General features: G+C 38.2%; 1 protein-coding gene and 2 pseudogenes across 1 annotated transcript; 1 reads left to right on the forward strand and 2 right to left on the reverse strand.

The window, feature by feature from the left end:
• Positions 23396-23608, forward strand: Olr1099-ps (olfactory receptor pseudogene 1099; annotated as a pseudogene).
• Positions 30096-31006, reverse strand: Vom2r-ps87 (vomeronasal 2 receptor, pseudogene 87; annotated as a pseudogene).
• On the reverse strand, positions 30101-44865 carry Vom2r57 (vomeronasal 2 receptor, 57). The gene is given in 6 exon segments (NM_001099474.1): positions 30101-31005; positions 33051-33174; positions 33451-33678; positions 34071-34877; positions 38260-38560; positions 44651-44865. Coding segments are annotated over 6 exon segments (2580 nt in total).
• Positions 44866-72089: the final 27224 nt, after the last annotated feature.

A 72089-nucleotide genomic window follows, 5' to 3' on the forward strand; every position in this document is an offset into this window, starting at 1 on the left:
TAGGCTTCTGTGTCAGCACTCCTGTAGAACTGTTTTCCTGGTTTCTTTCAGCCTTTACTGAGAACAGATGTGTCAGCAATTCTGGAGACTGTCTTCCAGCTCTAGGCAGGGGCAGGAATCAAAGGGTCCTGCCCCTGATTGCACCTAGGACCTAGCACTCAAGGGGCACAGTTGGCACTATGCGATTCCATCTTGGGTCTGGACTGTGGGCAGAGGGCAGTCTGCTCTGACTTCCCAAGAGTATCCATACTTCTAAGGGTCCAGCTCTCTCCCCCACAGGATTTGAGTGCTTGGAGCTCTTTGCCCGGTTCAGTTGGGTCCTGGGTGCAGTCCAGAACTGCGGGTACTGGCAGTCCCCTATGTCCCTGTGTCCAGAGGCACTGTGCATCCCTTGGACTAGGGATGTGGGCAGAGGTGTGCAGAGGTGACAGTCTGTCCTGCGGTCTCAGGATTTCTTCACTCCTGGGTGTTCAGCACTCTTCCCCCAAGTGTATTCATATTAACAAAATCAGAAATCAAAAATGGAGGCATAACAACAGAGTCTGAGAAAATTCAAAAAATCATCAGCTCCTACTACAAAACCTATATTCAACAAATTTGAAAATGTGGAGGAAATTGACTTTTTTCTAGACAAATACCAGGTATCAAAGTTAAATAACGAACAGATAAACCATCTAAACAACCCATAATTCTTAAAGATATTGAAGTACTTATTAAATGTCTCCCAACCAAAAAGAGCCCAGGACCAGAAAAATACAGTCAACAAAAATAGATAAGATTGATGAAGCTAAGAAGTGCATACTGACAGGATCCAGATATAGCTCTGTCCTGAGAGATGCAGCCAGAAGATGTCAAATACGGAGGCAAATGCTAGCAACAAACTACTGAACTGAGAACGGGAACCCCGTTGGAGGACTGAAAGAACTGAAGAGGCTTGTAACCCCATAAGAACCAACCAACCATTGCTTCTAGGGACTAAACCACTACCCAAGGACTGACTCATGGCTCCAACTACATATGTAGTAATGGATGGCCTTGGTGCACACCAATGGAATGGGAAGGCCTTGGTCCTGCCAGGGGGGGACCCCCAGTTTAGGGGATTGTTGGGGGGCATTATGGGGGTTGATGAGGAGGGGAACATCATAATAGAAGAAGGGGAGTGGCAGGGGATCCAAGGCTTATGGACAGGAAACCAGGAAAGGGAATAACATTTGAAGTATAAACAAAGAAATATCCAATAAAAAAGAAGGGGAGGAGGATGGGATGGATGCTTATGCCCTGGAAACTAGGAAAGGAAAAAACATTTAAAATGTAAATTTTAAAAAATCCAATAAAAATGGGGTTCAGAGAACCTCGGAACCACAGGAAAGACCAACTTTTCTGCTGCAAGCGACCTGACTGGTGGCCTCAGGACACACAGAGGCAAAATTCCTCTAGAACCAGACACTTCCGGTTTTAAGCAGGAGTCCCAAAAACCTACTCCCTGCCTCCAGCTCACTGCTCCCAAACCCCGTGGGAGAGAGAGCTCACCACCGAGACAGGTGGGCACTCCTGAGACTGCAGAGCGGAAGAGACCACCAACACTGCCCACCCCTGCCCACATCCCTGGCCCAAGAGGAAACTATATACGGCCTCTGGGTTCCCTTGGATAAGGGCACAGGAGCAGCAAGTCCGCTGCGTCTGAGACACTGCTAGAACCTGTAGGGACCGACCAGATAAACAGTTCTCTGCACCCAAATCCCGTGGGAGGGAGAGCTAAATCTTAAGAGAGGCAGACACGCCTGGGAAACCAGAAGAGACTACACTCTGCCCACTTCTCTGACTCCAGAGGAAAACACCAAACGCCATCTGGAACCCTGGTGCATGGAAGCTCCCAGAAAGGGCAGCACAGATCTTCCTGGTTGCTGCCCCCACAGAGAGCTCATAAGCAACACCCCATGAGCAAACTTGAGCCTCGGGACCACAGGTAAGACAAACCTTCCTGCTCCACGCGACATGCCTGGTGAACTCAAGAAACAGGCCCACAGGAACAGCTGAAGACCTGTAGATAGGAAAAACTACACATCCAAAAGCAGAACACTCTGTCCCCATAACTGGCTGAAAGAAAACAGGAAAACAAGTCTATAGCACTCCTGACACACAGGCTTATAGGACAGTCTAGCCGCTGTCAGAAACAGCAGAACAAAGTAACACTAGAGATAATCTGATGGCAAGAGGCAAGCACAGGAACCCAAGCAACAGAAACCAAGACAACATGGCATCATCAGAGTCCAATTCTCCCACCAAAGCAAACACAGAATATTCAAACACACCAGAAAAACAAGATCTAGTTTCAAAATCATATTTGATCATGATGCTGGAGGACTTCAAGAAAGACATGAAGAACTGCCTTAGAGAAACACAGGAAAACATAAATAAACAAGTAGAAACCTACAGAGAGGACTCACAAAAATCCCTGAAAGAATTCCAGGAAAACACAATCAAACAATTGAAGGAATTAAAAATGGAAATAGAAGCAATCAAGAAAAAACACATAGAAATAACCCTGGATATAGAAAACCAAAGGTAGAGACAAAGAGCCGTAGATACAAGCATCCCCAACAGAATACAAGAGATAGAAGAATTTCAGGAGCAGAAGATTCCATAGAAATCATCAACAAAACTGTCAAAGATAATGTAAAGCAGAAAAAGCTACTGATACAAAACATACAGGAAATCCAGGACTCAATGAGAAGATCAAACCTAAGGATAATAGGTACAGAAGAGAGTGAAGACTCCCAGCTCAAAGGACCAGTAAATATCTTCAACAAAATCATAGAAGAAAACTTCCCTAACCTAAAAAATGAGATACCCATAGGCATACAAGGAGCCTACAGAACTCCAAATAGATTGGACCAGAAGAGGAACACCTCCCGACACATAATAGTCAAAACAAGAAATGCACAAAATAAAGAAAGAATGTTAAAAGCAGTAAGGGAAAAAGGTCAAGTAACATATAAAGGAAGACCTATCAGAATCACACCAGACTTTTTGCCAGAGACTATGAAAGCCAGAAGATGACTGTATGGACAGATGTCATACAGACACTAAGAGAACCCAAATGCCAGCACAGGTTACTGTATCCAGCAAAAGTCTCAATTAACATAGATGGAGAAACCAAGATATTCCATGACAAAACCAAATTTACACAATATCTTTCTACAAATCCAGCACTACAAAGCATAATAAATGGTAAAGCCCAACATAAGGAAGCAAGTTATACCCTACAAAAAGCAAGAAACTAATCATCTTGGCAACAAAACAAAGAGAAGAAACAAACATAACCTCACATCCAAATATGAATATAACAGGAGGCAATAATCACTATTCCTTAATATCTCTCAACATCAATGGTCTTAACTCCCCAATGAAAAGGCATAGATTAACAAACTAGATATGCAATGAGGACCCTGCATTTGCCGCCTACAGGAAACACACCTCAGAGAAAAAGACAGACACTACCTCAGAGTGAAAGGCAGGAAAAGAACTTTCCAAGCAAATGGTCAGAAGAAGCAAGCGGGAGTAGCCATTCTAATATCAAATAAAATCAATTTTCAACTAAAAGTCATCAAAAAGATAAGGAAGGACACTTCATATTCGTCAAAGGAAAGGTCCACCAAGATGAACTCTCAATCCTAAATATCTATGCCCCAAATACAAGGGCACCTACATACGTAAAAGAAACCTTACTAAAGCTCAAAATACACATTGAACCTCACACAATAATAGTAGGAGCTTTCAACACCCCACTCACATCAATGGACAGATCATGGAAACAGAAATTAAACAAAGACATAGACAGACTAAGAGAAGTCATGAACGAAATGGACTTATGGATTTTTATAGATATTTATAGAACATTCTATCCTAAAACAAAAGGATATACATTCTTCTCAGCTCCTCATGGTACTTTCTCCAAAATTGACCATGTAGTTGTTCAAAAAACGGGCCTCAACAGGTACAGAAAGATAGAAATAATCCCATTCGTGCTATCAGACCACCATGGCCTAAAGCTAGTCTTCAATTAACAATAAGGGAAGAATGCCCACATATACGTGGAAGCTGAACAATGCTCTACTCAATGATAACCTGGTCAAGGAAGAAATAAAGAAAGAAATTAAAGACTTTTTAGAATTTAATGAGAGTGAAGGTACAACATACACAAACTTAAGGGACACAATGAAAGCTGTGCTAAGAGGAAAACTCATAGCTCTGAGTGCCTGCAGAAAGAAACAGAAGAGAGCATTTGTCACCAGCTTGAGAGCACACCTAAAAGCTCTAGAACAAAAAGAAGCAAAGGCACCCAGGAGGAGTAGAAGGTAGGAAATAATCAAACTCAGAGCTGAAATCAGCCAAGTAGAAACAAAAAGGACAATAGAAAGAATCAACAGAACCAAAAGTTGGTACTTTGAGAAAATCAACAAGATAGATAAACCCTTAGCCAGACTAATGAGAGGACACAGAGAGTGTGTCCAAATTAACAAAATCAGAAATGAAAGGGAGACATAACTACAGAGTCAGAGGAAATTCAAAAAATCATCAGATCTTACTATAAAAGCCTATATTCAACAAAACTTGAAAATCTGCAGGAAATGGACAATTTCCTAGACAGATACCAGGTACTGAAGTTAAATCAGGAACAGATAAACCAGTTGAACAACCCCATAACTCCTAAGGAAATAGAAGCAGTCATTAAAGGTCTCCCAACCAAAAAGGGCCCAGGTCCAGACAGGTTTAGTGCAGAATTTTATCAGACCTTCATAGAAGACCTCATACCCATACTATCCAAACTATTCCACAAAATTTAAACAGATGGAACACTACCGAATTCCTTCTATGAAGCCACAATTACTCTTATACCTAAACCACACAAGACACAACAAAGAAATAGAACTTCAGACCAATTTCCCTTATGAATATCGACGCAAAAATACTCAATAAAATTCTGGCAAAACGAATCCAAGAGCACATCAAAACAATCATCCACCATGATCAAGTAGGCTTCATCCCAGGCATGCAGGGATGGTTTAATATACAGAAAACCATCAATGTGATCCATTATATAAACAAACTGAAAGAACAAAACTAAATGATCATTTAACTAGATGCTGAGAAAGCATTTGACAAAATTCAACATCCCTTCATGATAAAAGTCCTAGAAAGAATAGGAATTCAAGGCTCATAGCTAAACATAGTAAAAGCTATATACAGCAAACCAGTTGCTAACATTAAACTAAATGGAGAGAAACTTGGAGTAATCCCACTAAAATCAGGGACTAAACAAGGCTGCCCACTCTGTCCCTACTTACTCAATACAGTTCTTGAAGTTCTAGCCAGAGTAATCAGACAACAAAAGGAAATCAAGGGGATACAGATTGGAAAAGAAGAAGCCAAAATATCACTATTTGCAGATGATATGATAGTATATTTAAGTGATCCCAAAAGTTCCACCAGAGAACTACTAAAGCTGATAAACAACTTCAGCAAAGTGGCTGGGTATAAAATTAACTCAAATAAATCAGTAGCCTTCCTCTACACAAAAGAGAAACAAGCTGAGAAAGAATTTACGGAAATGACACCCTTCATAATAGACCCAAACAATATAAAGATCCTCGGTGTGACTTTAACCAAGCAAATAAAAGATCTGTACAATAAGACCTTCAAGACTCTGAAGAAAGAAATTGAAGAAGACCTCAGAAGATGGAAAGATCTCCCATGCTCATGGATTGGCAGGATTAATATAGTAAAAATGGCCATTCTACCAAAAGCAATCAACAGATCCAATTCAATCCATATCAAAATACCAACCCAATTCTTCAAAGAGTTAGACAGAACAATTTCCAATTTCATCTGTAATAACAAAAAAAAACCCAGCATAGCTAAAACTATTCTCAAAAATAAAAGTACTTCAGGGGGAATCACTATCCCTGAACTCAAGCAGTATTACAGAGAAATAGTGATAAAAACTGCATGGTATTGGTACAGAGACAGACAGACCAATGAAACAGAATTGAAGACCCAGAAATGAACCCATACTCCTATGGGCATTTGATTTTTGACAAAGGAGCCAAAACCATCCAATGGAAAATGGATAGCATTTTCAGCAAATTGTGCTGGTTCAACTGCAGGTCAACATGTAGAAGAATGCAGATCGATCCATGCTTATCACCCTGTACAAAGCTTAAGTCCAAGTGGATCAAGGAACTCCACATCAAACCAGATACACTCAAACTAATAGAAGAAAAACTAGGGCAGCATCTCAAACACATGGGCACTGGAAAAATTTTCCTGTACAAAACACCAATGGCTTATGCGCTAAGATAAAGAATCGACAAATGGGATCTCATAAAACTGCAAAGCTTCTGTAAGGCAAAGGACACTGTGGTTTGGACAAAACGGCAACCAACAGATTGGGAAAAGATCTTTAACAATCCTACAACAGATAGAGGGCTTATATCCAAAATATACAAAGAACTCAAGAAGTTAGACCACTGGGAGACAAATAACCCTATTAAAAATGGGGTTCAGAGCTAAACAAAGAATTCACAGCTGAGGAATGCCGAATGGCTGAGAAACACCTAAAGAAATGTTCAACATCTTTAGTCATAAGGGAAATGCAAATCAAAACAACCCTGAGATTTCACCTCACACCAGTGAGAATGGCTAAGATCAAAAACTCCAGCAACAGCAGATGCTGGCAAGGGTGTGGAGAAAGAGGAACACTCCTCCATTTTTGGTGGGATTGCAGATGGCTACAACCATTCTGGAAATCAGTCTGGAGGTTCCTCAGAAAATTGGACATTGAACTGCCTGAGGATCCAGCTATACCTCTCTTGGGCATATACCCAAAAATGCCCCAACATATAAAAAAGAGACGTGCTCCACTATGTTCATAGCAGCCTTATTTATAATAGCCAGAAGCTGGAAAGAACCCAGATGCCCTTCAACAGAGGAATGGATACAGAAAATGTTGTACATCTACACAATGGAATATTACTCAGCTTTCAAAAACAATGACTTTATGAAATTCATAGGCAAATGAATAGACCTGGAAAATATCATCCTGAGTGAGGTAACCCAATCACAGAAAAACACACATGGTATGCACTCATTGATAAGTGGCTATTAGCCCAAATGCTTGAATTACCCTAGATGCATAGAACACATGAAACCCAAGGCAGATGATCAAATTGGAATGCTTCACTCCTTCTTTAAAAGGGGAACAAGAATACCCTTGGCAGGGAATAGAGAGACAAAGATTAAAACAGACACAGAAGGAACACCCATTCAGAGCCTGCCCCACACGTGGCCCATACATATACAGCCACCCAATTAGACAAGATGGATCAAGCAAAGAAGTGCAGGCCAACAGGAGCCAGATGTAGATCTCTCCTGAGAGTCACAGCCAGAATACAGCAAATACAGAGGCGAATGCCAGCAGCAAACCACTGAACTGAGAATAGGACCCCTGTTGAAGGAATCAGAGAAAGGACTGGAAGAGCTTAAAGGGGCTCGAGACCCCTTATGAACAACAATGCCATGCAACCACAGCTTCCAGGTACTAAGCCACTACCTAAAGACTATACATGGACTCACCCTGGACTCTGACCTCATAGGTAGCAATGAATATCCTAGTAAGATCACCAGTGGAAGGGGAAGCCCTTAGTCCTGCTAAGACTGAACCCCCAGTGAACGTGATTGTTGGGAGGAGGGCAGCAATGGGGGGAGGATGGGGAGGGGAACACCCATAAAGAAGGGGAGGGGGAGAGATTAGGGGGATGTTTGCCTGGAAACTGGGAAAGGGAATAACACTGGAAATGTAAATAAGAAATACTCAAGTTAATAAAAAAATGGGGTACAGAGCTAAACAAGCATTCCCAGCTGAGGAATATAGACTGGCTGAGAAGTACCTAAAGAATTATTCAACATCCTTAGTCATCAGGGAAATGCAAATCAAAACAAGTCTAAGATCAAAATCTCAGGGGACAGACAACAGATGCTGAGGTGTTGAAAAAGAGGAACACTCCTCCATTTTTAGTGAGATCGCAAGCTGGTACAACCGCTCTGGAAATCAGTCTAGAGGTTCCTCAGAAATTGACATTGCTCTACCTGAGGACCCAGTTATACCACTCCTGGCCATATACCCAAAAGATGGTCCAATATATAAGAAGGACATATGATCAACTATGTACATAGCATCCTTATAATAGCTAGAAGCTGGAAAAGATCCAGATGTCCTTCAATGAGGAATGAATACTGAAATTATGGTTCATTTACACAATCGAATACTACTCAGCTATTAAAAACAATGACTTCATGATGAAATACATAGGCAAATTGATGGAACTAGAAAATATTATCCTAGAGATGTAACCCAATCTCACACACACACACACACACACACACACACACACACACACACACACAAACCCACACAGGGTATTCACTCACTGATAAGTGGAATATTAGCCCAAAAGCTCGGATTACCCCTGATACAAACAAAAAAGAGCATGAAGCTCAAGAAGAAGGACAACTAAAGTGTTAATGCTTCAGTCCATCTTTGAAGGGGAAACTAAATATTCACAGGAGGAAATTATGGAGACAACGTTTGGAGCAGAGTACAAAGGAAAGGCTATCCAGATACTGCCCCACCTGAGGATCCAGCCCATATGCATACAGCCACCAAACCAGATAATATTGCTGATGTGAAGAAGTGCATGCTGACAGTAGCCTGATATAGCTGTCTCCTGAGAGGCTCTGCGAGAGCATGACAAATTCAGAGGTGGACATTCACAGCCAACCACTGAACTGAGAATGGGGTCCCCATTGAAGGAGTTACTAAAAGGATTGAAGGAGCTGAAGAGGCTTGAAACCCAGAAGAAAAACAATACCAACCAACCAAAGCTCCCAGTTACTAAACCACCATCCAATGAGTGCACATGATCAGACCCATGGCTCCAGCTTCATTTGTAGCAGAGGATGGAATTGTTGGGCACCAAAGGGACCAGAAGCCCTTGGTCCTACCAAGACTCAAACCCCCAGTGTAGGGGAATGTCAGGATAGGTAGTCATGAAATGGTGGGTGGATGGGTGGGGAAAAGGGGATAACATTTGAAATGTAAATAAAAATATCCAATAAAAATTGAAACTAAAACAATAAAAAATGAAATCAAAAAATAAAACATACTTAGAAATCATAATATATAATCAAAGACGAGTCAAGTAAACAAGCAATGTAAAACAAAAATTCATTGAGTTATTTTTGTATTTGTCATATACCACTGGACAAGGGCCTTCCCTAATGAGTTACAAGCTGTCAAGTCCATTGGGTTCTGGTTTCTCATAGGAAGTATTGATGGGCAGAAACAGCAAGTGACTATAACATTTATTCTTGTCAGAAATCATAATCACTATGTCTTAGGGGAGATATGTATTCAAACATTAATAAGATCTATATTAAACATGATATTTCATCTCTTCCATTCCCTGAAATTTATTTAATTTGTTTTCCCCATTGACTTGCTTTCTTTCCTAAACAACAAAAAGATGTTACTTTTATTCATTTCAGTTGCCATATTTGATAATTTCAAACTCTTAGAATTATGCTACCTTACCTATAGTTCGATGTGGTTATATATTTTTAATATTAGGTATGCAGAAATAGGGTAGTTGAATAAAAGGTTGACAGAGTATTTCAGAAGTCCTGGCATTGCAGTTTTGTTCCTGCATTAAAATATCAAAATCAGTGTGTATCAAATATTGATCTGATTTCAGAGTCACAACTAGTGCCTTTCTAGCTGATGCTATTCTCAAAAGAGAAGGTCAGAATTACAAGTCTTTGTTGCATATATAGCAGATGTACAACTACCATCTATTTATTTATTTACCATCTAGCTTTTACCCGCTTTCCCAGTCCTGCCTGCCACACAGATCCTCATCCCATTCCTCCTATCCTGTCTCTGAGAGGATATTCGAAAACCACCAGGCCTTCCCCCCTTTCTGGGGCATCAAGTCAGTCTCTCTCTCTCTCTCTCTCTCTCTCTCTCTCTCTCTCTCTCTCTTTCTCTCTCTGATTAGGTGCATCTCCCACTGATGCCAGATCAGGCTGTCCTATCCTGTATACGTGTCAGGGTGTCAAAGTTGCACTTCTATGCTGCCTGCTTGTTGGCTCAGTGCCTGGGAGTTCCCAGGGGTACAGAAGAGTTGAGATTGCTGATCTTCCTAAGAGGTTACGCTCATCCTCAACTTCTTCTATCCCTTCACCAACTCAACCTTAGGGAACCCCAACTTCAGTCCTATGGTTGGATGTAAGTATCTGCTTCTGTATCAGTAAGCTGCTGGTTGGGCTTCCCAGAGGACAGCCATTGTAGGCTCCTATATTTAATCACATGATACGACCAGCAACAGTGTCTGGCTTGGTGTCTCTCGATGAGGTGGATCCTCAGTTGGGCCAGTCACTAGATTGCCTTTCCCCCAGTCTCTTCTCCATTTTTCCCTGCAGTTCTTTTAGACAAGAATGTTTCACAGTCAGAAGTTTTGACTGTGGGTTGGTAACACTGTCCCTGCTCTTAAGGTGCTGTCTATCTACTGGAGATAGACTCTTTGAGTTTCCTCTCCTTACTGTTGGGCATTTCATTTAATGTTGTTCCCATTGGTTCCTGAGAGTCTCTCACCTTTCAGGTCTCTGCTTTTCAGAGGGTCTCCCCACCTCGTGTCTTTTAAGGCAAAAATTAAACAAATTAAGCCCTCTGGGCTTCTCTTCTGTCCCCCCAACCCCATATATAGTCCTGTTCCTCTTTCCCCTTCCCTCCCCTCTCTCTTCCACCTCCCACCCAAATCCTTCTCTCCCTCTGCCTCCTGTGACTATTTTCTTTCCCCTACTAATTTGGATTAAAGCAGCTACACTTGGTGCTTCTGCTTGTTAAACTTTGTAAATTCTGTGGGTTGTATCCTAGGTATTTTGTACCTTTTGGCTTATATCAACTTATTAGTGAGTCTACACCATGTATGTTCTGGGCCTTGGTTACTCCATTAAGGAAGATATTTTCTAGTTCCATCCATTTGTCTGCAAAATTCATGATGTCCTTGTTCTTAATAGCTGAATAGTATTTCCCTATGTAAACAAACCATGTTGTAGTCAATGGAAATGTTAGAAAAACCAATGGTCTCTCGGTTGGCCCACTGTCAGCATGAGTTGATTCTATCTTTTTCACATTTCATTTATCTCAACATTTGCGGATGTAATACATTTATCCATACACTGTTGTAGCCAAATCAGTCTATTTTTAAACCCTCATTTTTCTTTGCTGAATTCTATGTATGTACAGATAAATAAGAAAATCAATAAACATTTTACTATAATTTTTCATTTAAATGAAGGAATTCAGATGCAAAATCCACAGTTAGAGATTGTTCCCATCTTCTCCATGTGAGAAGGATTGTGGGGAGACTAAAACGACAATATTATAAATATACATGGACAGTTATGTACTCTGTTATGAGCAGGCTGGACACTGTGTTCTCCATAATCACATGACCTCTGAATTTCAGACACTTCTGTTACTTCTATTAGTATGCTGTTCTCTGGGATTTTTCTATCTGCAGTTTCCCAAACGTATATGTACCTTAACAGCACTATGTTACTTTATTTTTTTAAAGTAAATATAATAATATTTATTACAATTAAAAAACTAACTTGATCATCTTCATGGTGTCTTCCATTGATCCTGTATGATGTCCCACTCCATGCCCATATCCTGAGTAGTCAGTTTTTAACCCAGTGTTTATTTGATGGATGGAATGGGAAACAACAATGTATAGTGGCTGACTTGAAATTTCTGCTATCTATTGTTAAAATGGATGGGTTCTGCACCTTTTACCCATTCTGCACAACAGAAAAACTGGTGGGGGGAGCACCCCAATGCTCTGGGAATGCTGGGAATTGAAGATCAGGGTGAGGATTGGATGGTAGACACCTACTCTATCTACTAAGCTTGAGAAACTGAACAGTAGAGGGCAGCAAGGCTTCGTGTATCTAGATTCCATAAGCCACAACAAGAGAAGTAGAAGAAACACTCAGTAATGAATGCACAGAAAAAAGAAAGTTGGCAAACCATTAAAGGTTAGAACTTTAAATCTGAAAATGATTTCATTTGCACATCAATACCTAGGATTAAATTTTGTGTAGAAACAGAAATTTGAACAAATGCTTTGATATTGCATGAGCTTTGAATATTTATTCTCATATTCTGCAGTAAGTAGAAGGATTGTTCCAGGACTCTATATCACATGTAGTATAAACCGAGCTTAAAAGAAACAAAAACCTTGTCAGAGAGCTGCATCCCACAGTAGGTTTCCCTTGTCATTGATAGTCATGTTACTTTCTAGAGTGAAACTTGTGTTTTACCTTGAAGGAAAGGTGATGATTGCCATGTTGTCTCTACTTATGCTTTGTACACATCAAACAAAGCTACTTGGGGAAGTGTGGCAAAAACATAGATATACTAGAGTGAGAGCTTTTTATAAATTTTTTTTAAGAAAGTGAGTTTTTATGCCTTAGGGGATGTACAGATTCAAACATTATTATTACCACTATTTGTTATTTAATAGCCAATTGATTGAATTCCCAAAATATATTTATTTTGTTTTTCTATTGACTCATGTTTATTCTCATAAAAGTGAAAAGAAATCTTTGGTTTTATTTATCTGTGTTTCATATTTGATCATTACAATCACTAAGCATTGTGTCAACTGACATGTACCTCCTAATGGTTTGAATATTTTCAATATTTGGTAGGCAAGAATAGCTTTATTAGGTTGATACATTAGACTAGGAAATGCTGTTAGCTCTCTGTCTTGTCCTTTATATAGAGATATTATTGAAAGGAGAGAGTACTGAATTCTTGACCAGATCCATGTGCTATAAGTACTACCGTTCTTAACTGTGGTTGATCTGGTAACAGAGTGTCAGGATTAAAAGTTGGAAATTATGTGTGTTTTTCTGTGATTGGGTTACATAATCCAGGATGATATTTTGCAGTTCCATCCATTTCCCTATGAATTTCATAAAGTCATTGCTTTTGATAGCTGAGTAGTATTCCATCGTGTAGATGTACCACAATTTTTGTATCCATTCCTTTGTTGAAGGGCATCTGGGTTCTATCCAGCTTCTAGCTATTATAAACAAGGCTGCTATGAACATAGTGAAGCATGTTTATTTGTTATATGTTGGGGCATCTTTTCGGTATATGCCCAAAAGAGGTATTGCTGGATTCTCAGGATTTTAACTGTCCAATTTTCTGAAGACCCTACAGACTGATTTCCAGAATGGTTGTACCAGTCTGCAATCCTACCAATCACAGAAAAACACATATGGTATGCACTCATTGATAAGTGTATATTAGGCGAAATTACCCTAGATGAATTACCCTAGATGCACAGAACACATGAAACTCAAGAAGGATGAACAAAATGTGAATGTTTCACTCCTTCTTTAAAAGCAGAACAAGAATACCCTTGGGAGGGGATATGGAAGCAAAGTTTGGAACAGATCCTGAATAAACACCCATTCAGAGTCTGCCCCACATGTGGCCCATACATATATAGCCAACAGACTAGATAAGATGGATGAAGCAAAGAAGTGCAGGCTGACAGGAACCGGATGTAGATCGCTCCTGAGAGACACAGCCAGAATACAGCAAATACATAGGCTAATGCCAGCAGCAAACCACTGAACTGAGAATAGGACCCCCGTTGAAGGAATCAGAGAAAGGACTGGAAGAGCTTGAGGGGGCTCGAGACCCCATATGAACAACAATGCCAACCAACCAGAGCTTCTAGGGACTAAGCCACTACCCAAAGACTATATATACATGGACTGACCCTGGGCTCCAACTGCATAGGTTGCAATGAATAGCCTAGTAAGAGCACCAGTGGAAGGGGAAGCCCTTGGTTCTGCTAAAGCTTGACCCCCCAGTGAACTAGATTGTTAGGGGGAGTGCAGCAATGGGATAATGAGGAGGAGAACACCCATATGAAAGAAAATGGGGAGGTGTTAGTGGGATGTTGGCCGGGAAACCAGGAAAGGGAATAACATTTGAGATGTAAATAAGAAATACCCAATTTAATAAAGATGGAGATAAAAGGAATATAAGAAAAAATATGAACCAAATGTATTTACCAAGTATTTGCATAACATTCCATCCTAAAAGAAAATTATTTACCCTCTTCTCAGCACCTCAGAATCTTCCAAATCTTACCATATAATCCATCACAAAGTAAGCCTTAATAGATACAGGAAGATAGAAATAATCCCATGCACCCTATCAGATCACCACAGACTAAGGCTGGTCTTCAATAACAATAACCTCAAAATGCCCACATATACATTGAAGTTAAACAATGCTCTACTCCATGACAGCTTGGTCAAGGAAGAAATAAAGAAATTAAAGATTTCTTAAAATTTAATGAAAATGAAGATACAACATACCCAAACTAATCGGACACAATGAAAGCAGTGTTACAAGGAAAACTCATAGCTCTGAGTGCCTGCAAAAAGAAACAATAGACAACATGCATCAGCAGCTGTACAGCACACCTGAAAGCTCTAGAAGAAAAAGAAACAAATACACCAAAGAAGAGTAGAAGGCAGGGCATAATCAAACTCGAGGTTGAAATCAACCAAGTAGAAAGGAAAAGAGCTATACAAATAATCAACATAACCAGGAACTGTTTCTTTGAGAAAATCAACAAAATAAACCCTTAGCCAGACTAACCAGAGGGCACAGACAGTGTATCCAAATAAACAAAGTCAGAAATGAAAAGGGAGACATAACGACAGAATCTGAGGAAGTTCAAAACATCATCAGATCCTACTACAAAAGCAAATATTCATCAAAACAGGAAAATCTGAAGGAAATGGACAACAACAACATGTTCCCTGAACGTAAAGGCATCTTATTAAAATCCAAAATTCTTTGATTCCAAAATTAAAGAACGTCCTTCACTTGATGCCCTTTCTATTGGAGGTGGACTCTAAAAGTTCCCTCTTACCACTGTAGGGCATTTCCTCTATAATATCTTCCTCTCAGTCCTGAGAGTCTCTCATCTCCCAGATCTGAACAGATTTATATTTCCTTTTCTTTCATGGCTACCTCATATAAAAAACGACTCATTTATGTTGAGAAAAATGGTAATGTAGATGACTTGGAGATGGTCACAATGGAAGCTAATAGGAGAAGAATAAATACACACACACACACACGCACGCACACACACACAGTACTGACTCTGCAGAATAGAATTCTTACCCTTTTCTGAGGACAACACATATTATTGAGAATTACCTGTTAAAATAATTAATTTTCTAAAACTATTTCTATATTCTTCTTTCCACCATTCAGTACAAAACCACTTTTATTCAATGATGCATATTTCTATAATCCAACCATCCATTCTCTTTTCATAGGTCAACTGTCATTCACAGTCTTACAATCATTCATCACACCTACCATTCATGCGTGTGTCTTTTCAGTTGCTCTCTCATGTATTTGGAGCATAAATATGTAAATAGTATCTACAGAAATAATTTCTCACAACTTCCCTGTTGACCAAATGATAAGGTATAATGTGCTAAAAAATTAATAGCTTCAAGCGCTTAGAAGTACAAAGTTGTACAAGGTACAAAAATTATGCTTATAGTTTGTTAAAATGTACATCCACTTTTCCGTGCTTCCTCCTTGATAAACATGCTTGACCATATGGACTAAAGGTAGTTTTATAGTTACCTCCTTTTACCTCACTCTACCTTTACTCCCATGTGCTTATCTGTATTTGCTGTCATCTTAACTGCTTTCTGATCTCTGCTCTTTCACTGATCAGAGACAAACAATACTACTGTGTGCAAGAGTCATCTGCATGGAAACATTTCTCCTCCAAACGGCTTTCAAGGAAGCCATTCCTCAATTGAAGAAGGCTGCCACAATTGTTCTACTTCTCCCAATATTTCATTATTAAATCTCAAAATAACTAAAAAATACCATTTAACTATGGGCAGTAGTTTACAGCAATACACCCATGCTTCTCTTTCTTCTGATTAGAAACAAAATAATATGAATAAATGTTATGTTCAACAATCACATTGATGATAACTCTATTCCCTGTGTTTGACTGAGAGGTGAATAAACATCTCCCCAAATATTCCAGGGATTATATAAATGCCCAATCTCCAGCTTCCACTAAAACTAATTTTCTCCATAGGAGAAAGGGAAACTCATGGGATTACTGATGAAACTGTTTTCTGGGTAGTCTTCCTTTTCTGACTATGATGATTTCATGCTTAAATAACTGTAGATAACACTGATTAGGCCAATGATTGTGAAATACAGGGAGATTTCATGAACTTTCACAGTGAATAGAGCCAACATACTTATGAGTCACCAAGAGTAATTCCTCACTATCTACACACAGGTGAGTGTCGACTTTAAAGTTTGTGAAGTTCTTGAGAGATATGGGCATAAAAGAGATAGTATGTGTTAATACCATTGTGGTCCTTCCAATGGATGCTTTCCAGAGCACATTGGTTGAGTCTATGTAGGCTTTTGAATGAAACGATGGACGTTTATTTATTCCAATATTTTCTAATTCAAACACAAATGAGGTTTTTTTATGGTTATCACTCATGTTTTGAACCTAAGAAGGTTAGACCAACATGGACACATAGGTCTGCATAACAATAAAATTTACTCAAAACAACAAACGAATAATACTGTAGTAATAACTTTGTGATAATAGCCATGGGTCTGGAATCAGAAAAATCTGCCCGGCATGAATGTCAATCATCTTTTATTTGCTTTCTGAGTACTAGGAAAAGGAGAATTACCAAGAGGAATTCTCAATTTACAACGTCATGGCGGGGCAACTGATTACCAAATTCAAAAAAGAAGCAATGTCTTCAGGGAGTGCAGGACTTGAAACCAGTCAGACATCAGCTCAAATCTATTATTTTAGCAGCTGTAGGGCATTAAACAAATTAGTCACCCCATTCTCCCTTTAGCCTACTTATCTATAACATTATTGTTAATAAAAACATTTCACTTTAGGATTCTTTCATTCAACAAACATTCACTAATAAAAATGTACTTTGACTCCTTGATCCATGGAAATTAAATGAGATAATTAAATGGTCAATATGTGTCAGTATTCTGAACACCCTCATACAGTAATGGGACGACTAAGATGAAGATTTTATACTATTGCATGTCACAGTGGAGATGTGTGGGAGTTTTGCTGAGAGCGGAATATGATCTGATACCTTTAGTTTACTCAGAGAGCATATACAAAGATCCACATGTTGTCTTTCCTGAGAAAAATGGGGAAAGCAGCAGGGTAACGCACAACTGTAATGCCTGTCAGAGGTACTTGCACTCACCCTACTGCTCCATCCCACACAGCAGAAATTAATGGATATTTTCTGTATGTGTTTGCTTTTGTTTTCGCAGATCAATTTGTTCTGAGAGTGATGGACCTGTTGGTGAAGTTAGATGATGACATTCTTTTATAAAGAGTTTGGGGGTTGGGGATTTAGCTGGGGTTGGGGATTTAGCTGTGGCTGGGGATTTAGCTCAGTGGTAGAGCGCTTGCCTAGGAAGGGCAAGGCCCTGGGTTCGGTCCCCAGCTCCAAAAAAAAGAACCAAAAAAAAAAAAAGAGTTTGTTGGTTTAAGGTTTGAAAACAGTATATACAGCAAACAGAACATTGAAATAACACCTGTATGATAAATAAAAAAAAACAGACAGACTTATTTAAAAAAAAAACACTGAGGGTTTTATTCATTTAGGAACAATGGAAGGTAAGTTTAGTTTAGTTTTTGTTTTTGTTTCATTTTACGTTACTGTGTGTGTGTGTATGTGTGTGTGTGTGTGTGTGTGTGTGTGTGTGTGTGTGTGTTTCTAGCATTACTTGATATATTTCTTGGATGTTTGCTGTGTACTGAGATAGTGAGGCAATAGAGATGCTTTGGAATTTGTTTTACAATTATATAATAATTGTTAACCTGTGTGAATTGAATGTAATAATTATGTCTTAATCTTATCTACGTATTCTTCCATCATCTCTTCCTTCCCCCCTACTCTTATTCCTGTACTCTAACAACCTCTGCCTATTTTTATTTCAGAACATATTTCAGCTTATATTTATAAAGGAAAAAGGACACTATGTGACCTTATGTATTTATGTTAATTTGCTTTATTGGATCATACAGTTTTATTTGCTTTCCTCTAAAAACAGTGTTTAACTATTTTTATTTCTGACAAACACATATATTTTATTAGCAACACATATTCTTTATTAACTCCCTTTAACACATCTTATTGATCTATACTTTAGCACTTGCAAAAATGCATTAATGAACAAAAGCATAATATGCACTGATTTCATTTCCAGTTTTGTATGTACTCAGGCAGGGTATGTCATATGACAATTTTATTTTGAGGTTTTGTTTTTTACAAAAAGCACAATAGTGGCAGAACTACTAAATATATATATATATATATATATATATATATATATGTATATATATATGATAGATATATACACATATATGATATAAGATATATATGTGTGTGTGTGTATATGTGTGTGCTTCCAGTATAGCAAACGTGTATTTTGGAACCAAATCTCTGTTTTATCCCATTCTGTGCTTCACACTCTGCCTATCCATGCCAAATTTCTAAAGTAATATTTGTAAACTGAGGACACTTTTATCCCAGGATGCTCTTGACTTTGGAATTTTAAGGTGTCCAGAAGATCCTACTAACATCTCACAGATAGTGAGAGTAAGGCACTCTTTTTACAATACACAGATGTCAGAGACTTAACTGGGCAGGATACAGCACTGGACAAAGTCAAAGACTGATTATTATTTTGTCCTAAAAAGCACTGGTTTCCTTTATCTCTGCCTTAAGAAGTTCTTGCTGGCCATAGAAGAAGCTTGGAACTTATTAACTCTTCATGAACAAGAGAGAAAAGAAAGAAAAATAAAGTGAATCATTTGTACAGATAACATGTACAAGCACACACACTCTTGTTGGTCCCAACCTCCTGTCTCATCCATAAGTGTTCTTACATACCTGCATACATAAACATATACCTATACACATATACACATATACATAAATATAGACAGACAAACACATTCATATTACATTTGGTAGATGGGACTGAGCTCCACAAACCACACATATGGGGCAGAGCCTCCCTAGTCACGCATGTACATTTGGATAGATGTGGCAGATCCCCCCTAAACTACCACCTTATTTCTTCCCTCTGATGTTTTTTAATTTTTAGAAAAGTGATATCTAGAAAATTATCTTTATAGATAAAATGTTACATAAAAGGGGAGTTAAAAAGATGTTGATAATAAGTTCAAAGCAGGTTTCATTCTATAACCTTATTATAGTTCAGAAAAAGAATTTTTCATGGCCTCACTTTATCAAAATGCATACTTCATCCTTGGTCCTGACTTAGAATGAATGTTTTTCCTTGAAAACAAATTGGCCCCAAGCCTATTTCTCTTAGTGTAATTGTGAAAACTCATTCTAGTCCTTATTATTCTATGGGGAGTGCTCATATTCTATTCTTGGTTTTAACTTTATTACATATTTCTGGTAAAACCATCTCCTTAAATTTTCTTCATAGGACTATTTGAATCATATAAAATTATTTTTATTTCATTGGTTATTTTATTTATTTAAATTTCAAATGTTATCCCCCTCCCTAATTAAACTCCCTATCCCCAGTCTCATCACCTCTGCTTCTATGAGGATGCTTACCAACCCACTCACCCACTACCACATAGCACACTAACATTCCGATAACTGTGTCATCGACCCTCCAGAGGACCAAAGATCTCCCTTCTCACTGATGCCAGATAAGGCCAGCCTCTGGTACATATGCAACTGGAGCCATGGCTCACTCCATGTGTACACATTGGATTGGATTGGATTGGATTTAGTCCCTGGGAGCTTTGGTGGATCTAAACAGCATTAACTCATAAAAGTTCATCTCCATGTCACCCTTCAGAAAGTTTTCTCCATAGGGAAGATTGATGACCAGGAATTATTAGGCTATATAATAGTGACATAAAAGGCATACCAACAGTAAAAAGCCATCCTGGGATGTAGTCTCTAAGGATCCTGCATTCTTAGAGCACACCTACCACAAGTCAAGCAATATTGTGGGCCATGCCCAAAAAAATTTACTTACATGTTTTCAGCCTTTCCTATATGGCTTCTGAAACCCAAGAGAGTACCCTGTGGCAAAACTTTTTCTTCAATAATGCCAAGTAATAAAACTCCTGATGTTATTGAACTGGAAAAGGTAATGAAATATTTCAAGGGCTTGTAAGCAAGAGTTATCAGGGTCTAGCAAAGGGGAAGTTTTATTTGACTTGTTCTAATAATGCACTGGATAACTGTAGAGAAGAAATTTATTGAGTAGGTTCAGGCTTGGAAAAAGCATAATGTTTAGTAATAATAGCAAGAAGAAATAACTTATCATCAAAGATTTCAAAATCTTTTACCATGTAGTCAAGACTAGATGGCTAGACATGTATCATATTTTTAAAATACTTTTTAATTTTGCATTTACATGTAGTAATTGTTTACATAAATATTTATATTTTAGTATACTGGATTTCAATACATACATATTTATATATCAAATCACTGTAATTTTCATTTTTCTGGCATCAGACATATATAATTTCATCATGTTGTGCATAGTCAAACCATTTCTCACAGTTACTTTGAAATGGTCAATTAATTTTATCAAGAACTCTAATACTGCTATAGAGCAGTTGAAAGTTTTTTCTCATCCAACTGACAACTCATCTATACCCATTAATTATTTTGTCTCAATAATATTATGTATTTTAAGCCTATTTTTAACTTAAAAATATGTATCTTTCTTGGTCAAATTTATATACCTTGATATAATATTCTTCCTTTCATTCATGTGTACTATGTGAATTTGGATGTACATAACTCGTGTGTGTGTGTGTGTGTGTGTGTGTGTGTGTGTGTGTGTCTGTGTGTGTGTGTGTGTGTAATAGAAGACAATGTTGGCTGTCTATTTGTTTATTATTATCTGCAATATTGCTTGAAAGGTGGTCTGTTGTTTATTCTGTGTACTATGCTCCCTGACCTGTGAGACTCTGTAATAATTATATCTCTGATCACTATCTTCCCAAAGGAGCATGAGAATTCAAAGACCTGTGGTTAGCACCCAACATTTGCATCTGTATTGGCAGTTCAACGCATGTCATCATATTTACGCATGAGCCAGTTCTGTAGCCCCAGCTCTTTGATAAGTGGTTGAATCAAACACACACACACACACACACACACACACACACACTTTATTCATTTACTCATATATTAGCAAGTTATATTCATTTTTCAAATATTCTGAATAAGGTTATAATAAAGATAAAAGTATATCTATTTTTAATATATTAACCTCAATTGATTTCTACAAACACCACAACTATGGCTTGCTCAGTAAGTGATTTTAAAATATTTCCACACTACAGAATTGGTATTATTGAGCACTTACCACATGACATCATCCTTTGATTTCACTTTAACAGCAGTGCTAGTAACCATGGTCTTTGCCAAATATTTTTTGGAAGAAGAAAATTATGTCAACAAATTATCCAAGATCACTCTGTTGTAACTTAAAGTATTTAAGCCCAGAATAATTATATTTTTCCCAAGCTCATGCAAAGCATATGCATTATTACTATTTATCTGCTATAATATTCCATATTCTAGCTGCCTGAAAAAAATTGTCATCTTACAAACTTACTCCAATGTCTTTCTGTGCATTGATGTTGGTGAAATTGTGCATGCCAAATGAAATCTAGCTCAATGTCAACATTGCTGAGAAAATATTTTCCTGATTTAAGTGTGTGAGGGCTGCTGGTTCTTAATCTTAATACTTGACCATTTTAGTCACCCTGTAAATCTATATCCGATATTTTAAATCTACTTCTGTATCATGGTATTGTTATACCTAAAGAATACTTTAGGTATCTTTAAAACTACCTAAAATAAAGCACACTGCTCAAAATAAAATTAAGCCATCAATAATGACTTGTTTACTGATGACTCCATAATAACTCACATTGTGAAAACCTAAGTCTACTTTCATTAAACCTATGTTCATGGTATCTTCATGTTTTGTACTCCATAGAATTGTAAGAGCAATTTTATCCCATGATGAATGATGACAGATTTGTTTCTGTCTATACTTCTATCCCAGCATTTATGTATAGTCCCTTATATGCTGTACTGAGTCCCTAGATGTTACAAAAAGTTTGCCATACTTCCCAAATCTCACCAGAGCATCCCAGGGATGAATGTTATATTAACATCTAGAAGTCTAGTATTTGTAATTTTCACCCCAAATATTTTAACAAAAATCAATAGTATTTTTTTAATTTTATATCTGTACTTTTATGTGATAAACACTTGTGTGGGCTTATACATCCATAAGCAGGTGGGTTCATTTTTTGCAGACTTCACACACACACACACACACACACACACACACACACACACACACACACACACACATATATATATATATATATATATATATATATATATATATATATATGAAGGCATTTTATTACATGGAATCTTCACTGTTTCTCCATGTGATATATTGATGCCCAGTCTTTCAATTAAACCTAATTAGCCCAAGTGACTACTCTAGATATCCAGCTTATTTAAAGGATTCAATGTCTCTACCTTGTAAAGAATAGAATTATAACCACGCTGCTATACCTACTTGGCATTTATAGGGTTCTGGGTATTTTAACCTTGTCAATCACACTTGTTGACTATACAGCATGCATTTTGCCCACTGATCCATCTCTCTAGATTCAGTGGTTATCATTTAAATTGAGAGTTTTCTTCAGATATTCAAATTGCTTGCTTTCTGCTTTGTATCTAGTAAACATTATTAACTGAACAAGGCTCCATTCTCTTACTCATTTTACCTGTGGATGTATACATTTTCTCAGGATGGCTACCCAAGTAGCCAGTAAAACTTGAGAGAAGGGGTTGGGGATTTAGCTCAGTTGTAGAGTGTTTGCCTAGCAAGCCAAGGCCCTGGGTTCGGGCCCCAGCTTCAAAAAAAAACAAAAACAAAAACAAAAACAAAACAAAACACAAAAACAAAAACAAAAAAACTTGAGAGACATCTTCATGAGAGATGCAAGTGACTTGCCATTTTGGGTTTCTTGATACATCTGTTATTCCTTGAGTTAAGCATTGTACATTAGACATAAAGCATATGAACCAATCAGAGTTCTTCAACTTTATTTTGGTGAGTCTCTTCAGCAGATCAGGTTCACCTGAACTCCTTTTCTCTCTGGTGGCTGCCATGTTTATCATTGGCCTTCTGGGAAACACTATTCTACTCTTATTGATCCAGATTAACTCTAAGCTACATACACTCATGTACTTCCTGCTCAGTCAGCTTTTCCTCTTAGATGTTTCCCCGATCACAAAAAAAGAAAACAGGTCCACAGAAGTGCTGACACACAGGCCTACAGGGTGATCACGCCACTGTAAAGACAGAAGACAAACTAATACCAGAGACAACCTGATAGCAAGAGGAAAGCACAGGAATCTAAGCAACAGAAACGAAGGTTATGTGCCATCATCAGAGCCCAGTTCTCCCACAAAGAAAATATTAGACATCTAAACACAACACAAAAGCAAGATTTGGATTTAAAAATCATATTTTATGATGATAATGGAGGATTTAAGAAGGACATAAATAACTCCGTTAAAGAAATACAGGACGGGGTTGGGGATTTACCTCAGTGGTAGAGCACTTGCCTAGCAAGCGCAAGGCCCTGGGTTCGGTCCCCAGCTCCGAAAAAAAAAAAGAAAAAGAAAAAACAACAACAAAAAAACAAGAAATACAGGACAACACAAATAAACAAGTAGAAACCCTTAAAGAGGAAACCTTAAAATCCCTTAAACAATTAAAGGAAAACACAACCCAACAGGTGAAGGAATTGAAAAAACACATCCAGAGTTTAAAAATGGAAATAGAAACAGTAAAGAAAGCACAAAGGGAGACAACCATGGAGATAGAAAACCTAGGGAAGAGATCAAGAGATCAAGAGTGCAAACATCACCATCAGAATACAAGACATAGAAGAGAGAATCTCAGGGGCAGAAGATACTATAGAAAACATCGAAACAACTGTCAAAGATAATGTAAAACCCAAAAAGTTCCTAGCCCAAAGCATCCAGAAAATCCAGAACACAATGAGAAGATCAAACATAAGGAGAAAAGGTATAAAAGAGATTGAAGAAACCCAAATTAAAGGACCAGTAAATATCTTCAACAAAATTATAGAAGAAAACTTCTCTAACCTAAAGAAAAAGATGCTCATAAAAATACAAGAAGCCGGTTGGGGATTTAGCTCAGTGGTAGAGCGCTTGCCTAGGAAGCGCAAGGCCCTGGGTTCGGTCCCCAGCTCTGAAAAAAAGAACCAAAAAAAAAAAAAAAAAAACAAAAACAAACAAAAAAAAAATACAAGAAGCCTACAGAACTGCAAATACATTGGACCAGCAAAGAAATTCCCACCGTCACATAGTAGACAAAACACAAAATGCACAAAACAAAGAATATTAAAAGCAGTAAGCAAAAAGGTCAAGTAACATGTAAAGGCAAACCTGTAAGAATTATACCAGACTTATCAACAGAAACTATGAAAGCCAAAAGATTCTGGGCAGATGCCATACAGACCATAAGAGAACACAAATGCCATTCCAGGCTACGATATTCAGCAAAATTCTCAATAAACATAGATAGAGAAACCAAGATATTCTATGACAAAGCCAAATTTCCACAATATCGTTCTACAAGTCCAAACCCACAAAGGATAACAGATGGCATACTCCAACACAAGGAGGGAAACTACACCCTAGGAAAAGCAAGAAAGTAATCTCCTTGCAACAAAACAAAAAGAAGAGACACACGTAAACATAATTCCACCTCTAACAACAAAAATAGCAGGAAGCAACAATCACTATTCCTTAATATGTCTTAACATCAATGAACTGAATTCCCAAATAAAAAGATAAAGACTAATAGACTTGATATGTAAAGAGGATCCAGCATTTTGCTGCATAATGGAAACACATCTCAGTGAGAAAGACAGACGTTACCTCAGAGTAAAAGTATGGAAAACAAATTTCAAAGCAAATGGTCCCAAAAAACAAGCTGGAGTAGCCATGCTAATATCAAATAAAATCAACTTTCAACCAAAAATTAACAAAAAAGATGGGGAAGGACACTTCATATTCATCAAAGAAAAAAATCAAACAAGATCAACTGTCAAATCTAAATATCTATGCTCCAAATGCAAGGGCACCTACATTCATAAGAGAAATCAGACATTGCACCTCACACAATAATAGAAGGAGATTTCAATACCCGAATCTTGTCAATGGATAGGTCACGGACACAGAAATCAAACAGAGACATAGAGAAACTAACAGAAGTTATGAACCCAATGTACTTAACAGATATTTACGGAGCATTTCATCCTAAAACAAAGGAATATACCTTCTTCTCAGCATCTCATGGTACCTTCTCCAAAACTGACCATGTAATCAACCACAAAACAGGCCTCAACAGACACGAAAAATTCAAATAATCCCATGCATCCTATCAGAATTCCATAGGCTAAGGCTGTTCTTCACCAACAACAAAAACAAGAGAAAGCCTACATATACAGGGAAGTTGAAGAACACTCTACTCAATGATAGTTTTGTCAAGGAAGAAGTAAAGAAATTAAAGACATTTTTAGAATCTAATGAAAATGAAAGCACAACATACCCAAACTTATCGGACACATTTCTAAGAGGAAAACTCATAGATCTGAATGTCTCCAAAAGAAAGAGGAGAGAGCATATATTAGCAGCTTGACAGCACACCTAAGAGCTCTACAACAATATGAAGCAAACAAACCCAAGAGTAGTACAAGGGAGTGAATAATCAAACTCAGAGATGAAAATCAACCAAGTAGAAACAAAAAGGACTGTACAAAAAAAAAATACAGGAGCTGGTTCTTAGAGAAAATCAACAAGATAGATTAACCCTTAGCCAGACTAACCAGACTTCACAGAGAGTGTATCCAAATTAACAAAATCAAAAATGAAAAGGGAGACCTAACAACAGAATCTGAGGAAATTCAAAGACTCACCAGAACCTACTACAAAAGCCTATATTCAACAAAACTGGAAAATCGGGAGGAAATTGACAATTTTCTAGACAAATATGAGCTGTCAAAATTGAACCAGGATCAGATAAACAATCTGCAAATCACATACCTCCCAAAGAAATAGAAGCAGTTATTAAAAGTCTCCCAAACCAAAAGAGCACAGGACCAGGTGAGTTTAGTGAAGAAGTCTATCAGACCTTCATAGAAGACCTAATACCGATAATGTCAAAACTATTTCACAAAATAGAAACAGAAGGAGCACTACCAAATCCCTTCTATGAAGCCACAATTATGCTTATACCTAAATCATACAAAGACCCAACAAAGTAAAAGAACTTCATACAAATTTGCCTTATGAATATTGATGCAAAAATTCTCAATAAGATTCTCATAAACAGATTCCAAGTACACATGAAAATGATCATCCAACCTGATCAAGAAGGCTTCATCCTAGGGATGCAGACATGGTTCAATATATAGAAATTCATTAACATAGTCCACTATATAAACAACCTCAAAAAAAAAAAAAACGACATGATCATTTCATTAGCTGCTGAGAAAACATTTCACAAAATTCAACATCCCTTCCTGGAAAGATCGGGAATTCAAGGCCCATACCTAAACATAGTAAAAGCCAGGAACAGCAAACAAGTAGCAAACATTAAACTAAATGAAGAGAAACTTGAAGCAATCCCAATAAAATCAGGGACTAGACAAGGCTGCCCACTCTCTCCCTAACGATTCAATAAAATACTCGAACTCCTAGCTCAACCAATCAGACAAAATAAGGACGTCAATTGGATACAAATTAGAAAGGAAGAAGTCAAAAATCCACTAGTAGCAGAAGATATGATAGTAAACTTAAGTTACCACAAAAACTCCACCAGAGAATTCATAATCCTGACAAACAACTTCATCAAACTCTCTGTATATAAAATTAACGCAAACAAATAAGTAGCCTTCCTATGCTCAAAAGATAAACAGGCTGAAAAAGAAATTAGAGAAATGGCAGCCTAGTCACAAGTAATATACCTTGGTGTAACTCTAATTAAGAAAGTGAAAGATCTGTACAACCTGAACTTCAAGTCTCTGAAGACAGAAATTAAAGATCTCAGAAGATGGGAAGATCTCCCATGCTCATAGATTGGCAAGATTATTATAGGAAAAACAGCCATTTTGCCAAAAGCAATCTACAGATTCAATGCAATCCCCATCAAAATTCCAACTCAATTCTTCATAGAGTCAGAAAGAACAAATTGCGAATTCATTTGGAATAACAAAAACCCCAGGATAGTGAAACCTATTCTCAACAATAAAAGAACTTCCGGGAGAATCACCATCCCTAACCTCAAGCAATATCACAGAGCAATACTGATAAAAAACTGTATGGTATTCATCCAGAGACAGGCACGTTGATCAGTGGAATAGAATTGAGGACCCAGAAATGAACCCACACACCTCTGGTCACTTGATCTTGGACAAAGGAGCTAAAATCATGGAGTGGAAAAAAAGATAGTATTTTCAACAAATGGTACTGCTTCAACTGCATGTCAGCATGTAGAAGAATGCAAATCAATACATTCATATTACCCTGTACAAAGCTTAAGTCCAAGAGAATCAAGAATCTCCACATAAAACCAGATACACTTAAACTAATAGAAGAAAAAGTGGGAAATAGCACGAAAACATGGGCACTGGAGACATTTTCCTTAACAGAACTCCAATGGCTTATGCTCTAAGATCAAGAATCTACAAATGGGACCTCATATATTAGCAAGGTTCTGTAATTCAAAAGACATTGTCATTAGTACAAAATGGCAACCTATAGATTGGGAACAGCTCCTTACTGGTCCTACATCTGAAAGAGGGCTAATATCAAATATATACAAAGAACTCAAAAAGTTAGACTTCAGAGAATCAAATAACCCTTTTAAAATTGCTGTACAGAACTAAACAAAGAATCCTCAACTTAAGAATATCTAATGGCTGAGAACCACCTAAAGAAATGTTCAATATCCTTAGTCATCAGGGAAATGCAAATTAAAAAACCCAGAGATTCCACCTTATGGCAGTCAGAATAGCTAAGATTAAAAAGTCAGGTGACAATAGATGCTGGTGAGGATGTAAAGAAAGAGGAAGACTCTTCCATTTCTAATGATATTGCAAGCTGTAAATCAGTCTGGAGTTTCCTCAGAAAATTGAACATAGTACTACCTGAGTACTCAGCTATACAACTGTTTGGCATATAACCAAAAGAGGTTCCAACATACAACAAAGACACATGCTTCACTGTGTTCAAAACAGTCTTACATATAATAGCCAGAAGCTGGAAAGAACCCGGATATCATTCAACAGAAGAATATTGTACAGAAAATATAGTACATTTACACAATAGAGTATTTCTCAGGTGTTAAAATTAATGATTCCATGAAATTCAAAGGCAAATTAATAGAACTAGAAAATACCATTGTGAGTGAAGTAACCAATACACAAAAGAACACACATGACATATACTCACTGATTAGTGGACATTAGCCCAAAAGTGCAAAATACCCATTGTACAACCTAGAAACTATATGGAGCTTAAGAAGACCAAAGTGTATGTGCATCAACCCTACAAGATGGAGGAACAAAATAATCATAGAAGGTAGAGGGAGGGAGGCAGGGAAAGGGAAAATGGGGGAGCAGGATCAGATATTGGAAAGGACAAGAGAGAAGTACAGAGGGCCAAAAAATCTTAGAGAAATATGTAGCACTGAGATATGGGGACCTGGGGGTAGGCACTAGGATGTCCCCAATCCCAGGGAAGTCAAAGGCTTCCAGGACCCACTGTCCATCATTTTCACCAAAATATTCAGCAAAGGGGAGCTGCAACCTGTAGAGAACACCTCAGGTAGACAGACACGGCCCCCAGTGGAGAGATGGGAGGATGCACCCATCTCAAACTGTTAACCCAGAAATGCTCCTGTGCAAAGGAAAGATGGGAGAAAATGGAACAGAGACTAAACAAAAGACCAGCCAGAGACCACCCCACCTAGGGATTCATCCCATCTGCAGATAGCAACCCCACACACTCTTGCTGATGCCAAGTCGTGCTTGCTGACAGGAACCTGGTATGGCTTTTCTCTGAGAGGTTCTACCAGCACCTGAATAATACAGATGCAGATACTCACAACTGACCATTGGACTCAGCACAGGGAACCTAGTGTCAGAGCTAAGGGTAGGACTGAAAAGATCAAGGGAATCATAACCATGTATGAAGAAGGATATCAACTAACCAGACCACCCTGAGCACCTAGAGATTAAACCACGAACCAAAGAGTATACGTGGAGGGATTTGTGTAAATACATATGTAGAACAGGATGGCCTTATTTGACATCAGTTGGAGGTGTGGCACTTGGTCCTGTGGAGGATTGATGCCCCAGTGTAGGGAGATGCGGGAGTTGTGAGGCAGGTGTATGTAAGTGATTAGAGGAGCACACTTATAGAGGCAAAGGGGAAGGGGAGACAGAAGGAATGGGATGAAATGTTTGTGGAGGGATCACCAGGAAGTGGAATATCATATAAAATATAAATGAGTAAAATGATTAATAAAAAATAATTGAAACAAATATAATTAAAGAATATTATTGACTTGTATGAATACCAATAACATGTTAAATCTAATATTTGAGGTTTGTAATAAAACAGTTTTCTTCAAGCTATGCAATAACTTCACACATGATTTAAAAGTTAAGAAATATTCTTTGATTCAACTGTGTGTTTTGTCTCGGAACTTTTGAATTGAGTTTCTGTCTGGTCTTAACAAAATAATGTAGCATTTCGGGATAAAGATACACCCTAGCAGGCCCATACTGGAGGCCAGAATAGAAAACACTTCAACTGCTACCATGACTTTTCCCTTGGAGCTATGGTAGACAGGAAGGAAGGTGATCCAAACACTGCAGAACACCAGCATGCTGAATGTCAGGAACTTGGCTTCATTGAATGTGTCAGGTAGATTCCTGGCCAAGAAAGCCACTGTGAAGCTCACTAGGGCCAGAGATCCTAAGTATCCAAGAACACAATAGAATGCCATAACTGAGCCTTTGCTGCATGTGATGGTGATGCAGCCATGTTCAGAGTGTGTATCAATGTCAACAAAGGGAGGTGATGTCCATAGCCATATTCCATAGAGAATTATTTGGACAACTGTACAGATGGGAATGATGTATTTAGGTATCCTTGATACCATCAATCCCCTCATTCTTCTGCCTGGAAGAGTGATCCTGAAGGCCAGAACCACAGTAAGAGTTTTGGCCAAGACTGTGGACACGGACACAGTGAACAGAATTCCAAATGTAGTCTGCTGTAGGATACATGTTGTAGTATTTGGATTTCCAACAAAGAGCAAGGAGCAGAGAAAGCAAAATATAAGGGCCGTTAGCAGAATGTAGCTGAGAGTACGGTTATTAGCCTTCACAATGGGAGTTTCTCTGTGCTTCAGAAAGACCCCAAGGACAAGAGCTGTAAGTACAGAGAAGCACAGGGCCAGGCAGACAAGAGCCATCCCCAAGGGATCTTCATAAGCCAGAAATGTCACAGCTTTTGGCAGGCAGTGGGTTTGCTCTGTGTCAGCATACCAATCTTCTGGACACTTCACACACTCCTCTGAGTCTATTGGCAAAACAAAGAATCACCAGCATAGCTCTGCATTGTCTCTAATTCATAGGATATCTCAGCCAAAGATTCTGAAGAACCTTAGCACAACCTTCCTTCTTTGTTGCTCTAAATAACCATAGCTCTAAAGCAGCATTTCTTATTTTACAGTATCTTTCATATATGTGGTAAAAGAAAACCTTTGGTGTTTGTTTTATAAATAAAAATTTTATTTACCTTGCATATTCATGAGATTTTTTTTATTATCTTGAGAGTAAGAAAAAATATATTGTGTCTTAGTAATTTGGTACTGTATAAGAACATAGCTAATACTTGGCCACTTGTAGTTGTCTCAATTTTATACACAGTGATCATGAGAATGTGCCAGTTGGGTTCTCAGAGAAAGTTGGATTTATGTTAGCTAAACTGTCTGAATTAATAACCTATGGGTCTGTCTTCATATGGTCATAGGGGCATAGGAATCTGTCCCCGAAAGTTTTATTTATAAAGGGTAATGATTCTATTCCTCAAAGTTTAGATATAGTGAAATTATTGCCTTAAAAATGATAATTCACATTTCCACCACTTTGGGTTTCTGTTTACACATATTCATTTTAGGGAGGCATGGCATTTACATATATCTTTCAGTTCTACAATTGTAAAAGTTGATCTGTATTAACATATAAAGGAAAGAAGAACTTCCTGGAAAAACAACATAAAAGAAATAATTTTCTAAATTCTACCAAATTGAGAAGACACATAAGACAAATGGGAAAATTTTTTCCTGCCTAGGAGTTATATATTCCACTTTAATATGTGCTGTTACTTTTATTGCAATTCACACATGTTACATTAAATTAAAGAATTATATATATCCAATATTGATGCTCTCCACTGAGAAATATATTTTTTCAGTTAGTTTCTTATTTTTCTCAATAATATTGATAAAATCATAAGTATATGCATTTCATTAATGTTTAGGCATATCATAATTTAACATCTTATAAATACCAGAATTTCTATTTTAGAATTGATATACAATATTAAAAGTAAATAAAATTATGAAAAATTTCTATCCAATAATTTCATACTTAGTCACCAGTGAATTGATAAACAATTAATATTAGCTGTATATTTATGAATAGTGTCATATTCATAAAAATTATATGACATCTTTCATATGCTTTATTATACTTAACTTTTATTGTTCTTGCATTATACACTAACCACTTCACAAAAACTCATTAATTGTGATCATCTTTTTTCCACATCATATCGCTAGATCTGGATTCACCTTTGACTTTAAACTGCATCAATTTTTAATATATTTCTAGACATAATATTTTCTAATAGTCAATTTTTATAATGAAACTATTAAAATTACTTCAATCACTTAATAGATAATCAATAGGATTAATCTCAGAAACTGACCCTTGCCTCACGAGCATGTAACCACAACTATTTATGTCATCTCATAGCTGATTTGCTTATATTCATGTCAGTTTTCTGCCTTACTCACAAATTTTATTTCCATGTGTTACTTTCATCACTGACCTGTGAACAAGATGACAACATAAAATACAGCATATCCATTGATTTTATGCTTGACAGGATAGTTGACCTCCAAAAGAATGCATATTTATTAAACTGAACTTAAAATCTTTGAGCACCAGACCATTTTCAGTAACCTATCTGGCAATTAGTATGATATGGCTATGAAAGAGTTGTATTTTCAGTGTGATCTATATATTGGTAGAAAAAATAACAAGTAATAAAATATATGAAATTTCTGAGAAAAGTAATACTTGTCATAATATTTAGCTCTCATGCCTGCTTACCTGAAAAAATACACTCTTTCATGGGTCTAGTAATAGTCAAGAAATGTGACTGAAGCAGTAGTGTCAGTGTTTTATCTAGGCACAATACTACTTATCTATCATATAAATTAATTAAAATAAAAGGAGATTTTATCTTTAAGGTTCCTTTCAGGGTTTTTCATATACATAATGCATGTGGAACAATATAGTCAGTCTGAAGAATTTCCTCCCAAACCATGAAATGACCTGTGGTGTTGGAAATCTCATTGGCAGGACATCGGAGACAATCAAAACAGCAGTCTGCTTTTCCTTCAGGATGGGATTTCTTGAAACCAGGATGGCAAGGCATACTGCACACCGAAGTGGAAAACTGAGAAAAATCAGATATGTGTAAATAACAAATCATTTTTCCTTCCATATCTAGTATTTTTCAAAATATTGACATATAAATGAACTTATTTTCAGTAGTCTTTAAATAAAATGCAATGTTACCAATGTATAAACATGGATTCTACTACATAATATAATGAATATGTAAATTAATTCATGGAAATATATAATCCTTCTCAGTAATGAAAAGGAAATAATTAAAGCCAAAAATTGCTGCTTAGAAGTTTGACTAAAATTAAAATTTGATGCAACCTACCTGTCTACTTCCTGTGGCCCACTCTATCATGTCTTCAGATAACAACAGTTGTTGATCATGTGCAAAATAAGGAGAGAACTGTCCTACTTTCACCTTTAGTACATAACCTTGTGGAAAATGCAAAACGTTGAGAATGTCATACATTGCATCTAAATTTCTTCCTTGATTAACAGTCACTGGGTCTCCTATAGGATTAATAAATCTTATATTCTTCAGAAAGTCATTTACCTAAAAAATGCATAACTTCATTATTAAATGTACTAATACTTTAAGCAAAAATGTTTTGTGGAGGACTTTTTTTTACTCTTAAATCTCTCATTCAAAATTCTTTAATGCAAAGTAACTAACAAACATGTTAAAATGACAGTGTTTGTGTGTGTGTTGGTGAGTGTGTGTTTCATTTTTGTGTATTGAGTCTCTCACTTAACATGAACCTTATGGTTTTCTGGCTTTGCTTATTAGCCATTAAAACATATTTTTTAAATTTTTTTCCTTTCCAATACTGGGATTCATCCTTGCCCAGTTTGTAACTGAGATGTTGGTACCCAATTTAGGTCCTAATTGATGTGGAGTATGTTAATTTTAAATGTCAACTTGCAACAACCTAGAGTCATATTTACCTGCATGCATCTAGGTATTAGCCCTTCCCAACTTTCCAATACTTTTATATCTACTTGTTGAAGATGCATATTGTGAAAGGCATGGGCCACGGCATAAACAGCATTATATATGTTGTAACGCTCATCATTCATGGCCATGTCAAAACTGTGCCACAGTAATAATTCCAATATAGTATTAGATAAGCAATGATTCAGTGTTTTGCATTCAGATACAGACACTGAACAGTTAAAATAGATCCATCCCAATCTCACCAGAGAAACAGCTTCTGGGTAAGCAGAAAAGTTTGTTTTCTGAATAAAATGCTTAAAAGTAGAAATCTCCCGATAATGGTGGGACAAAGACAAAGTCCCATGGAAAGAGTCAATGGTGAAGTCTCTGGACCTTGAGATGACATCCCATTGTGAGGTAGTGATCCACAATCTCCATATGCCTAACATTTCCCATCTTCTAAAGCTCACTTCTAGAGTAGAGTTCACATTACCATAAATGATGACAACATTTGCTGATGATGTCATTATTTGAAAATAATAAATCCCAGCCCTTTCTATGTATAACTGCATGTTTGCTGGGATCCTATTCACAAAAGCTAAACAAATGTCGTTTATCTTCATTTCTTCTTTCATATCTGAGAGAAACTGAACACCCTGGTCATCATCTAAGATAACCAGTCCCACCCATTTCCAGAGAAAATGAATCATCAAGGATACCATGGCAAGAACAAGGCTTGTGTCCTTTGGGGCGATCTGATATAGATGAGGAAACAGATCACGGTCACTCAGACTATCATAAAATGGTCCATATGTAACCTAAATAAAACAGAACACCAGAAGTAACATGAGAAATGAAACTGCCAAGAAGTTAACATTAAGATCTGAAATTTAAAGCCCTCATGTGCAAATAGGAGAAAGGACTATGTGTTTACCACATTGAAATAATGTTTTCCTTCCTGTAAGCTGGAAAACTACTGACTTTCTCCATAGTCTATAAAATTCTTATTTCTAAATTGCACATTTTTCTATCAAAATTAAAGCATTAATATTACATGAGAAGAGTTTTCCTTTTTTAACTTATTTACATTATAAATGATAGAGAGATACCAGGTGCCAAAATTAAATTGGGATCAGATAAATCATCTAAACAGTCCCATAACTTCTAAAAGCATCCAAACCAATATTAAATCCCAGGACTAGATGGTTTTAAGACAGAGATGGATTTCTTTTTCTCTTCTTTGTTATCTGTTATGGTTATGCAAATCCACACAGACACTATCTCAGTATTCTTGAAATATCTACAAGCAGCATATCCTGAACTCCAAATGCCTCTGGACTGAGCACACAGAAGAGGGACATGGAGCAGCACACAGCACAACATCCCACAACTGCATCTGCCTCCTAAGAGGTAGGCTTTATTCAGACACACAGAGATGAGACCCTACAACTATCCCACCCCTGCAGGAACCCAAGCCCAGCAGCCAGAGTTCCATCTTCCTTCCAGGGCACACCTGTAGCAGCAATGGTCAGGGGGCAGCATATCATGCCATACTCTATAGCTCTGGCTACCTCCCAAGACTCTGGTTCTAACCTGGCACACAGCATTCACAGATCATCACACGACTTCCCAGTCCACAGCCCTTCCTGGCTCTCAGGAAGTCTACTCAAACACAAGACATACATCCCCACCTGCCTGGAAGGAGTCCTATTTCAATGTAGGACACTCATGCTAACTAACACCAGATACAACTAGATGGTGAAAGGCAAGTCAAGAATATAATCAACAGAAGCCAATGCAATATGGCACCATCAGAACTCTTCTCTCCTAGTCCAGCAAGCTTTAAATATCACAACACACCTGAAAAGCAAGACAGTAGCCTTAACTGCCATCTCATGAATGTGATAGAAGACTTAAAGAGAAGAAAATAATTCGCACTAAAAACACATTCAAACATACAGAAGCCATTAAAGAGCAAACAAATACATCCCTCAAAGAAATACAGGGAAATGCAAACTGGTAAAGGAAATTAATGAAACAGGCCAAGACCTAAAATTAGAAATAGAAGCAATAAAAATGCAAATGGAGGAAGCCCTTAAGCTGTAAAACCTAAGGAAAAGAGAAAGAACTATAGACCTATGTATTAACAACAGAATACAAGAGAAGGAAGAGAGAATCTTAGGCATAGAAGATACTATAGAAGAAATTGATACATTTCTCAAAGAAACCACCAAGCATAAATTTTTCTAATTCAAAACATCCAGAAAATTTGGGGCACAGTGGAAAGACTAAACCCTAAGAATAGTAAGAATAGAAGAGGGTGACGATTTCCAGTGCAAAGAGCCAGAAAAAATCTTTGACAAAATTATAAAGAAAAGCTTCCCTAACCTAAAGAAAGAGATAGCCATACACGTAAAAAAGCCTACAGAACACCAGATATCTTGGACAAGTACAGAAATTTCTCATGCCACATAAAAATCAAACTACTAAATATAAAGAAAAAGAAAGAATATTAACAGCTGTAAGAGAAAAAAGCTAAGGAACATATAAAAGTAGACCTGTCAAAATTACACCAGACTTCTCAACAGAGCTCTAAAATGCAAAAGATCCTGGACAAATATCATACAGTCTGTAAGAGAACACAATTTCCAGACATGATTATGATACCCCTCAAAACTCTCAATAATTATAGATGGGGAAAAACTAGACATTCCATGACAAAACCAAATTTAAACAGTGTATTTCTATGAATCCAGCCTACAAAGAATATGAGAATAAAAATTCCAAAAAAGGGAGGGTAACTACACCCAAGAAAACACAAGAAATGTGTCATAACAAACACAACAGAAGAGAATCACACACACACACACACACACACACACACACACACACACAATTACCACATGAAACAACAACAAAAAATGACAGGAACTAACAATCATGGATCATCAATATCTCTCAGCATCAATAAACTCAATTCCACAATTAAAAACAACACAGACTAACAGACAGAATAGGTAAACAGGATCAATCACTCTGCTGCATACAAGAAACACACAGCTCAGCAACAAAGACAGACAGTACCTCTGGGTAAAGGGCTGGAAAGAAGTTTTCCAATCAAATGTATCAGGTGTAAAAGAGATAGGAGAAAGGCCCAGTGGACCAGGGGAAGGAATGGAAAACTGTATCTGCTTTGGGGATCTCTAGGAAGTCCCAGAGACCTGGGATAGGGAAGGCTACCAGAAGTCAATGTGGCTGACCTTAGCTGAGATGTCTAACAGTAGAGGCATGGAATCTGTAGAGGGCAACTCCTCTAGCCATGCAAGACCCCCTAGTGGAAGGATAAGGATACCAACCCACTCACTAAACTTTCAACGTAAAATTTGTCCTATCTAAAAGAAATGCAGGGATGGAACAGAGGCTGAGGGAAAGACCAACAATAAACAGCCCAACTTGAAACCCATCCCATGGGCGAGCATTAATCCCAGACATTATTAATTATGCTCTGTTATGCTTGCAGACAGAAATCTAGCATAACAATCCTCTGAGATGCTGTACCTAGCAGTGGATGGAAACAAGCATTTACCCGCAGACAAATACTAGATGGAGGATAGGGGAAACATATGAAGTGTTGGGGGATGCATTAAAGACCCAGTATAAGATGAGAACTTCACAGGCAGACCAAAAGAGTCAACAAATCTAAATTCCTGACAGTTCTCAGAGTCTGAGCCACCAATGAAAGAACATACATGGGCTGGAATGAGGCTCACCTGCACACATATATGGTGTGTGTGTGTATGTATGTATGTATGTATGTATGTATGTATGCATGCATGCATGCATGCATGCATGCATGTAAGTATATAAAACAGAAAGGCAGTTCAGTATTCTTGGATCCTCTATCTGGCCTCAGTGGAAGAGGAAGCAACTAATCTGACAGAGACTTGATATGCCAGGGTGGGGAGATACCCAGGGGGTTTCCAGCCACTCAGAGAAGGGGTAAGGGATGGCAAAGGACTCAGTGAAGGATCAGCATTTGTGGTGTAAACAAATAAATAAAATATCAACAAGTAAAGAATGAAGGAAGAGAAGGAAGGAAGGAAGAAAGGAAGGAAGGAAGAAAGAAAGAAAGAAAGAAAGAAAGAAAGAAAGAAAGAAAGAAAGAAAGAGCGAGTGTATGTTTTAAACTCTACCCATTACATTTAACATCACCTGTGGAATTTTGAAGAGCTGCAGGAGTGTTCCCACTCGGGCAGAAACTGTCCATGTTGGTCCTGTAAGTGCTACATCACAGTCACTATACTCACAGATATAATTAGGAATAATCTCACCAGACTTTGAGAGCATGTTTAGGTTATTGAGATTTGTTGATGTAATGTCACACTGGTCACCAAGAACGGTAAATCCCAAGGTAGAGTTAGGTAAAAGATTAGGGTTCCTGTTGATCTCTTCTATGGCAAAAAGCATTACCAGAACATATGGGTATGTGTTCACTGGCAAACTGAAAACAAGACACAGTAATTACTGATGTGGCTCCAAACATAAGAATCTTCAAATCAAATACAATGAGAGTTATGTACTAATGATATTTATCCCCTAATTTCCTGTGTTGATACAATCCCCTTTAAGGGTAAATTAATACACAATATGCTTTTAGGAACTAATAGTTGATAAACGGGAGCCACTCATAATTTTTTCATTGTGAAAGTCCATAATAACTTTTCCTCTCCTATTTACACTGGAATGTTGTCAAATGACCTAATTCCATTGATGAATCAGAAGCATGCTCTTAACATACCATTAATAACAAAAAGGAGAGTATTTTTATTACTGCTTCTATATCAGTGCTTGTTATAAGTGTTTAAATTAATTATATCATCTTAGCTCAACACTTGAACATCATTTAAATCAAGAGATTTATCATTTTTCGGAATCTATAATCTGTTTTAAGGCATCTTGTCAGATGTTTGTGTTGATTTCTATATTTCATTGGCATTTGTTTTAAAGGGTCTCTCTAGCTCTCTCATTCTCCCTTTTTCTTTCTTGCTTTAATACTATTGATTGATTCTTCTCTTTTTATTTCAATTAAATTTAATGGTTAATCAAAATGTCCAATTTTGATGGTTGATCTTTTCAAAGAACTTTCTCGTTATTTCTTTGATTGCTCTTAAATTCTTTAATTTCTATCCATTAATTTATTTTCTGAATTTAAGTACAATATTCTGTCTAATACATTGTAATCAAAAGAAGAATGACCTTTGCTCCTGGCAAAGTAAAGCTTTTTGGCCCTCATATTACTTCATAAATGTAAGTATGTTGGATAAATAATTTGGTGAAAACAGTTTCTCTGTTAGCCATAAGTATATTTTTTAAGCCATGTGCACAATCTTAAATTTAATTTTTAAAAGATTCATGAGGGCCTTTACACTGCTTTCTGTGAAGTAAAAAATGGGAAACCAGGGAAAAAAGATAGGGGTGGGCAAGAGGGAAACATGATCTTGTATTGGGAGGGGGAAAAGGACTGAAGCCCTGAGGGTCAACAGAAAGGATGGAAACAGGCAAACTCAAGAGAAAGGAGGCTGTGAAGACCCTGTAGAATGTACCAGAGACGTGGGAAGTGAGAGACTCTCAGAACTCATATGGGGGGACCCTAGATGAAAGGCCCTACAGTGGGAAGAGAGAACTAATTGAATCCACCTCCAGCAGAAAGACAGGACACTAAGTGAGGGATGGAGTTGTTATCCCACTGCCAAAGCACTGACCCATAATTAATCCTGTCTGAAAGAAATGCAGGGACAGAAATGAAGAGCCAGCAACAGACCCAAAGTTGGATCCAGCTCAAAGGGAGGCCACAAGACCTGACACCATTACTGAAGCTATGGGGCACTCACAAAAAGGGATCTACCATGACTGCTCTCCAAAAGACAAGTAGCTGAAAGAGTCAGATGCAGATATGTGCACCCAACCAATGAACTGAAGCTGATGATCCCTCTAGTTGAATTCGGCAAAATTTAGAGAAAACTAAGGAAGAGGGCAACTCTATAGAAGAACCAGCAGTCTCAATTAACCTGAACCTGTGGGATCTCTAATACACTGCAATACCAACCAGGCAGCATGAAACAACTAAGATGAGGCCTCCAACACACATACAGCAGAGGACTCCCAGGTCTGGGTTCAGTCAGAGAAGATGCACCTAATCCTCAAGAGAATGGAGACTCCAGGAAGTTTAGAGGTCTGGTGGGGTGGGTGAGGTGGGGAAATCCTTCTGGAGAGGGGCAAAAGTGTAGGGGGGGGTAAGGAGAACATATGGGAGGTATAACCCCCAGGGCAGGGTGTACCATGAGGGGAATAAAATCTGGAGTGTATAAATAAACAAATAATTAAAATTAAATGATTTTTTTAAAAAACCTGGAAGCAAGAAACTGGAAATAATCCAGGTTTTCCTCAAATTAAGAAAGGATAAAGAAAATGTGGGTCATTTACACAAAGGAATACTACTTAGCTTTTAAAAACCAGGGTATCCGTTGAAGGAATCAGAGAAAGAACTGGAAGAGCTTGAAGGGGCTCAAGACCCCATATGAACAATGATGCCAACCAACCAGAACTTCCAGGGACTAAGCCACTACCTAAAGACTATACATGGACTGACCCTGGGCTCCAACCTCATAGGTAGCAATGAATAGCCTAGTAAGAGCACCAGTGGAAGGGGGAGCCCTGGGTCCTGCTAAGACTGAACCCCCAGTGAATATGATTGTTGAGGGGAGGGCGGTAATGGAGGAAAGATGGGGATGGGAACACCCATATAAAAGGGGAGGGGGAGGGGTTAGGGGCATGTTGGCCTGGAAATCAGAAAGGGAATAACAATCGAAATGTAAATAAGAAATACTCAAGTTAATAAAGATTAAAAAAAAGGATATCATGAAATTTGCAGGGAAACAAATGGGTAGAACTAGAATGATGTAAGCCAGACCCAGAAAGACATTTATGGTATGTACTCACTTATAAGTGGACACTACCACTCTAGCTCTTGTAGTAGATCTTGAAGTCAGGAATGGTGATGCCTCTACAAGTTCATTTATTGTTTAAAATTGTTTTCACTATCCTAGGATTTTGTTAATCCAGATAAATTTGAGAATTGAATTTTCTATCTCTGTGAAGAATTGAGTTGGAGTTTTGATGGTATTGCATTAAATCTATATATTAGTTTTTGTAAGAGGGTCATTTTTATTATGTTAATTCTGCTGACCCATGAGTATTGGAGATCTTTCTATCTTCTGAGGTCTTCGACAATTTCCTTTTTCAGAAATTTAAAGTTCTTGTCATATAGATCATACATTTGCTTGGTTATACCAAAATATTTAACATTATTTCTAAGTATTATAAAGGGTGTTGTCTCCCTAATTTCCTTCTCAACCCATTTATCCTTTGTGTAGAGAAAGGCTACTCATTTTTAATACAGAGAAAGACCAATAGATCAATAGAATAGAATTGAAGACCCAGAAATAAACCTATACACCTATGGTTACTTGATCTTTGACAAAGAAATCAAAACCATCCATTGAGAAGAAAAGACATTTTCAACAAATCATGCTGGTTCAACAGGTGACCAGCATGTAGAAGAATGCAAATTGATCCATTTTATCTCCTTGTACAAAGCTCAAATCCAAGTGGATCAAGGACCTCAACATAAAACTAGATATAGGGAATCTAATAAAAGAGAAAATGGGAAAAAGGCTCAAAGATGTTGGCACAGGAGTGGGGGTGGGTATTTCCTGAACAGAACACTAATGGCTCAGATTCCAGGATCAAAAATTGACAAATGGGACTTCATAAAATAGGAAAGCTTCTGTAAGGCAAAGGACACAGTCAGTAGAGCAAAAGAGCAACCTATATATTAGGAAAAGATCTTTACCAATCCCACATTCAATAAAGGGCTAATATCCAAAATATACAAAGAACTCAAAAAGTTAGACTCCAGAGAATAAACATCACTATTAAAAATGGGGTACAGAACTAAACAAAGAACTCTCAACTGAGGAATCATGAATGACTGAGAGGCACCTAAATAAATGTACAACATCCTAAGTTATCAGGGAAATGCAACTCAAAAAGACCATGAGATTCCACCTGACACCAGTCAGAATGGGTAAGATCAAAATCTCGGGCAATAGCAGATGCTGGCAAGATGTGGAGAAAGAGGAACACTCCTCCATTGCTAGTGGGATTGCAAGCTGATACAACCACTTTGAAAATCAGTCTGGAGGTTCCTCAGAAAATGGGAAATAGTTCTACCTGAAGACACAGCTATACCACTCCTGAGCATAGACCTAAATAATGCTCCAACATATAACAAGGACACATGTTCCACTATGTTAATAACAGTCTTATTTATAATTGGCAGTACCTGGATATATCCCAGATCGCCCTCAATGGAACAATGGAATCAGAAAATGTTGTACATTTACACAATGGAATACTATTCAACTATAAACAACGAGAACATTATGAGTTTTGCAGGCAAATTGAAGGAACTAGAAAAGGTCATCCTGAGGGAGGTATCCCAGACCAAAAGGATATGCCATGTGTTCACTGATAAGTGACTATTAGCCAAAAAGTTCAGAATACCCATGATATAACACACAGGCACTCAGAAGTTTAGCAAGAAGAAAAACCCAAGGGAAGACACTTTATTCCCACTTAGAAAGGGGAGCCAAATAATCATAAGAGGCAGATGGAGGTAAAGACCTGGAAGGGAGAGGGAAGGAGGAGAAGGAAAAGGAGAAAAATCAGGTCTGAGGGTAGGGGAAGAACAGTACAGAAGCCCAGAGGGCCAGGAGAGCAAATGGAAATATACAGCTCCTCAGGGAAATGAAAACATTACACAGCAGCAAATCTCAGAGGCTGAGATTAGATTGTAAAGAGCCTAGAATCTTCCAAGACAAGCCTAAGTTAACAGAGGCATTAAGCCACTGAGACAACAATTATAAAAGGAGAATAAAAAATCCTTTTATAAAATTTAAGTTGACTTTTTTCAAAAAAGAATGCCTACAGTTATAGTTTGTACCTGATTCAAAGGAATATTTAAAGTAAATGTGTTCTGTATCCTTTCAGAAAGGAATTGAGATTGAATATAGAAAACAGATACATGGGAATTGTCAAAGCTAATCTATGTTTGCTTCCAAATATATAGCCACAAACAATACAAAATATTCTATCTAAATATATACACATTAATTATCATTCACTACCATTTAAATGATGTCTAATTTGTCTGAAAAGTCATTGGCCATGAAATTTGCCAGTTCAACCTCACCACAATCTCCCATTGTCTCTCTATTTCTTCATAGGGTAATTTATTAGCTGACCAAGACATCTTAAAACTGCTGTTTCTCAGTATATATTGCATGTATTACCCATGGTACATTTAGAGAGGAACAGAAAATGTCTTTCAAAGGAATAAGTTACACCATTGCAACTTTAGTAAATAGATATTACCCCACACAATATGCATCTTTACAAAATTATCTTCATACATGGAGAACAGAACTTAAATAAGTAAAGGGTAGATACTTAAGACCTAGCACAAGAAACGTTTGCAGGAGCCACCAGAATCAAAATATACACACTGCAAAATGTACAAAATTTGCTTGTGCAGTATTTAAATCACTAAAAGAAGAAAATTAAATGTATTATAATTGAAAGAATAAAATGAAAATAGTTTTAAATTAATATAGTAAGAATATCCAATAGCAGCAAAGATAACACAACTTATAACACTCATTTTTACTCTAAAATGTTGGTTCCTACCCATAATAACATCTGTGATATAAGATACATGAAAGAGCTATCATTTCTTTCACTGACATCTTCTGTTATATCAGAAGTACGAGTATTCAGTAATAGATGCAGTTAGAATATATTAACTCTATAATTATTTGATTTTTTTAAAGGTAGAATATGCAATGAAACCTGACACTGAAAATTCCACAAATGAGTGATTGTGGTATTACAGGCTAGGGACAATAAAATGAAAGCAAAAACCACAAAAATATCAGTGTACAGTCCTCCCATAACTGTAGTAAATTTCATCACCAAAAACAACAGAACATAAGTGGCAGGATGTCCTGGGATGCAAATTTTCTGAAAGAATATATAATATGTATGAATACAACTATCCAAACAAAGAAAATTAATGTAAATTAGCTCTTTTTTAAGGATATGTATATATCATATTTATGTTAGGCAGTTGAAGGAACATTCTAATGCTAAACTAATTCCGGTGGTTTGAATTGTATTTCTAAGTGAGATAACTGGGCCCCAAGAATACAATGATAACTCTTGAGAAAAGGAGGAATCTATAAAGAAGAAAAATAGGGAGTGCTATCTCTCCTACATCCCATCTTTATAAATCAAAGTCTATAAGAAAGAAAGATAAAATAAACTGATCCACTTCTAGAAGGGAAAAAAGAAAAACTAAATTTCAAGTGTTTCCTAAATTGATATGAGTTTGAAACGGGGAGAGTCACTTAATGCCTGTCTTCCCAGTTATATTTCAGTAACAGAAACATGAACACACAACGGAAGCACTCACGGAAAATCCAGCAGCACCCTGAAGTGATCTTCCACTAGATGAACAGGTATTGTGAAAAGGATGAAACCACAGTCCTTCCTCATGTTGCTCTCAAGATGTTCATTGTGATTTATTCTCCAAAAACAAGTGGCTTCTGGAAAACCGCACAAGATGAAAGAAAGTCTCAGCAGCAGGAAGAACACAATCAAAGTGTACGCCTTTTCCATGTCTGCCATTCAGTAAGCCTGAGCAGAGGTTACATGTGCAGTCCCATGAACACACTCTGATCATGTAGTCATGGACACGTGTGTGCCTGGCTTTTATTACCATTACTGACTAGAGAGGCAACTCAAATTGTCCATGAATCCTTGCCATTCAATCTGACCACAAACTCCCCGAGCTACTTTCTTCTGACTCTGACCAACTGTCCTTAGAGGAATGCGAACAATTGGCCCAAGGGCTTTACATTTGAAGTAAATATGAACCATAAGATGGAAAATATGTTTTTAAGATCGTCCATTCTTGCCTTAGGGTAGTTATTTCATTAATGTTCATGGCATCGATGTTCTGGGGATAGTTAGTCCCAGGCCTGTGTCAGAAAGCCATTTGAAATCTCATATATGAATTTCATCATGGGATCCAAAGCTAGAAATGAGGTTAATGAGGTTAAAAATCATACATATACATTCCACACAGACCCTATGCAAACACCTGACCCATTATGATGTCATCATCCATTATATGCAGAGGTAGTCTCACATACTGACTTTTCAGCATTCAACAAAATATTCTGTATGGATATATTATTTCACAGTAGTCACACTTATGAATTCTACCTAAAAATAATGTCCTTTTATAATATAGAAAACCAATCACAAATAAAATTCAGAAGTTAATCTAATCCTTGGTCTAGTAACTTCTAGTCTATGCATCAATGTCAATGCAGATGCTAAACTTCATACATATATATCCTCTAAAATGTCACATACATTTCTGCTTATCCCCTTCTAAGGATAAAGATCTTGTAATGGAACACATATCACTCTGAACCTACTGTCCAATTTGGCCTGGGAAGCAAGGAGGCTAAATTTAGATCTCCATTACTTCCTTGTTTCCTCCAAATTCACCCCCAGTGTCACACCCAGATTTATAACAGCCCACACACCCTTACCAGCTACCCATCTCAGATGTGTTACAACTTTCCTTTCCAACTTCCTTCCCCTCATGGCTACTTCTTGTAGCAAGGAAGGAGTCCCAGAGGAAGGAGAAGATCATCAGTCCACCCAAACAACTTCAACCCAAAATTTATGGTGTCTTCAAGATATGCAGTGACAAAGATAAAGCAGAGACAGAGGGAATAGCCAATCAATGACTGTCCCAACTTAAGACGCATTATATGTACCAACCTCTGACACTAATGATATTTTGCTATGCTTTTGGACAGGAACATAGTATAACTGTCTCCTGAGAGGCTTCATCCAGCAGTGGATGGGGACAGATGCAAAGACCCACAGCCAAATTCCAGACGGAACTCAATGAAACTTGCGGAAAAGTGGAGGATAGAATTCAGCAAGCCAGAGTGGTCAAAGACACCAGAAGAAAACCTACATGGTCAACTAACCTGTGCTCGCAAGGCAGAAGGGGCCACAAGGTTCAGGCTTCCTTGAGGCAGGGTAAGTATAGGAGTCATAAGTGGAGGGAGGAACTAGGCTTGACAAGCCTCCATTGCCAAGACCTCTAGCTATGGTGACAGTGTGGGAACAAATCTTACACACATATTCACACCTGTCACAATTTATAAACATGCTAAATTAAACATCCCTTGATGAAAAACTACAGAAACAAGTAGGCTGTGCTGGGTCCAAGTGAGGCTTGCAAACTGGGTCTAAGTATCCCAGTAAGAAGGCCCCTCCCAATTCTCCTGAAGGCCTAAGAGAACCAAGGAAAAAAAAAACAACAGCCATATAGTAAGGGTTAAGATTCACAGTGTCTAGAGAGAAGGAGCAATTCTATGTAGTCCTCAAGTGGCAGTGATGGCAGAGCCCTGTTTGGGTTCCAAACAACCCATGACCAACTCCAGGGTGAGAAGACTGAGAAGCTAAAAGAACTGCCAATACATCCACCCTTGCTGAGTGGTGACAGAGGAATGGTACCAGTGCATCTGAGCACATAGGGAGGCAGCAGCAGCACTAGTGGCAGCTGGGCAGGGGAAAGTACTATGTGAAATGGGTGGAGTCAGCTCTGCAGTGTAGAAAGTGTAAGGGAGCCAGGCCTCTGGGGATACAGGAATAAGAGACCCTCCATCAGGTCATAAGGGATCTGATGTCCCTATTAGTTTGATCTTGACCATCTTAGTGTTGGCCTTGGTAAACTCTAGGCTCAGGGTCTTTGGGTTCCTCTACCCAAGGTGGGCAGGAATGTGGTATGTCCTGTGCCCCTGAGGGTGGTGAGTCTCTGTGGGAAGCTGGGCTGCTGCTTTGTCAGGTTAAGTAGAAAAGAAAGGGGTCACATTAACTTTGGCCAATGTGGGAAGCAGCAGAAGTACGTAGGCACTGCCAGTGAATCTGCTGCCTCAGGTTTTTCACAAAGACTTACTAGTGAGACCGAGACAGATGTGGGCTTTTTGCACACATTTTTTACTAAAGGGTTGGGGTACTAACATGGGGCATAGAGCTGCATACCTTGTATCTCAAGTTATTGACACCCGGTGTGGTCACTACCAAGGGTAAGCGAACAGGACTCAGCACAGTGTCCTCCTGGATCATGGTCTGGTCTAAGCAGGGAGCAACAATGTGCTGTAGTTTTACAGGAGAAAGTCTGATGGCTGCAGATGTTTGGTAGCCAGCCAGAGACAGAGGAGAAGCAAGGGTTCTCAGTACGAAAAGGGACGTTCACCCCCATGACCACAGTGATGGCTTTGGGAGTAGGCAAAGAAGCAAAAGGACTGTGCTTGAGAATTACAAATGTGTGGCATGGGCAGAGACATGGCCATGATGTGCCAGAACTGACAGCATGGAGGGAGGCACAATGTAATTAGTTAGGGTTGCTGGACCAAAAAACATCAGCAAGTCCAAACAGACACCTTGAAGCAAGAGTGAAGACTGAAAAAGGAGGACAAGTCCTCAGCTAGGATGTAAAAACACACACACTGACACCACTCACAGGAATCACTTTGGGCTTCATGCAAAACCCATCCAAGTCAAAGCATCCAGTGGTAGAAACCACTGACCCAGGGTCTTAGAAACTAACGTATCAGTAATGCTGCAGAGACAGGAAGAAAGTGACCACTGGTTTATCAGCTTACTGTTTAATACACACACACACACACACACACACACACACACACACACACAATGAAAATTCTGTTTGCAAAGAAAGAATATTAAAAGCAGAAAGGGAAAAAGGTCAAAAAACATATAAAGGCAGATCTATAAGAATTACACAAAATTTCTCAATACAGACTCTAAAAGCCAGAAGATCATGGGCAGGTGTCATACAGACCCTAAGAGAGCACAAATGCCAGCCTGGGCTACTATATCCAACAAAAATCTCAATTAACATAGATGGAGAAACCAAAATATACCATGACAAAAAAATTTACACAAAATCTTTATATAAATCCAGCCCTACAAAGGATAATGGATAGAGAACTCCAACACAAAGAGGGAAACTACACCCTATAAAATGCAAGAAAGTAATCTTCCTGCAATGAACCCCCCCAAAAAAATAGCCACACAAACATGACTCCATCTCTAAAAACAAAAATAACACAAAACAACAATCACTATTCCTTAAAATCTATTAACATTAATGGGCTCAATTCCCCAATAAAAAGACATGGATTATCAGACTGGAGAAGTAAACAGGACCCAGCATTTTGCTGCATATGGAAATGTACATCAGTGAAAAAGACAAACAATACCTAAAAGACTGGAACAAAACTTCCCAAGCAAATGGTCACAAAACCAAGCTTGAGTAGTCATTCTAATATCAAATAAAATTGACATTCAACCAAAAGTTATCAAAAAAGATAAGGAAAGACACTTCATACTCATCAAAGAAAAAAATCTACCAAGATGAACTCTCAATTCTGAATAACTATGCTCCAAGTAAAAGGTTACCAACATTCATAAGAGTAACTTTACTAAAGCTATCAGCATACAATGCACCACACACAATAAGGCTAGGAGACTTAACTGCAATATTCACACAAATGAGCAGACAATGGAAACAGAAACTAAAAAGAGACACAGAATAATTAACAGGAGTTTTGAGTCAAGTGTATTTTACAGATACCTATAAAACATTTCATCCAGAAAGTATACAACTTCTGCTCAGCAACTCATGGTACCTTCTCAAAAACTGACCCTATAATTTTTCACAAAACAGGGCTCAAAAGATACAAAGAAATTGAAATAATCTCAAGGATCCTATCAGATCACCACAACCTAAAGCTGTTCTTCAATGATGAAAATACAACAGAAAACACACACAAAAAAGGAAGCCAAACAATGCTCCACTCAATAATAACTTTGTCAAGGAAAAAGTAAAGAAAGAAATTAAAGACTTTTTAGAATTTAATAAAAAGGTAGGCACATCATGTGCAAACTTATGGAATACAATGAAAGGAGTTTGAAGAGGAAAACTCATAGCTCTAAGGCCTGCAAAAAATTGGGGAAAGCATACACTAACAAGTTGACTGCATACCTGAAAAGTAAACACAAAAACTAGCAAATTCACCCAAGAGGAGTAGAAGGCAGGAGAAAAATCATGCAGTACTGAAATCAACCAAGTAGAAACAAAAAGAAATATACAAAGAATCAACAAAACCAGGAGCTAGGACACAGAGAGGGTTTCCAAATTAACAAAATCAGAAATGAAAAGGGAGACATAACTACAGATTCAGAGGAAATTAAAAAAAATCATCAGATCTTACTATAAAAGCCTATATTCAAGAAAACTTGAAAATCTGCAGGAAATGGACAACTTCCTAGACAGATACCAGGTACCGAAGTTAAATCAGGAACAGATAAACCAGTTAAACAACCCCATAACTCTTAAGGAAATAGAAGCAGTCATGAAAGGTCTCCCAACCAAAAAGAGCCGAGGTCCAGACGAGTTTAGTGCAGAATTCTATCAGACCTTCATAAAAGACCTCATACCAATACTATCCAAACAAAATTGAACAAAATTCTATTCCACAAAAACTATTCCACAAAATTGAAACAGATGGAGCACAACTGAATTCCTTCTATGAAGCCACAATTACTCTTATACCTAAACCACACAAAGACACAACAAAGAAAGAGAACTTCAGACCAATTTCCCTTATGAATATCGACGCAAAAATACTCAATAAAATTCTGACAAACCAAATCCAAGAGCACATCAAAACAATCATCCACCATGATCAAGTAGGCTTCATCCCAGGCATGCAAGGATGGCTTAATATACGGAAAACCATCAACGTGATCCATTATATAAACAAACTGAAAGAACAAAACCACATGATCATTTCATTAGATGCTGAGAAAGCATTTGACAAAATTCTACATCCCTTCATGATAAAAGTCCTGGAAAGAATAGGAATTCAAGACCCATACCTAAACATAGTAAAAGCCATATACGGCAAACCATTTGCTAACATTAAACTAAATGAAGAGAAACTTGAAGCAATCTCACTAAATTCAGGGACTAGACAAGGCTGCCCACTCTCTCCCTACTTATTCAATATAGTTCTTGAAGTTCTAGCCAGAGCAATCAGACAACAAAAGGAGATCAAGGGGATACAGACCGGAAAAGAAGAAGTCAAAATATCACTATTTGCAGATGATAAGATAGTATATTTAAGTGATCCCAAAAGTTCCACCAGAGAACTACTAAAGCTGATAAACAACTTCAGCAAAGTGCCTGGGTATAAAATTAACTCAAATAAATCAGTAGACTTCTTATACACAAAAGAGAAACAAGCCAAGAAAGAAATTAGGAAAACGACACCCTTCATAATAGAACCAAACAATATAAAGTACCTTGGTGTGACTTTAACCAAGCAAGTAAAAGATCTGTACAATAAGACCTTCAAGACTCTGAAGAAAGAAATTGAAGAAGACCTCAGAAGATGGAAAGACCTCCCATGCTCATGGATTGGCAGGATTAATATAGTAAAAATGGCCATTTTACCAAAAGCGATCTACAGATTCAATGCAATCCCTATCAAAATACCAATCCAATTCTTCAAAGAGTTAGACAGAATAATTTGCAAATTCATCTGGAATAACAAAAAACCCAGGATAGCTAAAACTATTTTCAACAATCAAAGTACTTCAGGGGGAATCACTATCCCTGAACTCAAGCAATATTACAGAGCAATAGTGATTAAAAACTGCATAGTATTGGTACAGAGACAGACAGATAGACCAATGGAACAGAATTGAAGACCCAGAAGTGAATCCATACACCTATGGGCACCTGATTTTTGACAAAGGAGCCAAAACCATCCAATGGAAAAAAGATAGCATTTTCAGCAAATGGTGCTGGTTCACCTGGAGGTCAAGAATGTAGATCGATCCATGGTTATCACCCTGTACAAAGCTTAAGTCCAAGTGGATCAAGGACCTCCACATCAAACCAGACACACTCAAACTAATAGAAGAAAAACTAGGGCAGCATCTCGAACACATGGGCACTGGAAAAATTTTCCTGAACAAAACACCAATGGCTTATGCTCTAAGATCAAGAATCGACAAATGGGATCTCATAAAACTGCAAAGCTTCTGTAAGGCAAAGGACACTGTGGCTAGAACAAAATGGCAACCAACAGATTGGGAAAAGATCTTTACCACTCCTACAACAGATAGAGGCCTTATATCCAAAATATAAAAGAACTCAAGAAGTTAGACCACTGGGAGACAAATAACCCTATTAAAATGGGGTTCAGAACTAAACAAAGAATTCACAGCTGAGGAATGCCGAATGGCTGAGAAACACCTAAAGAAATGTTCAACATCTTTAGTCATAAGGGAAATGCAAATCAAAACAACCCTGAGATTTCACCTCACACCAGTGAGAATGGCTAAGATCAAAAACTCAGGTGACAACAAATGCTGGCGAGGATGTGCAGAAAGAGGAAGACTCCTCCATTGTTGGTGGGATTGCAGACTGGTAAAAACATTCTGGAAATCAGTCTGGAGGTTCCTCAGAAAATTGGACATTGAACTGCCTGAGGATCCAGCTATACCTCTCTTGAGCATATACCTGCAAGATTCCCCAACATATAAAAAAGACACGTGCTCCACTATGTTCATAGCAGCCTTATTTATAATAGCCAGAAGCTGGAAAGAACCCAGATGCCCTTCAACAGACGAATGGATACAGAAAATGTGGTACATCTACACAATGGAATATTACTCAGCTATCAAAAACAATGCCTTTATGAAATTCATAGACAAATGGTTGGAACTGGAAAATATCATCCTGAGTGAGGTAACCCAATCACAGAAAAACACACATGGTATGCACTCATTGATAAGTGGCTATCAGCCCAAATGCTTGAATTACCCTAGATGCATAGAACACATGAAACTCAAGGCAGATGATAAAATGTGAATGCTTAACCCCTTCCTCAAACGGGGGAACAAGAATACCCTTGCCAGGGAATAGAGAGGCAAAGATTAAAACAGAGACAGAAGGAACACCCATTCAGAGCCTGCCCCACATGTGGCCCATACATATACAGCCACCCAATTAGACAAGATGGATGAAGCAAAGAAGTGCAGGCAGACAGGAGCCGGATGTAGATCTCTCCTGAGAGACACAGCCAGAATACAGCAAATACAGAGGCGAATGCCAGCAGCAAACCACTGAACTGAGAACGGGACCCCCGTTGAAGGAATCAGAGAAAGAACTGGAAGAGCTTGAAGGGGCTCAAGACCCCTTATAAACAACAATGCCAAGCAACCAGAGCTTCCAGGGACTAAGCCACTACCTAAAGACTATACATGGACTCACCCTGGACTCTGCCCTCATAGGTAGCAATGAATATCCTAGTAAGATCACCAGTGGAAGGGGAAGCCCTTGGTCCTGCTAAGACTGAACCCCCAGTGAAAGTGATTGTAGGGGAAGGTTGGCAATGGGGGGAGGGTGGGGAGGGGAACACCCATAAAGAAGGGGAGGGGCAGGGATTAGGGGGATGTTTGCCTGGAAACTAGGAAAGGGAATAACCTTCGAAATGTAAATAAGAAATACTCAAGTTAATAAAAAAAATTAAAAAAAAAAAACAGGAGCTAGTTGTTTGAGAAAATCAACAAGATAGAAAAACCCTTAGCCAGAATAAACAGAGGGCACAGAGACAGTATAAAAATTAACAAAACCTGAAGGAAAAGGAAAAACATAACAACAGAAACTGAGAAAATTCAAAACTCAGTTAGATCCTACTTAAAAAAAAACTATATTTAACAAAACTGAAAAATCTGGAGGAAGTGAACAATTTTCTAGTTAGATATCAGGTACCAAAGTTAAATCTAGATCAGATCAACCACCCAACCAGTCCCATAACTCCTAAAGAAATAGAAGCAGTTATTAAAAGTCTTTCAACCAAACAAACCCCAGGACTACATGGGTTTAGTGCAGAATTCTATCAGGCCTTCCTAGAAGATTTATATCGAATACGGTCCAAATTACTCCAAAAAATAGAAACAAAAGGATTACTACCCAATTCCTTCTATGAAGCCACAATTATGCTTATTCCTAAACCACACAAAGACAAAGAAAGAGAACCTAGGACCAATTTCCCTTATGAATATTGACACAAAAATCCTCAATATGATTCTTTCAAGCTGAATCCAAGAACACATCAAAATGATCATCCATCATGATCAAATAGGCTGCATCCCAGGGATGCAGGGATGGTTCAACATGTGGAAATCCATCAATGTTCGATGTAATTCACTATGTAAACAACCTCAAAAAGCAAAAAAAAACCCACATGATTATTTCATTAGATGCTGAGAAAACATTTGATGAAATTCAACACTGCTTCATGTTAAGTCTTGGAAGATCAGGAATTCAAGGCCCATACTTAAACATAGTAAAAACCATATACAGCAAACCAGTAGCTAACGTCAAACTAAATGGAGAGAAGCTTGAAGCAATCCCACTAAAATCAGGGACTAGACAAGGCTGCCCACTCTCTGCCTACTTATTCAATATAAAACTCAAAGTCCTAGGCAGAGAAATCAGACAACAAAAAGAGGTCAAAGGGACAAATTGGAAAGAAAGAAGTCAAAATTTCACTATTTGCAGATGATATGATAGTATAGTTAAGTGACCCCAAAAGCTCCAAAGGAGAAGTACTAACCCTCATAAACAACTTCAGCAAAGTGGATGGATATAAAATTACCTCAAACAAATCAGTAGCCTCCCTCTACTCAAACAATAAACAGACTAAGAAACAAATAAGGGAAATGACACCCTTCACAACAGTCAAAAATAATATAAAATATCTCTGTGTGACTCTAACCAAGCAAGTAAAAGGCCTGTATAACAAGAACTTCAAGTATCTAAAAAAAAAGGAATTGAAGAAAATCTCAGAAAATGAAAACATCTCCGGTGCTCGTGGATGGGCAGGATTAATATTGTAAAAATGACCATCTTGCAAAAAGCAATCTACAGATTCAATGCAATCACCATCAAAATTCCAAGTCAATTCTTCAAAGAGCTAGAACGAGCAAATTGCAAATTCATTTGGATTAATAAAAACCAAACATAATGAAAACTATCTGCAACAATAAAACAATTTCTGGTGTAATCACCATCTCCGACCTCAAGCTGTATTACAGAAAAACTGTAAGGTATTGCTACAGAGACAGGCAGATAGATCAATGGAATAGAATTGAAGACCCAAAAATGAACCCAAACACCTATGGTCACTTGATCTTTGAACCTAAAGCCACTCATAGGAACAAATCAGCATTTTCAACATATGGTGCTGGTTCAACTGGAGGTCAGCATGTAGAAGAATGCAAATTTACCCATTCTTATCCCCTTGTACAAAGCTCAAGTACAAGTGGATTAAAAACCTCCACATCAGATACATTGATACTATTAGAAGAAAAGTGGGGAAGAGACTCAAATACATGGGCACAGGAGAAATTTTCCTGAACACACCAATGTCTTATACTCTAACATCAAGAGTTGACAAATGGGACTAAATTTGTCCCATAAAGTTGCATAAGCTTCTATAAAGAAAAGGACACTGTTTAGGACAAAACAGCATCCAAGGGATTGGGAAAAGATATTTATCAACCCTGTATCTGATAGAGGGCTAATTTCCAATATACAAAGTACTGAAGAAGTTAGACTCCAGAGAGACCAATAACACTATTAAAAAATAGGGTACAGAGCTAAACAAAGAATTCTCAGCTGAGGAATAGTGAATGGCCCAGAAACACCACCTAATGAAATGTTCAACATCCTTACTAATCAGGGAAATGCAAATCAAAACAACCCTGAGATTCTACTTCACACCAGTCAGAAAGGCTAAGATAAAAACCTCAGGTGACAGTAGATAGTGGCGAGGATGTGGAGAAAAAGTAACACTCCTCCATTGATGGTGGGATTGCAGTGTGGTACATTTAAACAATATAGTCCTTCTCAGCTATTAAAAGCAATGAAAATCTTAGGCAAATTGATGGAATTAGAAAATACCATCCTGAGTGAGGTAACCCAATCAGAAAGGAACACACATGATATGCACTTGCCGTTACATGAATATGAGCTCAAAAGCTTGGAATACCCAAGATACAATCCATAGGCCACATGAAGCTCAAGAAGAATGACCAAAGTGTGGATGCTTCAGTCCTCCCTAGAAGGGGGAACAAAATACTCACAGGAGGAAATATGGAGAAAAAGTGTAGAGCAGAGACTGAAAGAAAGGCCTTCTAAAGACTGCCACACCTGGGAATCCATCCCATATTCAGTCACCTAACCCACACTCTACTGCAAATGCCAAGAAGTGCATGGTGATAGGAGCCTGATATAACTTTCTCCTAATAGGCTCTACCAGAATCTGAAAAATACAGAGGCAGATGCTCACAGTCAACCATTGGACTGCGAATGGAGTCCCAATGGAAAGAGGAGATGGTGAGTAGGAATTGGTTCATAGTGATCTTAAAATGCTTTCTACTGAGTTTGGGGCGTTTCTCTGGGAAACCTAAGAAAATTGTTATGGGAAATTCACTACATTCTCAGGTAAATTGGCTGTTTTCTTGCTGTCCAGGTTCTCTAGAACAATCTTTGGGTAAGAAGAAGCAGGTCCAGTAGAAGTTTGTGTATCAGTGGGAATTTATTGGAGCATATGTGATTTGCTTTTCTGGAGCTATCCTGGATGTAGATTTTGAGTAAACGTCTGAATTTAACAATATGCTAACACACACACACACACACACACACACACACACACACACACACACGTTTTAGAGATAGAGAATAAAGTTAAGTATGTTAGAGTATCGGAGGAACAGTTGCTATATAGAAAGAATTAGGTAGTGCTACTTTGGTTTCTACTTTGTGAAATAGTTTGAAAAGTACTGGGATTAGATCTTCTTTGAAGACATGATAGAATTTTGCACTAAAGCAATCTGGCCTTCTAATGTTTTTTGTTGAAAAACTTCTATTGATTGCTTTGATTCCTTTTGGGGTCATAAGACTGTTTAGACCATTTGTCTGATCCTTATTTGATTTTAGTACCAGATATCTGTCAAGAAAATCATCCATTTCATCTATATTTTCCAGTTTTGTTGAATAGAGACTTGGGTAGTAGGGTCTGATTATGTTTTTAACTTCCTCAGTTGCAGTTGTTATTCTCCCTTTTCATTCTTGATTTTGTTAATTTGGATACTGTCTCTGTACGCACTAGTTTGTCTGTCTCAGGGTTTATTTATCTTGTTGATTTTCTCAAAGAACCAGTTCCTGGTTTGTTGACTCTTTGTATACTTCTCTTTGCTTCTACTTGGTTGATTCCAGCCCTGAGTTTGATTATTTGCCAACATCTACTCCTCTTGGGTATATGTGGTTCTTTTTGTTTTAGAGCTTTCAGATGTGCTCTTAAGCTGCTCGTGTATAATCTCTCCAATTTCTCTATGGAGGCTCTCAGGGCTATAACTTTTCCACTTAGCACTGCTTTCATTTTGTTTCCCTAAGTTTGGGTATGTAGTACATTCATTTTCATTCAATTCTAAAAAGTCTTTAATTTCTTTCCTTTTTCAAAGTCTGATTATTTCATTGTTACTCTTTTTTTAAAATTTTTATTAGATGTATTTCTTTACTTACATTTAAAACGTTATTCCCCTTCCTAGTTTACTGTCCATAAGCCCCCATTCCCTCCGCAATGCCTCCCCTGCCCCATACAAATATTCTACCTGTACATCCCCCTTATTGTCCCCCATAATCCCCTGCACTGGGGGTCCAACTTTGGCTGGACCAAGGGCTTCCCCTTCCCCTGGTGCCCCAACAAGGCTGTTCTCTGCTACATATGCAGTTGGATCCCTGAGTCAGTCCATGTATAGTCTTTCGATAGTGGTTTAGTCCCTGGAAGCCCTGGTTGGTTGGCATTGTTGTTTTTGTCAGGTTGCAAGCTCCCTCAATTCTTTCAATACTTTAATTCCCCTCAAAGGGGTTCTATTCTCGGTTGGATGGTTTGCTGATAGCATTGACCTCTGTATTGGACCTGCTCTGAATGTTTTTTTTTTTAAAAAAGATGTATTTATTGTATTTATATGAGTACACTGTCACTTTCTTCAGACACATCAGAAGAGGACATTGAATCCCTATTACAGGTGGTTGTGAGCAACCATGTGGATGCTGGGAATTGAACTCAGGACCTCTGGAAGAACAGTCAGTGCTCTTAACCACTGGGCCATCCCTCTAACCCTCTGGATATGTTTTAAAGGTAATGCTAAAAATATTTCCTTTAAAACATTTAAAGAGGCTGGGGATTTAGCTCAGTGGTAGAGCGCTTACCTAGGAAGTGCAAGGCCCTGGGTTCGGTCCCCAGCTCCGAAAAAAAAGAACCAAAAAAAAAACATTTAAAGTATTTCAGTATGCTATGAATAATATCCAATGCACTTAGTCCATTTAACATGGTGTCTATAAAATGTGATTGTGTAGATTTGTCAATTCATGAACAGTTTCATTCAAACTATATTCACAGTAAAAATGAATTTCAAATAAAATCATTAGTCTCCCTCTTCTAAAAAGAATAGGAGTACATTATTTTAGCTTCTATTATTTGAACAAGGACATAATTTTAAGCTAATCTTTTTTATCTCATGAGTAGTAGGTCTTTTTTGAAATGAGATTGTCTTAAGAATTCTGTCAGTCATTTAAATAGTGCATGACTGTGAAAACCACACTTTAACATGGAATTAGGGCTGTGGAAATGGTAGTAAGGTGAGTTAGTTGAACAAGCTCGATCTTGAATAGGAGGTAAGGAAAATTGTAATTGTTAAATTTATCAGAAACACATGGAAGCTTTTTTCATCTCATAATTATGACTCTTCGATGTTTTATACAGGAGTGCGGGCATGTTTTGGGGATAAACCATTTGATTGCATCCCAAATATACATGAATAAACATAGGCCTGTTTTGTTAAACAGAGATATGTGGGGAATTATGCCTTTCTTGAGAACTGCCATCAGGTATAAGGCATCATGGACCAGATAAGTCACACATATAATGAGTGAGACATCACAATGCAATGATATTTATTTCAAATATTTACCTTATGATTATAAAAGAATTTCTACTTTGATTTTGTGTTTAAATCCTTACAGTTCTAATCTGGCTCAGAGTCATAGAAATAACATAATTATTTAAAGGATATGCCTTAGGGGATCTTATGGGCTTTAATAGAATAGTGAATGAGGAAAATAATAAAATCCACTGAATGCATATGTGAAACTTAAAAGTAGAAATATAAATGAATTTTAAAAAAGAATATGTGTCTCAATACTATAACTTTGCCCCTTTGAAGCAGAAGTCTTAATTAATCATATACTAATAGCTAATGTTTACAAACTGAAAACTCAAAATTGTCACAACATTGCCTCGAAGCCCTAATGCTCACTTTAACCGCATGGAAGGATGAACTAGTCATGGTTCATGTTGTGTTGTGTATCATGTTAGTTGCTCTAATCCAATTTTTTGTCACCTAGCACTAAAAGCTACAAGTATGAACTTAGAAAATCATATATCAGTAGTCAAAATTAACTTCTACTCTGTAACCATTCAACATGCTTTATCTTGCAATAATTATTAATGAAACCGAGGTCTGGTCATAATTCCCAGCTATGAAATACCACCAATTTTGATACCAGTTATTTTCATATATGACTCCAATATAATTTGGGGCATATTAGACAAGTATCCATTACTTCTTTTATTTAAGTTATGGCTTAGAAGAATAAAGTTTAACACTATCTGATAACATTTACCAGCAATATTTTCATTGCTGTGAAAGCGCCTCAGACTGAGGTAACATAAGGAAGAAGATTTGTTTTATTCATAATTATAGAAGATGGTCCACCATTGCAAGTAGAAAGCTTGACAACTAAAAATGCCCTGCCATAGTGGTGGGCTTGAGGCAAAATTTCTTCATATCATTTTCCTTTGTATTTATTTTATCTGATATATTACATCCTGGCCTCAGTTTTCCTTCCCTAAACTACCTCAACTTCTCCCCAAGTCTTATCCCCTCCAACTCTACTTCTCTTCCAACTCTTCTCCTACAGGTTCCTTCCTCCTACCTTTTGTGTTTCTGCTCAAATGGGAGGGTACTGTGGTACATGGAAGCCCAGGAACCACAGAGCTCTGTGATGGTTCTGTGTCAAAAAAGAAGGGTATCCTGAACCACTGGGTCTCAGGAAACTTACAGTTCTGAGCTCACACAGTGTCTTGGTGGAAGGGTATGCAGAGACTGGGAGCTCAGGAACCACACAGCTCTGGAGATTTCTCCTAGTATGAGGTCTTGCAGCTCCCAGGGGAGAATATCTGCAGCTTCACTGCTTGTAAGCCTCATCCCTGTGATTTCTTTGTTCCTTCTTTCATTGCTTCTTTTCTGCTTGGTTTCTGCAAAAAGAATGACACATGAGGCCAAAAATCTCAAAAACGAGATATATTGTAGAGTCCAGGGTGTGGAAAGACAAATCCAGGAATGGCTGCCCTCTTCACATGGAAGTTGATAGCAGGAAATGAACAAAGGAAAGTGCTTATAGAATTTCTTAGGGGACAGAACTTTCAGAGCAGAAATGTCCAGCGTGAGGATTGGTGAGGTGTCAAATCCTGAACTGGGGTCTAGAGGAATTGGTGTTTTTAATATCCTTTTACCTGCACAGTGCACATTGGATACAGTGGGACTTCCTTCTCAGCTATACCAGGCTTTTGCTGATCCACCACTTTTGAAGTATGTTGGTGAGGGGGCTTATGAGGAGGTGCCTCCATTCCTGCAGTGGTTTACAGTTCCTGTGGTGGTCTTTCAGGAAGGCTGTAGGATGAGGCATGAGGATGTTATGAAACAAGATGGCAACACCATGGAAGAAATGTCTCATGATGGCAGTAGGCTGAGACTACACAGCTGTAACCAGCCCTGTGGTCCAGAAACCTCCAATATCTGAAGGGACTTGGTCAACAGCTCCCTGCACCCAAATCCCGTGGGAGGGAGAGGTACAACGTCAGAGGGGCAGACACTCCTGGGAACCCAGAAGAGACTATACTGTGCCCTTCTGGTTGCCGCCCTCACAGAGAGCTCAAAAGCAGCTGCCCAGGAGAAACTTCAGTCCCAGGGCCAGAGGTAAGACCAAATTTCTGCCCAAGTGGCCTGCTTGGTGGACTCAGGACACATGCCCACAGGAAGAGATAACGATCAGTACAGGAAAGACAACAGGCCTGAAAGCAGAACAATCTGTTCCCATAACTGGCTGGAAGCAAACAGAAAAGCAGGTATACAGCACTCCTGACACACAGGCCTAAAGGATGGTCTAGCCACTGTCAGAAATAGAAGAGCAGGGTAACACAAGAGACAGCCTGATGGCGAGAGGCAAGCTCAGGAACCAAAGCAACAGAAACGAAAACTACATGGTATCATCAGACCCCAATTCTCCCACTAAAGCAAACACTGAATAGCCAAACACACTGGAGAAGCAAGACCTTGATTTTAAAGCACATTTGATCATGATGATGGAGGAATTCAAGAAAGACATAAAGAACTCCCTTAGAGAAATGCAGGGAGAAATAAATAAACAATTTGAAGCCTATAGAGAGGAATCACAAAAATCCCTAAAAGAATTCCAGGACAACACAATCAAACAGGTGAAGGAATTAAAAATGGAAATAGGAGCAATAAAGAAAGCACAAAGGGAGATAACTCTGGATATAGAAAACCAAAGGAAGAGACAAGAAGCCGTAGATACAAGCATGAACAACAGAATACAAGAGATAAGAGAGAAATCTAAGAACCATAAGATTCCATAGAAATCATCAACGTAACTGTCAAAGAAAATGGAAAATGATACTGGTCCAAAACATATAGGAAATCCAGAACTCAATGAGAGGATCAAACCTAATGATAATAGATATAGAAGAGAGTAAAGAATACCAGCTCAAAGGACCAGTAAATATCTTCAACAAAATCATAGAAGAAAACTTCCCTAACCTAAAGAAAGAGATTCCCATAAACATACAAGAAGCCTACAGAACTCCAAATCGATTGGACAAGAAAAGAAACCCTTCCCATCACATAATAGTCAAAACACCAAATGCACACAAAAAAGAAGAATATTAAAAGAAGTAAGGGGATAAGGTCAAGTAATATATAAAGGCAGACCTATCAGAATCACACCAGATTTCTCACCAGAGACAATGGAAGTCAGAAGATCCTGGACAGATGTCATACAGACCCTAAGAGAACACAAATGCCAGCCCAGGTTACTGCATCCAGCAAAACTCTCAAATAACATAGATGGAAAAAGCAAAATAATCCATGACAAAACCAAATTTACACAATATCTTTCTACAAATCCAGCCCTACAAAGAATAGTAAATGGTAAAGCCCCATATAAGGAGGCAAGCTACACCCTAGAAAAAGCAAGACTAACCATCTTGGCAACAAAACAAGAGAAGAATAGCACACAAACATAATCTCACATCCAAATACGAATAAAACAGGAAGCAACAATCACTATTCCTTAATATCTCTGAACATCAATGGACTCAATCCCTAATAAAAAGACAAAGATTAATGAGCTGTATATGCAATGAGGACCCTGCATTCTGCTGCCTACAGGAAAAACACCTCAGAGAAAAAGACAGACACTACATAAGACTGAAAGGCTGGAAAACAAATATCCAAGCAAAATGTCTGAAGAAGCAAGCTGGAATAGCCATTCTAATATCAAGTAAAACTGATTTCCAACCAAAAGTCATCAAAAAAGATACGGAAGGACACTTCATATTCATCATTGCACCTACCACAATAATAGTAGGAGATTTCAACACCCCACTCTCATCAATGGACAGATCAAGGAAACAAATTAAACGGAGACATAGACAGACTAAGAAAAGTCATGAACCAAATGAACTTAACAGACATTTATAGAACATTCTATCCTAAAGCAAAAGGATATACCTTCTTCTCAGCTCCTCATGGTACTTTCTCCAAAATTGACCATATAATTGGTCAAAAAACGGGCCTCAACAGGTACAGAAAGATAGAAATAATCCCATGCGTGCTATCGGACCACCACGGCCTAAAACTGGTCTTCAATAACAATCAAGGAAGAATGCCCACATATACGTGGAAATTGAACAATGCTCTACTCAATGATAACCTGGTCAAGGAAGAAATAAAGAAATTAAAAACTTTCTAGAATTTAATGAAAATGAAGGTACAACATACCCAAACTTATGGGACACAATGAAAGCTGTGCTAAGAGGAAAACTCATAGCGCTGAGTGCCTGCAGAAAGAAACAGGAAAGAGCATATGTCAGCAGCTTGACAGCACACTTAAAGCTCTAGAACAAAAAGAAGCAAATACACCCAGGAGGAGTAGAAGGCAGGAAATAATCAAACTCAGAGCTGAAATCAACCAAGTAGAAACAAAAAGGACCATAGAAAGAATCAACAGAACCAAAAGTTGGTTCTTTGAGAAAATCAAAAAGATAGATAAACCCTTAGCCAGACTAACGAGAGGACACAGAGAGTGCGTCCAAATTAACAAAATCAGAAATGAAAAGGGAGACATAACAACAGATTCAGAGGAAATTCAAAAAATCATCAGATCTTACTATAAAAACCTATATTCAACAAAACTTGAAAATCTGCAGGAAATGGACAATTTCTGAGACAGATACCAGGTACCGAACTTAAATCAGGAACAGATAAACCATGTAAACAACCCCATAACTCCTAACGAAATAGAAGCAGTCGTTAAAGGTCTCCCAACCAAAAAGAACCCAGGTTCAGACAGGTTTAGTGCAGAACTCTATCAGACCTTCATAGAAGATGTCATATCAATACTATCCATAATATTCTAAAAATTGAAACAGATGAAGCACTACTGAATTCCTTCTATGAAGCCACAATTACTCTTATATCTAAACCACACAAGACCCAACAAAGAAAGAGAACTTCAGACCAATTTCCCTTATGAATATCGATGCAAAAATACTCAATAAAATTCTGTCAAACCGAATCCAAGAGCACATCAAAACAATCATCCACCATGATCAAGTAGGCTTCATCCCAAGCATGCAAGGATGGTTTAATATACGGAAAACCATCAATGTGATCCATTATATAAACAAACTGAAAGAACAAAACCATATGAACATTTCATTAGATGCTGAGAAAGCATTTGACATAATTCAACACCCCTTCATGATAAAAGTCCTGGAAAGATTAGGAATTCAAGGTCCATACCTAAACATAGTAAAAGCCATATACAGCAAACCAGTTGCTAACATTAAACTAAATGGAGAGAAACTTGAAGCAATCCCACTAAAATCAGGGACTAAACAAGGCTGCCCACTCTCTCCCTACTTATTCAATACAGTTCTTGAAGTTCTAGCCAGAGCAATCAGACAACAAAAGGAAATCAAGGGGATACAGATTGGAAAAGAAGAAGTCAAAATATCACCATATGCAGATGATATGATAGTATATTTAAGTGATCCCAAAAGTTCCACCAGAGAACTACTAAAGCTGATAAACAACTTCAGCAAAGTGTCTGGGTATAAAATTAACTCAAATAAATCAGTAGCCTTCCTCTACACAAAAGAGAAACAAGCCGAGAAAGAAATTAGGGAAACAACACCCTTCATAATAGTCCCAAATAATGTAAAGTACGTCGGTGTGACTTTAAATAAGCAAGTAAAAGATCTGTACAATAAGAATATCAAGACTCTGAAGATTGAAGAAGACCTCAGAAGATGGAAAGATCTCCCACGCTCATGGATTAGCAGGATTAATACAGTAAAAATGGCCATTTTACCAAAAGCAATCTATACATGCAGTGCAATCCGCATCAAAATACCAAACCAATTCTTCAAAGAGTTAGACAGAATAATTTCCAAATTCATCTGGAATAACAAAAAACCCAGGACAGCTAAAACTATCCTCAACCATAAAAGGACTTCTGAGAGAATGACTATCCCTGAACTCAAGCAGTATTACAGAGCAATAGTGATTAAAAAACAAAACAAAACAAACAAACAAACAAAAAAAAACAAAAAAACTGCATAGCATGGGTACAGAGACAGACAGATAGACCAATGGAATAGAATTAAAGACCCAGAAATGAACCCACACACCTAAGGTCACTTGATTTTTAACAAAGGACCCAAAACCATCCAATGGAAAAAAGATAGCATTTTCAGCAAATGGTGCTGGTTCAACTGGAGGTCAACATATAGAAGAATGTAGATCGATCCGTGCTTATAACCCTATACAAAGCTTAAGTCCAAGTAGATCAAGGACCTCCACATCAAACCACATACACTCAAACTGACAGAAAAAAAAAGTGGGGAAGAATCTCGAACACATGGGCACTGGAGAAAATTTCCTGAACAAAACACCAATAGCTTATGCTCTAAGATCAAGAATCGACAAATGGGATCTCATAAAACTGCAAAGCTTCTGTAAGGCAAAGGACACTGTGGTTAGGACAAAATGGCAACCAACAGATTGGGAAAAGATCTTTACCAATCCTACAACAGATAGAGGGCTTATATCCAAAATATACAAAGAACTCAAGAAGTTAGACTGAAGGGAGACAAATAACCCTATTAAAAATGGGGTTCAGAACTAAACAAAGAATTCACGGCTGAGGAATGCCGAATGGCTGAGAAACACGTAAAGAAATGTTCAACTTCTTTAGTCATAAGGGAAATGCAAATCAAAACAACCCTGAGATTTCACCTCACACCATTGAGAATGGCTAAGATCAAAACCTCAGGTGATAGCAAATGCTGGCAAGGATTTGGAGAAAGAGGAACACTCCTCCATTGTTGGTGGGACTGCAGACTGGTACAACCATTCTGGAAATCAGTCTGGAGGTTCCTCAGAAAATTGGACATTGAACTACCTAAAAACCCAGCTATACCTCTCTTGAGCATATACCCAAAAGATGCCCCAACATACAACAAAGGCACGTGCTCCACTATGTTTATAGCAGCCTTATTTATAATAGGCAGATGCTGGGAAGAACCAAGATGCCCTTCAAGAGAGGAAGGGATACAGAAAACGTGGTACATCTACACAATGGAATATTACTCAGCTATGAAAAACAATGACTTCATGAAATTCATAGGCAAATGGAGGGAACTGGAAAATATCATCCTGTGCGAGATAACCCAATGACAGAAAAACACACATGGTATGCACTCATTGAGAAGTGGCTATTAGCCCAAATGCTTGACTTACCCTAGATGCACAGAACACAGGAAACTCAAGAAGGATGACCAAAATGTGAATGCTTCACTCCTTCTTTAAAAGGGGAACAAGAAAACACTTGGCAGGAAATAGGGAGGCAAAGTTTAGAGTAGAGGCAGAAAGGACACCCATTCAGAGCCTGCCCCACATGTGGCCGATACATATACAGCCACCAAATTAGATAAGATGGATGAAGCAAAGAAGTGCAGGCCGACAGGAACCAGATGTATATCTTTCCTGAGACTCAGCCAGAATACAGCAAATACAGAGGCAAATGCCAGCAACAAACCACTGAACTGAGAACTGGACCCCAGTTGAAGAAATCAGAGAAAAGACTGGAAGAGCTTGAAGGGGCTCGAGACCCCATATGAAGAACAATCTCTCACCTGATTAGCCTGAAGTAAGTAATGAGGTCATCGGAAGCTTGGCCTCAGAGAGGATTCATGGCATCTCCTGGGGACTGGTTGGAACTGGGGAGGACTGGAATAGTTACCATGAGAGTAGATCAGTATAAAGAAGCCAGCCTATCCTCTGTTGGTCCCTGTGAAGGCACCGATCCCAGCTCCCAACCACACTCATGTAAAGATGCAGCAAGAGGTTTGTGATGAATCATCTCGATTGCCAACTTGGTGAGACCCGAATCACCATTGAAACACATCTCTAGGCATATCTGTGAAAGAGTATCTGGATTAAGTCAGCTGAGGTGTCATCCTAAATGGGGGTGGTGCTTTTCAATGGGCGGGAGTCCTGGACAGAATGAAAAGGGGAAAGTGAACTGTGAACTGACTTGGTTCTCCCTCTCCCTCTCCCTCTCCCTCTCCCTCTCCCTCTCCCTCTCCCTCTCCCACTCTGTCTCCCTCCCTCTCTCCCTCTCCCACTCTGTCCCCTTCCCCTCCCCCTTCTCCTCTCTTCCCCATTCCCCACACCACCCCTCCCCCTCCCCCACCCCCTCCCCGCTCTCATATGTTTATCTGGATGTGTGTGTGTGTGTGCATGTGTGTGTATGTATGTACACAACATAAAACCTGCACAGACCTTTTGGAAAGCAGTATGGCAAAATGTCTCCTAAGGTTTGACAGCTTATCTCTGATGCCTATACTTAGAAATGGTCCTTAAGAAGGAACAAAGTACAGTATGCTAAGGGATATTTTATTTACTTCTTTATTGGACAACTGGAGAACACAAACACAATTATTAAATGTTTATTTGACAGGACAAGAAGTGACAAATATGAATAACCAACTTGAGCAAATCCCACAGACATGCCTAGAAGGCAAATAGAAGGACTGAAGTGTGCAAATAGTGCTGCATATTTCTTAGAACCACGCACACATAGACACGCCAGTTTATTATGTGCTGAATGTATTTATAATGTACTGCTGAACAGTCATCAACTTTCAGAAAGCGGTTAAGTGAGATAGTAGTGGAGGGAAATGCAAGTAAGGAGGATTACACCAAGGATAAGTCTTTCTGGGTAATACTGTCCCACTCACGCAGCCATCCACCCATGAGTCTCTGTCTCTGTCCCTCTCTGTGAGGAGTGAGCCTACGGCCTTCTGTGTGCTGGGCACACAGTGTACCACTGAGTCTCACCCCTAAACCCTGATTCCTTATTTGATAATCTTAGTGCTGGTACGGTGTTCATTTCATTATCACAACTTTTTGCATCTCAGAAATACTTTGTGACAAATGCAAAATATTACCTGTATGGAAGAAAGGATTTTTGAATGTTTTCACAACAAAGAAATGATGAATGTCTGAGGAGTAGGTTATTTCCCCATTTGAACATTACAAAACATGCATGCATCCAAGCATCTTCTGGCACATTGAAAACAGTGAGATTTTATACTGTTATGAATGGGTTTAAAGCAAACACACAAACTAGGCGGCTGGAGAGATGGCTCAGCAGTCAAGAGCTTGGTCTTGCAGAAGTTTATATCCCAGTACCTATACAGAACAGCTGAAAAATCCAAGGGAATGGTTAATCCCTTCGAGCCTCTGTGGGTTCCCAAACAATTGTTTGCACACACAGACACAGACATACACACACAAGCACACACACAGATTTTAAAAAGTATTTTTTTTAAAAAATGGAAGACTGTGGGTGAATGCAACTGAATGGTCCAGGGTTTGACATGAAAAAAATTAAATTAAAATATGATGCAGCTACCAAGTAGTTCCACAGAAAGCCAATGCACTAACGCACTAATGCACATTGTGACATTCATTTTTTTTTGTGCATTTATTTTTTTTTTTATTAACTTGAGTATTTCTTATATACATTTCGAGTGTTATTCCCTTTCCCGGTTTCCGGGCAAACATCCCCCTCCCCCCTCCCCTTCCTTATGGGTGTTCCCCTCCCAACCCTCCCCCCATTGCCGCCCTCCCCCCATAGACTAGTTCACTGGGGGTTCAGTCTTAGCAGGACCCAGGGCTTCCCCTTCCACTGGTGCTCTTACTAGGATATTCATTGCTACCTATGGGGTCAGAGTCCAGGGTCAGTCCATGTATAGTCTTTAGGTAGTGGCTTAGTCCCTGGAAGCTCTGGTTGCTTGGCATTGTTGTACTTTTGGGGTCTCGAGCCCCTTCAAGCTCTTCCAGTTCTTTCTCTGATTCCTTCAATAGGGGACCTATTCTTAGTTCAGTGGTTTGCTGCTGGCATTCGCCTCTATATTTGCTGTATTCTGGCTGTGTCTCTCAGGAGCGATCTACATCCGGCTCCTGTCGGTCTCCACTTCTTTGCTTCATCCATCTTGTCTAATTGGGTGGCTGTATATGTATGGGCCACATGTGGGGCAGGCTCTGAATGGGTGTTCCTTCAGTCTCTGTTTTAATCTTTGCCTCTCCCTTCCCTGCCAAGGGTATTCTTTTTCCTCATTTAAAGAAGGAGTGAAGCATTCACATTTTGATCATCCGTCTTGAGTTTCGTTTGTTCTAGGGATCTAGGGTAATTCAAGCATTTGGGCTAATAGCCACTTATCAATGAGTGCATACCATGTATGTCTTTCTGTGATTGTGTTAGCTCACTCAGGATGATATTTTCCAGTTCCAACCATTTGCCTACGAATTTCATAAACTCGTTGTTTTTGATAGCTGAGTAATATTCCATTGTGTAGATGTACCACATTTTCTGTATCCATTCCTCTGTTGAAGGGCATCTGGGTTCTTTCCAGCTTCTGGCTATTATAAATAAGGCTGCGATGAACATAGTGGAGCACGTGTCTCTTTTATATGTTGAGGCATCTTTTGGGTATATGCCCAAGAGAGGTATAGCTGGATCATCAGGCAGTTCAATGTCCAATTTTCTGAGGAACCTCCAGACTGATTTCCAGAATGGTTTTACCAGTCTGCAATCCCACCAACAATGGAGGAGTGTTCCTCTTTCTCCACATCCTCGCCAGCATCTGCTGTCACCTGAGTTTTTGATCTTAGCCAATCGCACTGGTGTGAGGTGAAATCTCAGGGTTGTTTTGATTTGCATTTCCCTTATGACTAAAGATGTTGAACATTTCTTTAGGTGTTTCTCAGCCATTCGGCATTCCTCAGCTGTGAATTCTTTGTTTAGCTCTGAACCCCATTTTTTAATAGGGTTATTTGTTTCCCTGCGGTCTAACTTCTTGAGTTCTTTGTATATTTTGGAAATAAGGCCTCTATCTGTTGTAGGATTGGTAAAGATCTTTTCCCAATCTGTTGGTTGCCGTTTTGTCCTAACCACAGTGTCCTTTGCCTTACAGAAGCTTTGCAGTTTTATGAGATCCCATTTGTCGATTCTTGATCTTAGAGCATAAGCCATTGGTGTTTTGTTCAGGAAATTTTTTCCAGTGCCCATGTGTTCCAGATGCTTCCCTAGTTTTTCTTCTATTAGTTTGAGTGTGTCTGGTTTGATGTGGAGGTCCTTGATCCACTTGGACTTAAGCTTTGTACAGGGTGATAAGGATGGATCGATCTGCATTCTTCTACATGTTGCCCTCCAGTTGAACCAGCACCATTTGCTGAAAATACTATCTTTTTTCCATTGGATGGTTTTGGCTCCTTTGTCAAAAATCAAGTGACCATAGGTGTGTGGGTTCATTTCTGGGTCTTCAATTCTATTCCATTGGTCTATCTGTCTGTCTCTGTACCAATACCATGTAGTTTTTATCACTATTGCTCTGTAATACTGCTTGAGTTCAGGGATAGTGATTCCCCCTGAAGTCCTTTTATTGTTGAGGATAGCTTTAGCTATCCTGGGTTTTTTGTTATTCCAGATGAATTTGCAAATTGTTCTGTCTAACTCTTTGAAGAATTGGATTGGTATTTTGATGGGGATTGCATTGAATCTGTAGATTGCTTTTGGTAAAATGGCCATTTTTACCATATTAATCCTGCCAATCCATGAGCATGGGAGATCTTTCCATCTTCTGAGGTCTTCTTCAATTTCTTTCCTCAGTGTCTTGAAGTTCTTATTGTACAGATCTTTTACTTGCTTGGTTAAAGTCACACCGAGGTACTTTATATTATTTGGGTCTATTATGAAGGGTGTCGTTTCCCTAATTTCTTTCTCGGCTTGTTTCTCTTTTGTATAGAGGAAGGCAACTGATTTATTTGAGTTAATTTTATACCCAGCCACTTTGCTGAAGTTGTTTATCAGCTTTAGTAGTTCTCTGGTGGAACTTTTGGGATCACTTAAATATACTATCATGTCATCTGCAAATAGTGATATTTTGACCTCTTCTTTTCCGATCTGTATCCCTTTGATCTCCTTTTGTTGTCTGATTGCTCTGGCTAGAACTTCAAGAACTATATTGAATAAGTAGGGAGAGAGTGGGCAGCCTTGTCTAGTCCCTGATTTTAGTGGGATTGCTTCAAGTTTCTCTCCATTTAGTTTAATGTTAGCAACTGGTTTGCTGTATATGGCTTTTACTATGTTTAGGTATGGGCCTTGAATTCCTATTCTTTCCAGGACTTTTATCATGAAGGGGTGTTGAATTTTGTCAAATGCTTTCTCAGCATCTAATGAAATGATCATGTGGTTCTGTTCTTTCAGTTTGTTTATATAATGGATCACGTTGATGGTTTTCCGTATATTAAACCATCCCTGCATGCCTGGGATGAAGCCTACTTGATCATGGTGGATGATTGTTTTGATGTGCTCTTGAATTCGGTTTGCCAGAATTTTATTGAGTATTTTTGCGTCGATATTCATAAGGGAAATTGGTCTGAAGTTCTCTTTCTTTGTTGGGTCTTTGTGTGGTTTAGGTATAAGAGTAATTGTGGCTTCATAGAAGGAATTCGGTAGGGCTCCATCTGTTTCAATTTTGTGGAATAGTTTGGATAATATTGGTATGAGGTCTTCTATGAAGGTTTGATAGAATTCTGCACTAAACCCGTCTGGACCTGGGCTCTTTTTGGTTGGGAGACCTTTAATGACTGCTTCTATTTCCTTAGGAGTTATGGGGTTGTTTAACTGGTTTATCTGTTCCTGATTTAACTTCGATACCTGGTATCTGTCTAGGAAATTGTCCATTTCCTGAAGATTTTCAAATTTTGTTGAATATAGGTTTTTATAGTAAGATCTGATGATTTTTTGAATTTCCTCCGAATCTGTAGTTATGTCTCCCTTTTCATTTCTGATTTTGTTAATTTGGACACACTCTCTGTGTCCTCTCGTTAGTCTGGCTAAGGGTTTATCTATCTTGTTGATTTTCTCAAAGAACCAACTTTTGGTTCTGTTGATTCTTTCTATGGTCCTTTTTGTTTCTACTTGGTTGATTTCAGCTCTGAGTTTGATTATTTCCTGCCTTCTACTCCTCCTGGGTGTATTTGCTTCTTTTTGTTCTAGAGCTTTTAGGTGTGCTGTCAAGCTGCTGACATATGCTCTTTCCTGTTTCTTTCTGCAGGCACTCAGCGCTATGAGTTTTCCTCTTAGCACAGCTTTCATTGTGTCCCATAAGTTTGAGTATGTTGTATCTTCATTTTCATTAAATTCTAAAAAGTTTTTAATTTCTTTCTTTATTTCTTCCTTGACCAGGTTATCATTGAGTAGAGCATTGTTCAATTTCCACGTATATGTGGGCATTCTTCCCTTATTGTTATTGAAGACCAGTTTTAGGCCGTGGTGGTCCGATAGCACGCATGGGATTATTTCTATCTTTCTGTACCTGTTGAGGCCCGTTTTTTGACCAATTATATGGTCAATTTTGGAGAAAGTACCATGAGGAGCTGAGAAGAAGGTATATCCTTTTGCTTTAGGATAGAATGTTCTATAAATATCCGTTAAGTCCATTTGGCTCATGACTTCTCTTAGTCTGTGTACATCACTGTTTAATTTCTGTTTCCATGATCTGTCCATTGATGAGAGTGGGGTGTTGAAATCTCCCACTATTATTGTGTGAGGTGCAATGTGTGTTTTGAGCTTTAGTAAGGTTTCTTTTACATATGTAGGTGCCCTTGTATTTGGGGCATAGATATTTAGGATTGAGAGTTCATCTTGGTTGATT

Source organism: Rattus norvegicus, chromosome 7 (genome assembly GCF_021556685.1).
Source record: "Rattus norvegicus strain SHRSP/BbbUtx chromosome 7, alternate assembly SHRSP_T2T, whole genome shotgun sequence".
NCBI classification, from domain to species: domain Eukaryota; kingdom Metazoa; phylum Chordata; class Mammalia; order Rodentia; family Muridae; genus Rattus; species Rattus norvegicus.